At 45.3% G+C, this 71,321-nt stretch overlaps 3 protein-coding genes, 1 long non-coding RNA gene and 1 pseudogene across 6 annotated transcripts; all 5 read left to right on the forward strand.

The window, feature by feature from the left end:
* Positions 1-3,562: 3,562 nt before the first annotated feature.
* Positions 3,563-17,064, forward strand: triobpb (TRIO and F-actin binding protein b). 2 transcript variants are annotated; one of them, XM_047037578.1, is made up of 15 exons: positions 3,563-3,655; positions 3,907-4,042; positions 4,521-4,598; positions 7,898-7,954; positions 8,594-8,662; positions 9,685-9,774; positions 9,964-10,073; positions 10,566-11,007; positions 11,894-12,122; positions 12,569-12,677; positions 13,390-13,549; positions 14,003-14,122; positions 15,618-15,704; positions 15,820-16,009; positions 16,190-17,064. In XM_047037578.1, the coding sequence occupies exons 2-14, from the start codon at positions 4,037-4,039 to the stop codon at positions 15,979-15,981; spliced, it is 1,719 nt and encodes a 572-aa protein (XP_046893534.1). In that variant the 5' UTR covers positions 3,563-3,655; positions 3,907-4,036; the 3' UTR covers positions 15,982-16,009; positions 16,190-17,064. The 2 variants fall into 2 exon arrangements, with proteins under 2 accessions (XP_046893534.1, XP_046893535.1); XM_047037579.1 differs by lacking the exons at positions 3,563-3,655; positions 3,907-4,042; positions 4,521-4,598 and adding an exon at positions 5,125-5,547.
* Positions 17,065-18,574: 1,510 nt separating this feature from the next.
* LOC124479519 lies at positions 18,575-19,824 on the forward strand (annotated as a pseudogene).
* Positions 19,825-20,488: 664 nt separating this feature from the next.
* On the forward strand, positions 20,489-24,441 carry LOC124479076 (galectin-3-binding protein A-like). Its single transcript, XM_047037577.1, has 6 exons — positions 20,489-20,745; positions 21,097-21,214; positions 21,352-21,555; positions 21,910-22,041; positions 22,719-23,004; positions 23,143-24,441. Exons 2-6 carry the CDS (start codon positions 21,124-21,126, stop codon positions 24,179-24,181), a joined length of 1,752 nt encoding a protein of 583 aa, XP_046893533.1. The 5' UTR covers positions 20,489-20,745; positions 21,097-21,123; the 3' UTR covers positions 24,182-24,441.
* A 5,924-nt stretch (positions 24,442-30,365) lies between these two features.
* On the forward strand, positions 30,366-34,545 carry LOC124479853 (piggyBac transposable element-derived protein 4-like). The gene is made up of 2 exons (XM_047038784.1): positions 30,366-30,700; positions 31,922-34,545. Exons 1-2 carry the CDS (start codon positions 30,507-30,509, stop codon positions 33,732-33,734), a joined length of 2,007 nt encoding a protein of 668 aa, XP_046894740.1. The 5' UTR covers positions 30,366-30,506; the 3' UTR covers positions 33,735-34,545.
* A 21,263-nt stretch (positions 34,546-55,808) lies between these two features.
* On the forward strand, positions 55,809-58,633 carry LOC124479570. Of its 2 annotated transcripts, XR_006957447.1 has the most exons (5): positions 55,809-56,191; positions 56,650-56,779; positions 56,871-57,139; positions 57,254-57,570; positions 57,849-58,633. It is a non-coding gene; the product is annotated as an uncharacterized LOC124479570 (long non-coding RNA). The 2 variants fall into 2 exon arrangements; XR_006957446.1 differs by having other exon boundaries at positions 57,254-58,633.
* The last annotated feature ends 12,688 nt before the right edge of the window (positions 58,634-71,321 follow it).

Consider the following 71,321-nt stretch of genomic DNA (forward strand, 5'->3'; position numbering starts at 1 on the left):
CCATGTAATTCCCCTCCCTCCATCTATTCATCCCTCCCTCCATTCATCCCTCCATCTCCTCTCCTCCTCCAGCTGCTGTGACCAGAGCGACTGTCCAGACTTCAGCGGATCCGTCAGCGCCGACGACAATCACCCGCCATTCCGGCGCCGGCCAACCCACCTCAGCATGACCCGCCTGGACCCCCCGCCCCATAGACCCAACCCCCGTGCTTGGATGGAGGAGGCCCAGAGCAAGGACAAATTTGGGAATCGCAACTCAGGTGAGAGAGGAAGAGAGACAACTTGTAAAGTTAGACTTAGGGATGTGACGAGACACCTTGGAAACAAGGTACTTCCCCCATCATGGGGGAAAATGGAGTTGTCCCCCTTCGTCAGTGCCTGAAGGCTGGGTTAATGTGCTACCCTTTTTCAAGAACCTCCAGGTCTGTCTGGAGGTCATCTAGCTCAATTAGCCAATTATCTCTGGTAAGTACTACACTTTTTACACAAATGTCACATTCCCAACGATACAGTACTATAACGACAATGGTAAATCTCTATTACACTCAGAATAAATCCTCGATTGGCAAACAAACCGAAGGTGGTAATGTCCCACAACTGAGGACCCTAACCCAGGTTAGAGTGTACGCCAGCACTTGACTGTGCGGATCTGGTTACAGCCCAGGGTGTTATTTACATGACTAAACCGTCAGCGACCTGTGTTTGATGTCACCTTGCTGAAGTTGCAAAGGGGGGCAATTATCAGTAACAGAACCGATAGGCAGATTAGTAGCGTGATACCGTGATCTGGCTGCTATTTTTGTCTTGACCCTGATACAGAGTTGAACATGAGGGAGGTGGATTTCAAAGATCATATTGTACAATTTGCTGACTTTTAGTATGTATACTTTATGAAGTACACTATGTATAGTTCATGAAGTTTATGGCCTCACAGCAATTCCAGTTGTGTTTTCCGATGTCAAACTATGTTCCTCGGTCTGTTTCCCACTCGTCCAGGGTTGAAAGCAGAACAGGAGCGCGAGAGTGGCTACTTGTCCCTGGGCAGGGCGAGGGGCGCCCGTGCCTTCCGAGACAAGAGCCCGCCCCCTCCTTACCGGCACCTGGAGAGAGGCCACCCCCTCTACAGCTTCCGCGACCCGGAGCCCAAGGCCACCGTCCCCTTTCGGAACCCCAACCTGGGCGTGGCCTCCGAGAGGCTGAACCCGGAGCTGCTGTACCAGGATCTGCCCCCGGAGAGCCCACCTCCACCCCCGGATCCCTACGATGTCGCCGTGGAAGTGGAAGCGCAGGTGGGCCCTCGCTCCCCGAGCCCCACCCCCTTTAAGATTGCGGAGTCGCTGGCGTCGGCGGGCCGGAAGGGTTTCGGCGGTTCCTACGGTCGAAGCCACCTGGTGTCTCACTCCTCCTCGCGCCAGCAAGTGGGACGGTTCGATGCGCCCAGACAGGGCTCCACCCTCCCGCCCCACTCTTCCTCGCCCACCCTCCCACGGAGCACCTCCCCTTCCAAACGGAGCAAGACGACCACTTCCCTTAACAGGAGGGGCTTCGACGGTGGCGTGTGGTCTCAGGGGCGTGAACAAAGGTCGAGAAGCCCCGCACCAGGCTCCCAAGGGCGGGGGGGATTGGAGTCTGGGACCTTGCCCCGAAACTTTAAATCATTCCCTAGCTCTGTTAGTTCGAAAGGACAGTCGAACAACTTCACCGATTTCAAAAACTCCTTGCGCGGGAATGAGGTCAACAATGGCCATGGTCATGAAAACAATCAAAGCCTTTCCCCTTCAAGGAAGGGGGGCCAATCAGCACTCCGCAAGACCGAATCGGTTGGCTTCCTGAACGGCCGCGGACATCATGACTCCTCCCCTTCTGGTTCTGTAAACGGACGGGGCCTTGAGGGCCGCAACCCCTCCCCTTCAAGGAGGAGCCACGATCCCCTTGGTCCAACCGTCACGTCGCTGAACGGTCGCGGTCACCACGGTCGCTGCGGTTCCCCTATCAGAGAAGGTTACGACATCGAGAGCCAAGCTCTGCTGAGGAACACAGATGCCAGGAACGGCTTGAACGGAGCTGACCCCGAAACTCCAAGCTCCTCCCCCTCAAGGAAGGCCTACGACACACCCAACCAATCATTACTGTGTAAGAGTGAATCCAGTAGCTACGGAAACAGTCGAGGTAGGGACAGTCAGGCTATCTCTCCGTCAAGGAGAGGCCACGAGGCCGCCGGTCAATCGATACTTCGGAAATCTGATGGTAACTCTTCAGTCAGAGGTCAAAACAACCTGCCGAATGGACGGGAAAGCTCCTCCCCTTCAAGGAGGAGCTACGACCCTCCAGGCCAATCATCGCTTCGTAAATCAGAGACGAGCAGTTCTGTGCGAAGTCACAGTCGAGGCTCCTCCCCTTCAAGGAGGAGCTACGACCCTCCAGGCCAATCGTTGCTTCGTAAGTCGGAGACGAGCAGCTCTGTGCGAAGTCACAGTCGAGGCTCCTCCCCTTCAAGGAGGGGCTACGGCCCTCCAAGCCAATCGTCGCTTCGTAAATCAGAGACGAGCAGTTCTGTGCGAAGTCACAGTCGAGGCTCCTCCCCTTCAAGGAGGAGCTACGACCCTCCAGGCCAATCGTTGCTTCGTAAGTCGGAGACGAGCAGCTCTATGCGAAGTCACAGTCGAGGCTCCTCCCCTTCAAGGAGGGGCTACGACCCTCCAGGCCAATCGTTGCTTCGTAAATCAGAGACGAGCAATTCTGTGCAAAGTCACAGTCGAGGCTCCTCCCCTTCAAGGAGGGGCTACGACCCTCCAGGCCAATCGTCGCTTCATAAGTCAGAGACGAGCAGCTCTGTGCAAAGTCACAGTCGAGGCTCCTCCCCTTCACGGAGGAGCTACGACCCTCCAGGCCAATCGTCGCTTCGTAAGTCGGAGACGAGCAGCTCTGTGCGAAGCCACAGTCGAGATAGAGGGAGGAGCCACGAGGCCCCCAGCCAATCACTGAGGAGGAAGACCGACATCAGCGGCTCCCTCAACAGCCAGAACCATGACAACGTTAGCCCCTCCCTTTCCAAGCGAGGCGTTAGAATTGAGCCGTCAGATATGTCCGTCCAAAGGAAGGCCACCAACAGAGACCCCAGCCTGTCCTCTCAGAGACAGAGCACCTACGGCGACTCGAAGACAGACTCCGCCCAGTCACCTGGCTCCTGGTGTGGCTCCTCCCACTCTCTCCGTGGCTCCTCCCAGTCCCGGGCCACCTCCCCTTCCCGGCACGCCCACGACCACCGGGCACTGGCCACCTTTTCTCACAAAGCCGTCATCATGGACACCGCCGCCAGGGGTTTCAGCGGCAGCAGCAGCAGTAGGCGTGGCCTGGGGGCCCGTAGCCCCTCCCCCCCGGATGACAACCGATCGCTGGCGTCCCATGACCACAACCGAGGCCCCGTTCCCTCCCACATGCAGAGACACACGTCCTCCCAGAGTTCCATGGACTCTTCAGAGTCCGGCCAGCTGTCGGGGGGGTCGGGGGGTTCGGGGGGGCGGAACAGGGAGGAGTACGCCATGATGGCCGACCTTCCCAAGGCCAAACCTGTCCTTCAGAGGCAGGGCCCTGGACCAGGGACACAGACCCTGACCCGGCCCTCCAGCAGACAGGAGCTCTTTAAGCCAGCCAGGTCAGTGCTGCTACCAAATCTAATGTTATTTACAGTGCACTGTCATTGTAAAAATCACAGAATAAACGAGTACCATTTCATAAAACTGCTCCCAAAGATGATTGATAAGATTGAGAATTGACGGGAGAGTACGATGTAGCACAATAATACTCACTCTGGCTCCACAGTGTTTGTGCATGGCAGTATCAGTATCAGGTCACATATCAAATCATACTTCCATTAACTGTGGTGGTGTGTACCTACTGTTCCAGCCACTCCCTAAGCAAGCATCCGTCCAGGGAGTGGGAGGAGCCAGTGGACCTGGAGAGAGACCACACTGGGCGGCAGTATGGAGGAGGTAGTGGACGGCTGTCCAGAGCTCACTCTTCCACCTCACTACACATGCAGGTAGGAACTCTAGGATATCTAGCTCTAGGATATCTAACTCTAGAATCTCTAACTCTAGGAACTCTTAACTGTAGGATACCTAACTCTAGAATCTCTGACTCTAGGATCTTTAACTCTAGGATCTCTAACTCTAGGATCTCTAACTCTAGGATCTTTAACTCTAGGATCTCTAACTCTAGGAACTCTTAACTGTAGGATACCTAACTCTAGGATCTCTAAATCTGAGAATGTTGCATTAAAAGATGCAATATGTTTAGAGAAGACTAATATTCATGTTAATCTTGGATAGGCGACTCTCTAACTCAAACTCTCTATCTTGTTTAGATAGGGGTTAGGGGAAGCTGAGAGCATATGGCCATTGTGTGCTTAATATCATCTGCATGATATGTAAATGTTCCTTTGAGAGTTTTTACTTTCGATGTGACCTTTCACCTGCCTGGCAGTTATGCTACAGTAACTGTGAATCCCTTTATCACAGAGAGCCAGTAGACCCGCTGTTGAGGAAAGCAGTTCATGGCGGGGTCACCATCAAAGACCTACTTCAGAGCAAATGCAGGTCTGGCAAGGTTTTTTTACGTTCCATTTTGAATGGTCGGAGATATGTCGCACTGAATGCATAACGATATCAATGACGGTGAAGTTGTGGTTGAGAAAAAAAGTATATACTTTTTTTTAAGTAGTGCACCTTCTTTTGAGAGTCTTCTCACATTCTGTGGTCTCCCCGTTGGCTTGTCTTCACCTACACCCCTGCAGGCATTTCGTAAGAGGGAGCTTTGTCAACTGCGGGCTGCTGAGGCATGCGCTTCAAATTCCTGGTTTGGGACCAAGCTTTCACAGAAGGCTATTGGAAAAAAGGAAACATTTATTCAGCAAAATAACCTTGAAGGATCGTATTCCTCTAAAGAAAGTGACACAAAAGCCATGACACTGTTTATAATTACATCCCATGACAGTCATGATATTAAAACTTTGATTTGGGATTCGCCCTTTACACCAGAGACTGTATTTATTATGCAAACGTTGGTAATGCAGATCACCTGATTGGCTAGATGGTCCTTGTTTGCGCAAAGGATAGCCCGGGATCCGCCCCGGAAGTGGCAAACAGGGCGAGAGTGCAGATCTCGCTTCAGTTGAACTGACTGCCTGAAAGTTGTGAAATTGAGGATATGCAGTTGAATGCGAAAAAAGCTTCAGTTTAGTTTGTAATCGTACCCCATTTTGTGCACCAATTAGTTAGGGAAAGGGCGCATTGAATGATAAGATACGCTTCATCGATAACAGATACGTAGAAATGGCGGGTTTTGTTTTAATTTCGCGTAGCCTCCAGCGGGCAGACAAGTTTTTACCCGAACGGATTAGTTAGAAAGTTGAGTCGGTATCCTCGGCCAGCTTATCTACCAAATGTACTTGTTGGTCAAGTAGGCCTATAAACTTTTTTTAAGTAATAATTCATTCCTTCTATTAATTTCTCTCTCGTACGCTGACCGGACCCAACAATCATGACGGTAAGTTGTCTCGCTCATTAGGCCACCGTGTGTGACTAAATATCTCGTATATTGGAAACTTTTTATGCCCCCGTTTGAACCTTTCTCTAACGCAAGTGTCCATGCATACACCGTCGAATTTGAAATATAGCCTTAAGCTGCATGTGACAATGGGGATTAAAATAGAAGTAATTGTTTAGATGAGTGGGTGTGCCTTTTTCCTGTTCTTGTTGTCTCATGTATCTTTGTAACCTGCTCTTTTATTTCCGTGTCTATGTGGATTTGCCTGGGGCTGTAGTGGGTACAATTACCATAACAAATAAAACAGTCGAGTCTGCCTGAGGGAACAGGTTTAGCTTGTGTGTTTACAGTAGCCAGTGTCATTACTTGGCCCCTACGTGGCAATTAAACAACCTAGTCTTCCATATGGTCACTGTTGGCACGTGCACCCATACAGGCCTATAGGCTCCCCTGTCCAATCAGAAAACCCCCTAGGAAAGCTTGCAGGTGAATGCAGTTGTTATAAAGTTGGATAAGTCCAAACCCTGCGCCCTTATAGTTCAGATAATCGGATTAATGGCTACATTCCTGAAAGAAGCGAAAACGGCGCGGATTCTGCCTTGCTGGTGAGGCCAGGGCGAGGTCACAGGCTCACGACAACATCGGACAGTCGCTTACACCTCCGTCGTTCCCCATCGCACGCTCGAAAGCTTCCATTCCTCCTGGCTCTTCCTTTTGGTCCTAACCGGAGAGGCTGCACAGCATCACTGAGGCGTCGCTATGACAACCCAACCTGCCCGTCCATCCACTCAATAAAGGAGGGGGAAGGAAGGAAGGAAGGAAGAGGAGGACTCATAGCGGAACGTATTTTGTAGTCCATCGCCGTGCAGTCAGACTACAAAATATGTTTCCTATGGAGGTCTTGGTCTGAATACAAAACAATGTCAACTGGCTGAATGTGATCCAGCATCTTGATATTGGCCTTGCATATGTGCTCATTCGTTTTTTCCATCACATCCACAAAGTGACGTGTTTGCCTACGTCAAAGAGTTCATGGTTATGGAGAAGGTAAAGGGACGAGCTTCCAAACCACCGGGTCTCAAGACACCTGGGCCTCATGAGGCACCACGCCCTCAGCCTGTCATTGGCTGTTTTTAGATCCTGTAATGGGTGGTTTTGCAGAACTAAGACCGGCGCTGTGGTTGGGTGGTTACAAGGTGGGCATGTATTATAATCCCTTGTTATAACCTCCAAGACTCCCTCACCGCAACACATAAACCTGAGGGAGGGAGGGAGGGGTTGTGAGAACAAACAGTGGACGGAATGCAGATTGTGGAAGAAAAAAACAAAAAGTTACTTATCCGTGGAAGTAGATTTAGCGTCACCTGCGCCACACACACAAACACACACAAACACACTCTCTGACACACACACACACACACAAGTGTTCCAAGTTCCAAGAACTGCTGGCTTTCACAAGCATGTCAACAGCACACAGTCACACCGGTTTGTACCTCAACAGAGAAGAAGACAGTTCTGCTTACTCAAGTGGCCATGGTTTGAGTTCATTCACGTCACTTTGTCTCTTAAAAGTATCCGTATTTGCCCCTCGCCGTTTAGGCTAAACGGGCAATCGCAACCCCTGTCCGCTAGCTCTCTAGGCTGGGATAGCTGATGGGGGTGTGCCGGGTGGCAGATTATTCTAGCTCTCTGTCTTTGTCTCTCTCTCTCTCTGCCCTCTGTGTGTCCCCTATTATCGATTTCTCTTCGCCCGAAGGATATCTCTTTCTCTCCCCCTCTCTCTCTGTCTCTCTTTCCGTCCCGCTCTCAATTTCTGTGTCTTTCTGCCATCTGTCTCTCCCCTTTCAAATCTCGCAAATCTCATCCAATATGCATTTCCTTATTTCCCCCCCTCCTCCCTCCTTCCTTTTCTTTCATTGTGCGATGTGCTTCCTGTTGTTCATCACACGTCTTAAACCGATACACCCTCTTCCTCCGCTCACGATTTGGGGATGTGTTCAGCGTGAACAGCAGTTCGGCGTCTTACCATGTTGCGCTGTTAGTGTTGTAGCCTACATGCAACAAGGAGGAATGGAAATGGAGTCTTATGTGGATGTGAACACCTTCCACAAACACACACGCGCGCACACACACACACACACACACACACACACACACACACACAGACATCCATTGTTCTGCCTTTTGTCTTTGTAGCAGTGCCTTGAAAGTGTGGCATCTTGAAGACCAGTTAACATGACACTCTCACCCCCCCCCACCTCTCTGTCTCTCTCTCTCTCCCTCCGTTTCTCCCCTCCCTGTCTCTTGCCTTCTCCCCTTTTCTCTCTCTCTCTCTCTCCTCCCCACACAGCCCGACCTCCTCAACTTCAAGAAGGGGTGGATGTCGAAACTGGACGACCACGGAGAGGTAAAGCACTCCATCTCTGCCCCGTCTCGTCCACCTCCCTTTCGCGCTCCTTCCCGCGTGCATGTCTTCCTCCCTCCTTTCTTCGCTCGCTCGCTCCCCCCCCCCCCCCCCACCTGTCCCCGCCCCTAAGGAGAAAGGTTGTGTGTGTGTAAGCGGATAGCTGCAGACCATCCCAGGCGTTCTCTCACCTGAGAGCACAGCGAGGCCGTGCCGCGACAGGTGTGTGCTCTGGCGGGATGCGCTTGAGGAAGATCTGAACTCTGCTGTGCGTGGGTGTTTGGGTGTGTGTGCGCGTGCACATAATACAGAAAGCCCCAACCATATCATGTCGTCTGCTGTAGAGAAGGCTGCACGTCTTGTCGTGAAATCCCCTCCCTCCCTCCCCAAAGAGATTTTGATCATGATAAAGATAAACATGGAAGACTTGAATGGGAAGCGCATGTGCATCACATCTTGTTAAATTTTTTACCCTCTCCTACTTACTCTCCCTGTCAAAAATGTTCTTCCTCTCTCTCACATCTGCATCACCTCTTGGGTTGACATATTTCTCTCTCCCTGTCTCAAATGCTCTCTCTCTCTCTGTCTCTCTCTCTCTCTCTCTCTCTCTCTCTCTCATGCTCTCTCCCTCTCTCCCTCCAGTGGAAGAAGCACTGGTTTGTGCTGACAGACGCTGGTCTGAGGTACTACAGAGACTCTGGGGCTGAGGAGGTATGTTTCGAACGTTAAGTATTCTAGACATGGGAGTCAGGTGGCTGAGCGGTTAGGTGTTTCCCACACATAGACTAATTTGTGGCGGTGCGCCACAGAATCAACACCGGCCGCCACACATTGCGTTTCGTAAACATTTTTTTTTTTCGCTATTTAGGTAAAAACACGCAGCGTATTCGTTCAGCTGCATTTCCTTTCCCTGCTCTCCCTCCGTCTCTTTCACGCACGCGTCTTTCTCACATACACACACAGTCACTACGTCAGCACACGTTAGCAACGATGCATACGCCGTTCTAGTGAGACCGACAGCTACATCAGCGAGCCTTCAGCATTAGTGCCGTAGCTAAAGGTCTAGGAAAGTTGAGGCTACTTTTCGCTAGGTACCGACGGACATGTCTTAATCGAAGGTTCCCCTTCGTTGTTTTGGTGAGAAGTTTCAAGAGCTAGCTACTTACCCGGCGTCATGGAGCCGACCAGTTAAATAGTTATTTAGCACCCTGTATGCAGCGTCGCTACCTGCATATGCAGAAATTATTTGTTTGTTGTTGTTGATTGATTTTGTGAATTATTTCGACCCCCCCCCCCGGTCTGACATGAAACAACACCCCCCCCCCCCCCCCCCCCGCCACATATAGCTTTCTAATCTGTGGGAAACACTGAATTGGGCTAGTAATCCGAAGGTTGCTGGTTTGATTCCCGGCCGTGCAAAATGACGTGTCCTTGGGCAAGGCACTTCACCCTACTTCCCTCAGGGGGAATGTCCCTGTACTTACTGTAAGTCGCTCTGGATAAGAGCGTCTGCTAAATGACTAAATGTAAAGGAGACGTCTACTTCGTTTGTAGTTACGTTCAAGTTACTCTTAAGAAACAGTGATCCCTTTGGTCGTTTCTCTTTATCAGTTCTGTAAAGTATAAAATGTCGTGGAGAGAGGAGAATCTGCCAAACTGTGCTTTAAGAGAGTGTGTGTGTTCTCCTGCTCATGGTGTCAGTTCCCCTCACCAGGTGTGCTTTCCCCCTGCAGAAAGACGACCTGGACGGAGAGATCGACCTCAAGTCCTGCGTCAAGGTGTCTGAGTTTGACGTGGAGAAGAACTACGGCTTTCAGATCCAGGTGAGAGGCTGCCAGCCGCCCTCTTCTGACTGGGGATTGTGCCAGAACTCTCCCTTTCTCACCCTCCCCAAACTAATCCTTCCTCTCCCCCTTTCTCTCTCTCTCTCTCTCTCTCCCTCCCCCTTTCACCCCCCAACCTAACCCTTTCTCTCTCTCTTCTTCACCGTGGTTCATCCCTCCGCTGCTCAGACGCGCGAGGTGGTGGTCACGCTGTCGGCCATGACGGCTGGGATCAGGAGGAACTGGATCGAGGTGTTGAGGAAGAGCATCCGGCCCAGCACGTCCCCGGACCTCACACAGTGAGTTTGACACACACACACTCCTGGTTTCCCCCTCACCTCTTTCCCTCTCTCTGTCTCTGTCTCTGTCTCTCTCTCTCTCTCTCTCTCTCTCTCTCTCTCTCTCTCCCCCTCTCTCACCCCGGATCGTCGGAGGCCCTCAGAAGGGGTATGCTTGGGTGCTCAAGGGTGCCTTCTATGCCCCCCCAGTAGTTTGTAGGAATGTTCCGTTGCTTACATAGTGAGTCACACTCTTTTCTTGCAGTTTCGGGAGCCGCTGTCACTTCATTGACCTGTACTCTTGTTTTCCTCTTTCTCTCACCCTCTTTCTTTCTCTCTCTCTCTCTCTCTCTCTCTCTCTCTCTCTCTCTCTCTCTCTCTCTCTCTCTCTCTCTCTCTCTCTCTCTCTCTCTCCCTCCCCCCTCTCTCTCTCTCTCTCTCCCCCTCTCTCTCTCTCCTTCTTTTACTCCCTCTCTCTCTCCTTCTTTCACTCCCTCCCTCACCCCTCTCCAGGCTGCCAGACAGCAGCAGTGACAAGGAGAACTCCCACGCTCGCTCCCTGACCCCCTCCTCCCGCCGCCCCTCCACCCGCCACGGGGAGCTGAGGACCGAAGTCCCCCCCGCCGCCCGGAGGTTCGACTACGTGGAGCTCTCTCCAGTCCCCGCCCTCGCCAGTCCCCTACCGGCCACTCAGAGAGAGGCGGGGGAAGGCCAGGGCAGGGAGCACGCCCAATGGCAGGAGGAGAGGAACCGGGACGCCACCAGCAGCCAATGGGAGGCGGTGTTGTCGAGGAAGGGGCCCGGCCTCGGTTCAGACCCCAGGCTACGGATGGAGACGGAGATAGAGAGGAAGTGGGCGGAGTTTGAGCGCCTGCCCCTGAAGGAGATGAGGTCGTTGCCACCAATGGGCTCACGGCCCGTCGGGCTTCCAGCCAATGAGGCGCTGCAGAGGGAGGTAGTGCGTGGAGTGGATTTGTTCCCCCTAATTTGCTAAATAACTCGGCGGTTAGACGCAAATTAACCCTTCATCTGTTCGCTCGGATGAAGTCCAACCCTCATTTCTGCCTGTTAACCCTTACGTTTCCCTTCAGTCAGTCATGCATGCTATCACATCTCTCCAGCAGTGCTGTCTCATCTGTCCTACTGTAGGGCACAGTCAGGTGTGGGCAGTGTTAAAAGTAGACTTTGTGGGTGTATCCAGTAAAACAGGCACTCGTTAACCAGAGAGGCTATAAAATCCAGGTGTCCCCCTGCTTTCAGTGCCTGAAGGTATTTCGTGAGTTCCTCTGGCATTATCCCAACAGACACTGACAGGAGATGGAGACAGTAGATTATCTCTAGTGAGTTCCATCGAACTTGTTTTGAGGGTGATGTCACTTTGCCGGAATATTCCGTTCAACTGTACCTAAAACCTTGTGAGTACAGCCCTTGATGTAGCCGGTAGACATGGGGAAAACGCTGCCTGGTAGCAGCACAGCTGGAGGGTTCTGTGTCGTTTGCTGTGCGTGTGTTGTGTGCTGGGGAGCTGCATGGGGTGTTTTGAGCCGTCCTCGCTGCTCATTTGGTGAGCTTTACCGTTGTCTCTCTTTCTCCATCTCTCTCTTTCTCTGTCTCTCTCTCTGCCCATGTCTCCCTCCATCTCTGTCCATCTCTCTCCCTCCATCTCTCTGTCCATCTCTCCATCGCTGTCTATCTCTCTCCCTCCATCTCTCATCTTTCCATTTCTGTCCATCTCCGTCCCTCCATCTCTCCATCTCCCTCCCTCCATCTCTCCCTCCATCCCTCCTTCTTTGTCCATCTCTCCCTCCATCTCTCTGTCCTTCTCTCCTTCTCCCCCTCAGGTGGCGTCTCTGAGGCAGCAGCTGGAGCGTTTGCGGGGGGGAGGGGGGGGAGGAGGAGGAGGGGGAGGAGGCAGTCCGGAGGCGCCATGGGGGCGGAGCCTGGAGGCCATGGAGCGTGCCCACCGGCAGGCACTGGAGGAGCTGCAGAAACAACATGGCCGCCAGACCAGGGAACTGGAGGCGGAGAGAGACCGGCTGCTGGAGGAAGAGACCCAGGCCACAGCACAAGGTCAGAGGTCAATGGCCCGCCACCGGGGCCCCCGTCTGAACATGTCTGGGGTGGGCGATACATCGAATGTACTCTACGTTTTGTGGCTTGTTCTACTAAGGATGTAGTTTGTTTGTATCGCGAATGACGAGAATAGTCACAGGATGTTTTTCCACGGGCAAGCATCATAAGTGCTTTTAAAGGCCGCGTTCTGAGGTGACATTTCGCCCCCAGTTATTTTCAGTTTAAGTGGTTGGAGCCCACTTTAAATCCCAAAAATGTGGGGGGTGATTTTGCATTTCCTTGTTGGGTCCGAAATTCTAGCTGCATAGCAAGTGTCTCAGGCCATCTGTAGTGCATGTTACAATGTACAGGACCAGCAGGTGGCGCTCCTGATAACAATAATGTCAATATCGCTCCAGTGCTTGTCAGATAACACAACCTGACTGTGTCTGTGTGTGTCTCAGTGATGGAGGCACTAAAGAAGGCCCACAAGGAGGAGCTGGAGAGGGAGGTGGAGATGGCCAGGAGGATGGGGGGCGGAGCCGACCCACAAACCTTGCGTGGCCAACAGCAGTGAGTGGTCACCCCACACAGCATTTGCACACACACACACACAGGACCAAAACACAGGTGAAAATTTGAAGTTTGTGTTTTGTGTTTCTTTTCACCTGTGTGTTTCGGTCCTGTGTGTTTCGGTCCTGTGTGTTTCGGTCCTGTGTGTTTTGAGTCACTCTTAGCACACAGCCTCCCCTTCTTCGCTTTTACTGAATGTTTTCATTCTCTTCGTCGATCCTGTTAACCGTGTGCAGTCTGGCATGTAAATAAAGACTCTGCTACTGTTTTAGACTGTAAATACACAAGGTTCACTCTGAAGGAGGAATATGGAGGGTCGTGGACTGCTTCTGCAAACACTTTAAACACTGATCAACTTACTGATTAACTTAACTTAAAAGTCTAATATAAATGGAAAAATGCTTCAGTTACATTTTGTCCATAATAATTTTTTGGGGTTGCCAATAATTGTGGCATGTGGTCATGTTCAAAATATCGATTTCTTCATGACCATTTATTTTCTCAGAATAAATGTTCTTTGGTGTTTTTTTTCAGTGTGGCATTTCAGTGTGGCTAAATTACTAGCGTCGGTACCTATCTAGTTATTGCACACAAAAAACGAAACAAAATAGTATTGCGTATAATGAGTATGTTCCGTATGGTAGGACAGTCCTGTAAAGAGCTGGTAAAGGCATTCTACAATACTTCCATGTCTTCCCTCTCCTTCCCCCAGGGCAGAGCATCAGGCCCTCCAGAGGGAGCTGGCCGCTCTGTCAGAGCGCTACTCTCACAAGTGTCTGGCGCTGAACCGCGCCCAGCAGAGCAGCGCGGAGATCGAGCGACAAACCAGCCTGAAGGAGAGAGACATGGAGCAGCTGAGGAAGGAGAACCAGGTGAGACCCACCTGAGGTCATCACCCACTTCCCTGCTCACCAGCCAGCCAGCTGGGGGGTGGTGCAGGGAGGTGTGGGTGATGTGGTGGGTGATGGTGTGGGTGATGGGTCCTGGGATGTGTCTGTGATGGACTGGGGATTCTGTTAGATATCTTTAGTACCTTTATCGACCATGGTGTATGTACTTTTGGCATATTCAGCTTTTTTGGAAAGTGAGTTTGAGATTTTTGAAATATAAGGGGAGGCATGCAGCAAAAGGCCCAGGCTGGAATCGAACCCGTGCGCTGCCGCTGTAAAGCCCTCAGCCCCTGTTGTACACGCTCAGCCTAGCGACCCAGCCTTTAGGAACCTTTATACGTTTATAAATTGACAATGATTGGTTTGAATGCACAAAACATGGGACGGAAATCGTAGTTCAGCCAAACGTAAGCGCATGCCCCTCTCCCCCTCCAGGACCTCCAGACGCGCCTGGCCCAGGAGATGACCAGCATGCTCTCCTTCGCCGCGGGACCTGGATCGGAGCGCATCACCACCAGCAACCACCACCAGGACAGGACTTCCACTGAACAGGAGGTGGGTTATGATGGGAACAAGGGGATTGTATAGTTTAATTATAATGTAATTTTTTTTTGTATTTTGTAGTTGAGCTGTAATATAAAGTGCAATATTGAGATAATGTTTGTTCAGTCTTTTAATGTCTTTGTCCTTAAGCAGTTTTGCTGAACTTTCTTTGCCTAAGACTTCTTCTCAATACTGTATATTTCCGCCTCTTTGAAAATGCTGATTGTTGGGGATCATTTCTTAGATCATTGAATGGACGCTCAGTCATTGGTTGAATCAAAATACAAAGTGGCTTTATTCATCTCAATACAGGTTATACACAAATACTGGTGTACTGCGCTGAGAAGCCCAACATTATATAGCAAACAGTGAAGCCCCTCCCCCTTCTAGTCTTAAACAGTCACAAGATATCAAGTTCCATGTCAATAATTTATATGCCAAATAGGTCGGCCTGACATTTAATTCGGCGGTCACAGTGTTTTCATGCCCTGACTAGGCTGTTGAACCCAAGCACAAAAGTTCCTTAGTACTGCCTAATCAGTTTACACAGCTCTGCACTGCCGGGGGCAAAGTTTGGTGAGCGAATTCGTCTCTCCATCTCTCCAATTGTCAGGACATTGTCTTCTTTTTTATCATTAATCATTCCGTCACAGGCTCCCTTTAGTCCGGCCTGTTTTACATCAGGGCAGTCAAATGACAGTTGTAGCTCTGTTAACACAAAAAGGGCAGTTTCCAAGTGTTTCTATCTCCAACATGATCAAGGTCAGGTTGCTGAGCGGTTAGGGAGTCGGGCTATTAATCAGAAGGTTGCCGGTTTGATTCCCGTCGTGCAAAAATCACGTTGTGTCCTTGGGCAAGGCACTTCACCCTACTTACCTCGGGCTGAACGTCCCTGTACTTACTGTAAGTCGCTCTGGATAACAGAGACTGCTAAATGACTAAATGTAAATCAAGCACAATGCGAGGATACATTTCTGCTTTGTTTGGACTTGTGTTGGCTGTTGCTTCCTGTCAGTCCATTCTGTGTAGGCACCAAGTGATATGTGTTTGCATTTAGCAATCATTGTGAGCAATGATCCTATGCCAGCATGTTAGTTAGCATGTTAATCTCCGCCCATGCAGCTTCTAGTGGGTCGTATTCTACAAGAAAAGACCAGAAAGCCGTCATACAGGAGGATGGCTAGCTATCTAGGTAGCTAGCTGCATTAGCTAGCTAACTAGGTAGCTAGCTGCATTAGCTAGCTAGCGGCATTAGCTAGCTGCATTAGCTCAGCTCCAAGTGTTGTAGGAAGTGAAAGGGGATCTGTGACAGTGACATGGGCTGTTGAACAACACACCACTAAAAACAAACGCTCTCTCATAGATTCAAGAGTGTTCCAGACTACTTTTCTCCTGAAGGCACTGTCACGTTTGAGGGATTTTGTACATGCGTTTCTCGCGCGTGTTTGGTGCGGTTGTTCTTGTCATCGTTGCCCTGTGGTGAACATTGCTGCTGTTTTGGTCCCAGGTCCTCCTCAGGGTGAAGGAGAACGAGGTCCAGTACCTGCATAAGGAGATCAGCTGCCTCAGAAAGGAGCTCCAGTTCCTGACCTCGGTACGTCTGGGTTTTGATCCGGCTGTGGGTTTGGGTGTGACTTATTACGGGGATCAACCTTTTGTGTGACCCGGTCCTGACCCTGTGTTAACCCCCCCCCCCCCCCCCCCCCCAGGAGAAGGGCGTGGCCTGCGAGCGCTCCGAAGAGCTCCAGGGGGAGCTGAGCAGCCTGAAGAGCCGGAGCGAGCGTGAGCTCCAGGGTGTGAGGGAGCACCTGAGGCTGGCCATGGCTGCCCTACACGAGGGCCAGATCCTGGGGAACAGCCTGGAGCACTGAGACCCCCCACCACCAGCCCTGGAGAGAGGTAGGACTGGTAGACAGAGATGGTCTAGGTGGGGGTAGAGGAGGAGGAGGGGGAGAGGTAGGACTGGTGGAGAGAAAGATGGTTTAGGTGGGGGTAGAGGAATAGGGAGAGGAACATGGAAAGGATATGTTATTTTTTAATTATTATTATTAATAGTGTTTGCCATTCTGTGTTTTTCAGTTCCACGGGCACAGAGATGGCGGCTGGGAGCAGAGGAGGAGGAGGAGGAGGAAGGCCTGGAGGCAGACTGGCTGAGAGGGACTGCGATAATGCCTTAACTGTAAACCATGCAGCCAATAAGAAGCTTAGACTAGGAATCATCTGATCGACAATCGGTCATATTACACTGGGTCGCGCATTATAAGTATCTGCACTTTTGTCTTTTTTTTTTTTTCTACTTCCGTTTTGTGAGTGTGCGAGAGGGTGTGATTGAGTGAACATTTTGGTCTAAGAAACTGGAATATTTGAGGACAGACATTCTTCCCGGTGGTTGATAAACGAGAGAGAACACGACATGCGACAGTACAGCACAGCGTTTTACGTACCCACAAATTGACAGTCTCTCCGCTGGAAAAATGGTCCGACCCCGAGCCCTACATCCGCTGCAGCGCAACGTCCGGATTGGTCGATAGATGACACTGCATAGGTTATACATGGTCTTCCCTCATGTCTCAAGTGAGAGGAAGCAGGTCTTGGGGCATAGTAGGTTCCTCAGCTTGCTGGTGAAGACTGCAGGATCTAATCACGGAGTTAGCATTTAGATGGAATACAGCATTTCTTCAACAGAACTACTAGCATGTCATCGCCTGGCTTTGTACCTACTTGTATCATGTTTAGAATGTTTGTTTCTCTCTTTTCTCCACCATAAATGGGAGCTTAAATTGATTGATGTTATCACGGTTTTATTTTGAAATGAATGTTTTTTGTTGCTTTTAGTCATTCCTCTTGGACTTTTGGAGAATTAACTGTTTCCATTGGGATTCATACAGGGAAAAACAGCCAATTCCTGGAAAGCCAATTAATACTAAATACAGTACTGAATTTCATGTACCTGCCTCTGTGTCCTGGATTGCTTATAAAAGGATGACTGGTGGTTATTATTTAACCTCCAATTAGTCTTTTAATTTTATTTGTACTTTTTTAAACAAGGCTGAGAAGGATATTTTGAGATCTCTCTCAACCTCCATTCCAAAACAAACAATGTTTTAGGGTTAGGGTTAGTGTGTGCCACATCAAATTACTAGTGTTGCATTAATGAGCCAATGTTTTTTTTATTGTCTTTTGTGATGAGATGAACTAGCTACCTGTATTTTGAGAAAAATAAAATCATATTTAATGTAGAGGACGTGACCAATGGAAATGACCGAAAATCTACAAAATTACAGGCAGAATTTTTTTTTCAATGCTTCAAATGAAAGGGTTAGGGTTTAGTCCAAGTCTGACGCTACAAATGTATAAACAAACGAGGTGTTGAATAATATAAATGTCTGAAGGACAGCACTCCAACAGGGCTGGAGCCTTGCCTGTATATGGAGGACTGTTTCAAGTAAAATCCAGAATCTCAAGATACGTTTCATATCTGGAATTAAATTACATTTATTATAAAGATGGAACACAGTATTCCCTGCAGAGGAAACCTAAAAAAAACGTAGAACCTTTAAGTCACTCAGCCGTAAAATGATTAGGCTACAACCTTTAGGCTTTACGCAAGGGTGCTAATCTCCTACTGTAGAGGGGCATGACCACCCTGGGAGTCAGTCACTCATCTCTACCCTCTCCTACTGTAGAAGGGCATGACCACCCAACGTGCCGTGACAGACTCACCTCCTCACTGCTTTTCCCCCTCCTCTGGTCTGTGTGGATATGCAGTAGTTTTCTATGCGCTTTCCCATCGATTTGTACAGGGTACAATGTTACTCATAATTTCACTCATAATTATATTTGTTCTGCTCAAAATGTAAACTCACAACCACACCTGTGCCTTAACTTTGAATTGGTATAACTTAGTCTGGTTTATTGGTCCCCATTGACACCCTCTCTGTGTCCAGTTCTGGGTTATCTTTGCCCCAAAGGTTTGTCAGCTCAAACAACACATCTGGTACCTCAACCGGTTAGGCTCTGTTTTCTGTCCCAGGGAGGGACTGGTTAAAGGCCATCACATTTCTGTCAAATGACAGTTGTAGCTCTGTTAACACAAAAAGGGCAGTTTCCAAGTGTTTCTATCTCCAACATGATCAAGGTCAGGTGGCTGAGTGGTGAGGGAATCGGGCTAGTAATCAGAAGGTTGCCAGTTCGATTCCCGGCTGTGCAAAAATTACGTTGTGTCCTTGGGCAAGGCACTTCACCCTACTTGCCTTAGGGGAAATGTCCCTGTACTTCCTGTAAGTCGCTCTGGATAAGAGCATCTGCTAAATGACTAAAATGTAAAATCACATTGACGGGGCCAACGCCGTGGCCTGGGTCATCCTGCCTGACGCCGATGGCTCTGTCGCCAAAGGTCAGTGAAGCTTAAGTATGGAAATGAACGAATCACGAGAATACCTCTTTCCTCAGATGATCCGTTAACCTGATCTGCGTATTGACACTAACTCCACTGTCCTGTCACTGTCAGGGTTCAAGGCAGAGTGGTTAGCCGTGAAGGACGAGCATCTGTACGTGGGAGGTCTGGGGAAAGAGTGGACGACCACGTCAGGGGAGTTTGTCAACAACAACCCAGAGTGGGTGAATGTGGTGGGGCCTCATGGGGACATTCAGCACCAGAACTGGGTGCCCATGTACAACCTGCTGAAGGCTGCCGTGGGGATCCAACCCCCAGGTAAGAGCAGAGGCCAGGGCTGGGTAGTAGCTGGCCACATCATGCCAAGATACATAGTATGATCTGCATTTTGGAATGATTTACCAGCCTGTCCTTGGAACAACTGTGTTGCGTAGTGCACATGTTGGTTTTTCCCCTCCTCCATTTCCTGGTTTTATTTTCAGAATCAGAATCAGAATCAGAAAGGGATTTATTCGCCAAGAACGTTTGCACAGACGAGGAAATTGCTTTGGCAGGAAGGTGCATACCATAAATATATAGGAATCTTACATTTAAATATGTGGTCTAACTATACTAAGGATACAAAAACTAGCAATATCTGCCTTATCTGACCATGTGAAAATGAGCCTGGTTTAACATTTTTCTCTTACTTGGCATTTGCCTCCTTCCCGCCACTCTTACCTTTACCCTCCTTTTCAAAACCTTGTTTTCCCCTCTGTCTTTCTCTCCCTCTCCTCCCCAACCCCTCCTCCCCAGGCTACCTGATCCACGAGTCCGCTGCGTGGACTGACAGCCTGCAGCGCTGGGTTTCCCTCCCTCCCCCGTCGAGCCAGCGAGCTGCGCTACGACGCGACGGAGGACGAGCGGCGCGGCGCCAACCTGGTCCTCAGCTGCTCGCCGGACTTCGAGGACGTCACCGTGAGACGCGTGGGCCCGCTGAACCCCACCCACGACTTCTCCTCCTTTTAAGTTTGTCCCCGACCATGGACGACCAGATCATCCTGGCCCTGAAGGAGGAGGAGGAAAAGGAGGAGGATGCCGGCAAGATCGCCACCTCCATCAAGGCCTTCACACTGGACGGCCGCCTCCTCGTGCCTGAGACGTAGATAGGGGATGAGAAGTGCGAGGGGGTGGAGGTCACATCGGTTCAGATGCTGAATGTATTCCAGGCCATGCTGTGGTGAGCTGGTGATGTTTTCCAATCCAGTCACTCAATGTCAAAGTGACCTGCTGCTGGCATGTTAGAGTGACATCAACCCAACGCTCCACAGGCTGATTCGGACTGCCCCACACCACACGTTGCCCAGAGTGGGATTGAATTGAACACGGTTGTTATTTTGAAGACAGGGGGTTAACACTGCCCCAACGGTCTGCCGGAGAAAGAGGTGTTCACACCAAACACGCATCCTTCCGAGTCCTATCCTTCAGACCCCTGGCTGCCATCAAGTTTTGGGTGTTAAGACTGGTGACTCTTGATCAGTGAATGGGAGCATGGAGGAGGCCACCTAAGGAAGGGAGGTCTTACTTCATCCCCCTGGCCATCTGTCCATCTCCCTCAATAGTACTGCAGACTCTGGAATGAATGTACAAATGATGATGGATTAATTTGAGACTGTGATTGAAGAAAACTACAACATGAACATACTGTGTGTTCACATGAAGCTGGGATGTTTTTTTTGTTGGTATAATGGTATTAGTTTTCTCTCTTTTTATTGCATCAAATATATACTCCAGCAAGTTTCTGTACGTTCTGTGAAATAGTGAAGGCAAAACTTAAATGAAAAGAATCATGTTTGAAATAGTTCTCACAATAACAAAAAATCTCTGGTTGTTTTTTGAGTAAAAATATTTACCTCTCCTCTGTGAGATTTTCATTTGTTGGGATTGGATCCTAGTTATCGCACCATAAACATTGCCCTCCCACTTCAAACAACAAGTTGGAGCTTGATTGTGCAACTGGCCCTCATTGTGCGATTTTGTGAGAAAACAAAACTGAATTGATACTGAACGGCCATCAACCATTGTACTTGTAAACCTATTGTGGTTTTGCCTCAGTTTGTGAAGAGAGACTAGCCTGGATGCCAGCCTATTCCCGCCCACCAAAAAAAATTGGTCTGGAAGTTGGTTCATATTCTGACTAGAATTAGACAACGTCAGACTAAAGAGAGACGACTGCTACCGTACAAACAGCTATCAAGAGGTAAGATATTTTAATAATATCTAAATTAAATGATCTTCTATTATGTGGGGTGTTTTAAAAGGTCTTACAAGTAGAAAGTATTTTATATGACTGTGCACATCATTTAGCAAAATATTGTCTAACTGAATGTATGCATTATGGCAAAAAAGAATGTATTGTGTGACTCATCAATCTATCTCTGATGGGTTGTGTGTATGTGTCATTATTTTCTAGTGTTTAAGGAAGTTAAAAAATATTTAAATAATTTAGAATTAATAATCGAACACTTTACTAAATGTCCTTCACAGTTAAAGGGAAGTGAAAACAGTAATACCTTTCCCTAATAAATTCCCTTTTCCTCGATTGTGTCAGCGACCCACATAACATACAGTGACAGACATGCCGACTTGTGCAATCACATTCCTTTGGTTGCTGTTGCTGCTTCATGTCTCTGGACTAGACTCTGTCTCACCAAGAGGACGCCTATTCAGTAAGTCAGCCTATGGCGCACATCCTTATTATATGAATGTTACTCTATAAATGAATCATGGCTATTTTCCAATAGAATGCAAATAGATATAATTGATTAGTTTGCTCCCCCCCCCTCCCTCCCTCCCCTCTGTTCAGTGAGGGATGGCCCTCCCCTGGAGGGCGACGTGAGGCTGGTGAGGGGGCGAGCGCTCTCGGAGGGCCGAGTGGAGATTTACCACAGCGGCAAATGGGGAACGGTGTGTGACGATGGCTGGGACATGGCAGAGGCCCAGGTGGTGTGTCGGCAACTGCAATTTCCTGCTGCTAAAGCTGCAGTCTCTGGAGGAATGTACGGAGAGGGTTAGTATCTCCCCTACTTTACTTACACTGTTCGGACAACCGTGGGGCAGTAGAGAGACGTTTTGGCTTCTATGGCATAGTGGTAGGTAGGTATTTATTCATCCCGTTACAGCAGATAAGTTAGTTACTAAGTACTAGTAATAAAACGGGTTACCAATACAAAGATACACAGAGCTGAGCAAGGACATGGTTAATTCATGGGGTAGTACACATGTATAAAACTATTTAACGCAGGTAACCAAAAGAAATGCAGGTGATACCATACAGTAACTGATGCAGTATCGGATCCAATTTATTCTATGTGAAAGTCATTAATTGTCTTTCCTTACGTTATTGTATTGTTCTATGTGAAAGGTTCTGGATCCATTTGGCTGGATGATGTGGACTGCAAAGGAACAGAAAAATCCTTATCCAGTTGTACCTTCAAAGATTGGGCGTTAACAGACTGCTCCCACAAGGAAGATGCTGGGGTCATTTGTGAGACCGGTACGCTTCACCATGCATCTGAAACATCACGTTGCTGTGAGAGAGCTTATCAACATCCTAACTCCACCAAGTCCCGTAAAGTTATGAAAACAACCAACACAGCAAAGCAGTGTTTAACATCTTTAGTAAGCTCATTGAACTTCAGTGATACACATTCCTCTATTGATTTCTTGGCTATAATAGTCAGTTGATTGTGAACCAAGAGCGCCACATACCACAAAAATAAACCAAGAGCGCCCCCTTATGGACAGAATCAAACACCATAAAATTACAATCAGAATCAGAAAGGGATTTATTCGCCATGTAAGTTTGCACAGACAAGGAATTTGCTTTGGCAGGAAGGTGCATACAATAAACATTTAGGAATCTTAAATTTAAATATGTGGTCTAACTATACTAAGGATACATAACTAGCAATACTAAGTGGAATAAAATTAAAATTAAACATACAATAAAATTAAATAAAAGTTGCTATAAAATTAAATAAAAGTTGCCAATTTACAATATAAAATACAATATAAAATACAAATATTACAGGAATTGAATGTAGTGCAACATAAGAAACATCACATGCATAATGAGCCAGAAACATTTTGACAAACGTCTTGGATTATGATGCCTTATATCTCTGTCCTCCTGTGCGTACTTCATCTCCTGTTCTCCTGCTGGTGTACCAGGCAGCAATATGAGCAGCACCGTCCATCTGCTGGACCATCGCCATGGCCTGTCTGAGGAGCTGGGCCAGCTGTTTGATTCTGGGGAGGGGTGTGACGTGGACATCCTGGTCCAGAGTACTACTGGGAACACACTGGATAATGGCTCCTTCGAGATGGAGAAGAGGCACATCTGCATGCACAGGCTGGTCCTCTTCCTCTTCCCACAGTTCAATGTGACCCTTCAAGCCCAAAAATTCACCATTGAAGTAAGCCACACGTGTCAGACATATGTCACTAGCTTCATCAGGTACAGTAGTCCCCACCGAACATTTCTTTTTCCTATGGTGGATTTCCATCATATATTGCTGATGAGACGTGCATGTTGTTATTGGGCTTCGTATGTCTCATTTTGTAGTTGTCGTTCTTCATCTCTCCGTCTCATCAGGTACCTTTACACTCGTCAGACCAACGTGACTGTCTCCTCGGCCCACTGCCTCCATCAGCTGGCCTCCGAGTTTGGGGTGACGCAGCTGATGGAGGATACCGGCAGGCTCTTCACTGTGCTGCTCCCTGAGGACAGAACCTTCCACACTCAGGTGGCCCTCTACCAGTACTCTGTGGAGACTGGAGATCTCGTGCTCCAGGAGAACTGTCTTCAGTACCTGTCCTGGAACTTTGAGGATCTGACCAGCTCCCCTGCCTGGATGGATCTTTCCATAAACGCGCTGCAGACCCTTCTGTCTCGCTCGGACCTGGTGGTGCCAGATGAGGCTTTCCTCCTGCAGGCCCTGGAGAGCTGGATCTCAGGAAGGGAAAACTCAGTCGATCTGGAGAACCAGAAAGCCCTGCTGGGTCAAATCCGCTTTCCTATGATCCCTGCTGAGAAGCTCTACGATTTGCAGCTCACCTCTCAGCTGTACAAGAGGCACGAGAAGCTGTACAGCGACGGTGTGCTGAAGGGGTTTGAGCTTAACGTCTTGCTCGTTGGCAAGCTGAAGAAGCGTGCGGACTTCAAGGGGGAGGAATTTGACTACCAACCCAGGATCTACACAGCTGAACCATGGAGCGTCAGTATCAACAATACCAAAAATGACGCGCCATACAGGAGACCTGTATATCATCCATATTATCATGAAGAATTGTACTCTCCGAACACAGCTAAATTCAGCACTCCTGTCCACAGTAGCCTTGTCTTTCAGGACAACAAGATCACCTGGACTGCAGAGGTCTACCTGAATCGTCAACAATGTCCAAGTTGTGAGACCCTTCCCGCAGCGAAACTGTGCACCCAAAATACCATCAACCAAAGCACCATTCGCTACATTAACAGGCTGTTGATACTGTGTAAGGAAAAGTATGTGTCTCATGTCCAAGACTTCAAGGACAACCTGGCCTTGGTGCCCAGTAGCAGCCAGTCATTGGCCTACCCCTGCCCTGATGACCAGTATGCCTATCGCTTTGTGGTGAGACCTGAGTACTTCTAATCAGAAAGCACTCAGCCCTCTGGGTTCTCAGTTTGCCATCAATCAAACGATTGAAATCTGTCACTAATCACCCATTTATTGATTGTATTGGGACAGTGGTTCTTTTAGTAGTAGAAAATTAGTATTTTAGCATACAGTATGGGATTTACATTTTTACATGCTATTACACTTTGATTTGTTGCAGGAAATAAATCGAAATGTGTATTTTGTTTCATCAGCATTTACATGAAATTAATCTGAATAAAGGCATTTAAACTAGACTGAGATGTGGATCGTATTTTTGCTACTAAGGCTGGGTTGCACCAACAAGGATTAAATTAATCCTGGTTTAGAGTTAATCTAGGGTTAGTAAATCTATGTTTAAACTGGTTTATAATTAATCAGAGATGTGTTGCACATCTTAATTTTAACCCTGGATTAGCTAAACTAGTTTAAACAAGGGTTAAAACAGGATTAGTTTATGTTCAATGTCCGCCATGATGGATTGCGACGAAATGTAAACAAATTCACAACATATGTTTAACATATACGGAACTAAATAGCCCTAAATGAATTGAATGCATGCGCTCTTTTTCCTAAACTAGCTGCTTTTTGAATAAATGCTGTTACTGATAGCTACCGTTAGTTACCGTTTATACCTACCACTACGGCTATAAAATAGCTCATCAATTGACGTTAGCTTCAATTAACTTCAGGGTTGCAACCCTGTCACTTTAGCCAGCTAACGTTAGCTAACTATTACATTATGGCACGGCAAAGAGGTTCAAACTTTTCAACATTTGAAAAGATGTTGGTGACCGAGTTAATGGAGGAATTTGGGGTAACAATAGAAGATAAAAGGACTGACAACAGTACATTAGAGAAGAAGGAGAGGAGCTGGGTCCAGTTAGCTGACCGCTTTAATGGTTCTACCGGAATCAGACGAGGGACAGGGCACAACTGAAAGCCTGTTGGAAAAATTGGAAAAAAAAAGCAAAAGCAAAAGCAAAAAAAGATGCGGCGGAAGAGAGGCGTAGCCAATTTCAAACCGGCGGAGGACCACCAATTAATGCTACGGATGCGCTGTCAAAAAAGATAATTGATATGATCCCGCAGCAGATTTCACCCCTCCCCAACCCCTACGACGATGACGGCGCATTGGATGACAGGTCAACCAAAGAAGCTGCAAGTAAGTAACTACGAACTCCAACGCCGTTGGTTGCAGCAATAACGTGACAAAAATGACGAAAGGCTATTATTTTGCCTACAAAGCATTTGTTAGAGCCTATGTATTACTGTACATACCCCTTAGATGTTTATTTAAAAAAAAGAATCGCACATCATACTACACAAATAACAGTTCCATGTTCTCTTTAGTAGCCTATGGTGATTTATTAAATTAGTTATTTCCTATGTTATTGGACCTCAAGAGACCTCAAGTGCATTGTGCATTTACAGTTGTAGGTAGCCTCCTAATGTGTTTCTATGTTTTTTTGTTTTGTCTAGTTGACACTATCATCGTACTGGAGCAAGTGGAGCCTCATCGAAACATGGAAGCAGCAGCATCACCTGTGAAACCCCCTGCTAAGCACCCTAAGCTTAGCTCTCACCAGGAGCTTCTCACATTAGAGAAGGAGAGATGCATGCTCGATATAGAAAATGCAAAAATTAAAAAAGATGTCCTGTTGCTACAGAAAGAGGTCCTAACTCTTCAGAAGCAGAGGCTACTGGATCTAAGCCAGTCACGAGAATTAGAAAGTTTTTTGAATGAATTCTGAAACAGAAATTGTGTAATGTATTTGTATTTATTGGAGTAAAATGTTTCTTTCAATCAAATTGGCAGTCCTCTTGTCTCGCTGTTCTTATTAGTTCCTCCCTGTATGGATGAGAAAGCAAGAAGCATATTAGTTAATAAGTATGGGTTAAGGCAATCTATTGTATAAGTGCACATATCAATCAAAATATAACAATATACTGCCAATACTGACCTTAATAATGCTGCAAAGTGGTTTTCAATCAGTGTTCTCCTGACAGCATTTCCATTTGCATTTGCAGCATTCTGCACTTGAGCATCTTCCAGATCATCCTCAAGTGGGTGCTCATCCTCCTCGGGGAGCTCATCTCCTACTCTCTTCCCAAAGTTGTACAAAACAACTACTGCAACAATGATGGTCAGGGTAGTGTCCAGTTTTGTGCGGAGTCCCTCCTGTATACATGGAAATCTCCGCTTCCACACCCCAAACACCCTCTCTATTACCCCTCTTGTTTGAATATGCGAGTAGTTGTAGTTTTTTTCTGCCTGGGTCTCAGAGTTCAAAAGTGGAGTCATCAGGGATGGGCGACATGCATAGCCATTGTCCCCCACCAGGTGTCCACAGATCTCCCCTCTCTCCAGCAGTGCACAAAGTTGACTGTTGTCAGATTCGGCTGTCATGTGTGGATCCTGGCCATCTTGCAACAATGTGTGTGATCTGGGCCTGGTCATCACAAACAACTTGGACATTAATTGAGCAGTAGCCCTTTCGATTCCGAAACAGCTCCCCATTCTCACCACCTGGGTTGGTAATGGGAATGTGGGTGCAGTCGATAGCCCCAATTACTCCTGGAAAACCTGCTCTCCCTTAGAATCCAGCTGTTGTCTCTCTCCTTGGTACAAAGTTAATGTACTGAGCCTTTAAACTTGCAATTGCCTTGGACACTCTGCAAGTCCGAAAAGATCTCCATCAACCATCTGAAAACACCCTGTAGCATAAAATCGCAAAGCTACTAGGAGCTGGAGAAGCGGTGGCACAGCAAAATTCCTCTCACTTCCATGCTTGATTGCTGGTCCAACCTTCCCATTTAGGTATATGACAGACTCTTTTGTAAATCTATACCGCTGTGAAAACTCGCTGTTGTCATTGAATTCAATTGGGTTTAACAAATCTCTAATTTTCCTGTGAGGAACTCTTTCCTCTAACCCCATCCAGCGAAGATATGCAGCCATGTTGTCAATAAAACTGAGATAAACCTCCTCCAGGGGTGGTTTAAATATAACTGCTAATCCAGGTTTAGACTAGGTTTAAAATGACTGGTGCAACAGATTTAAATTTAATCTAGATTTAAATGGAAATTAAACAGAGATTGTCAAAGGGTTAGATTTACCCAGGATTAATTGTTAACTAAGGTTAAACTAGGTTTAAAGTTTGGTGCAACTGGATAAAAATACAAACCTGGTTTAAACTCAGTTTAAGAGTTAATCCTTGTTGGTGCAACCCAGCCTAAGTTTATTTTCCCTCATCATGTGACCTCTTTTTCAACGCTCACAGAAGCCACTAGAGGGAGTCCCTAAAGAATCTTAGCACCACATAAAAATTAAATAGACAATGTCAGAATCAGAATCAGAAAGGGATTTATTCGCCATGTAAGTTTGCACAGACAAGGAATTTGCTTTTGCAGGAAGGTGCATACAATAAACATATAGGAATCTTAAATTTAGATATATGGTCTAACTATACTAAGGATACAAAAACTAGCAATACTAAGTGGAATACAATTTAAAATAAAATTTACAATAAAGCAGAATATCAGTTGCCATAAAATAAAATATAAGTTGCCAATTTACAGTATAAAATACAATATAAAATACAAATATTACACGAATTGTGAGTAGTGCAAATGCAATTGTTTTAAGACATGAAGTCATTAAAGTCAGTGTGAACTCTTGGCCTTGTTGAGGAGGCCAACAGCGGAAGGGAAGAAACTGTTTGTGTGGCGTGAGGTTTTGGTCCTGATGGACTGCAGCCTTCTGCCGGAGGGGAGTGACTGAAACAGGGAGTGTCCAGGGTGGGAGGAGTCGGCCACAATCTTCTTCGCTCGCCTCAGGGTCCTCGAGGTGTGCAGGTCCTCGAGGGAAGGCATATTGCAGCCAATCACTTTCTCCGCAGAGCGGATGATAAGTTGCAGCCTGCTCTTGTCCTTGGCAGTGGCAGCAGCGTACCAGATGGTGATGGAGGAGGTGAGGATGGACTCAATGATGGCTGTGTAGAAGTGCACCATCATCGACTTTGGCAAGTTGAATTTCTTCAGCTGCCGCAGGAAGTACATCCTCTGTTGTGCTTTTTTGGTGAGGGAGCTGATGTTCAGTTCCCACTTGAGGTCCTGGGAGAGGATAGTGCCCAGGAAGCGGAAAGACTCCAGAGTGTTGACTGGGGAGTCACACAGGGTGATGGGGGTGAGTGGGGCTGTGTTCTTCCTGAAGTCCACAACCATCTCTACTGTCTTGAGAGCATTGAGCTCTAGGTTGTTCTGGCTGCACCAGGTCACCAGGTTGTCCGCTTCCCACCTTTAATGAGACTCGTCTCCACCAGAAATGAGCCCAATGAGGGTGGTGTCGTCCGCAAACTTCAGGAGTTTGACGGACGGATGACTGGAGGTGCAGCTGTTGGTTTATAGGGAGAAGAGCAGCGGAGAAAGGACGCAGTCCTGGGGAGATCCAGTGCTGATGGACCGGGAATCAGAGACTTGTGTTCCCAGCTTAACGCACTGCTTCCTGTCAGACAGGAAGTCTGTGATCCACCTGCAGGTGGAATCAGGCACGTTCAGCTGGGAGAGCTTGTCCTGAAGCAGGGTGGGGATGATGGTATTAAAGGCAGAGCTGAAGTCCACAAACAGGATCCTGGCGTAGGATGCTGGGGAGTCCAGGTGCTGTAGGGTGAAGTGGAGGGCCATGTTAACTGCATCATCCATAGACCTGTTGGCTCTGTAGGCAAACTGCAGGGGGTCCAGTAGAGGGTCTGTGATGGATTTTAGGTATGCCAGCACCAGGCGCTCGAAAGACTTCATTACCACAGAGGTCAGGGCGACGGGTCTGTAGTCATTATGTCAAGTTGGCCTGGGCTTTTTGGGCACAGGGATGATGGTGGAGGACTTGAGACAGGCTGGCACATGGCATGTCTCCAGGGAGGTGTTGAAGATGTAGGTAAACACCGGAGACAGCTGGTCAGCGCAGTGCTTGAGCGTGGCAGGAGAGACAGAGTCCGACCCAGCTGCTTTGCGGGGGTTCTGTCTCTTGAACAGTTTGTTCACTTCTCTCTCCTGAATGGAGAGGGTCGTCACTGTAGATGGGGGAAGGGGGGGGGGGGCTCACGGGTGGAAAGGGGTTGTTCAGGACTGTCCAATTGTCTTTCAAATCTACAGTAGAACTCATTCAGGTCGTTGGCCAGGCGGGAGTCGTTAGTGGAGTGGGGGGCTCTGGGCTTGAAGTTGGTGATCTGCCTGAGGCCTCTCCAGACAGAAGCAGAGTCGTTAGTAGAGAATTGGTGTTCCAGTCTCTGCGAGTACAGTCGTTTAGCCTCTCTCACCGCCTTGCTAAACCTCTTCTTCGACTCCTTGAATCTGTCCTTGTCCCCACTCCTAAACGCTGCATCTTTGTCCAGCCTCAGCCTTCTGAGTTTAGCTGTAAACCAGGGTTTGTCGTTGTTGTAGCTCACCCTGGTGCGTGTTGGTATACAGCAGTCCTCACAGAAGCTGATGTATGATGTCACAGCCTCCGTGAGCTCATCCAGACTATTGGTAGCAGTCATGAACATGTCCCAGTCAGTACAGTCCAAGCACGCCTGCAGTTCCTCCATAGCCTCACTGGTCCACTGTTTACATGTCCTCACAGCAGGCTTACAGCGCTTAAGCTTCTGCCTGTATGCAGGAATCAGGTGGACCATGGTGTGGTCTGAGTGACCCAGTGCTGCTCGGGGAACCGCATGGTATGCTTTAGTGATAGTAGAGTAGTAACTAAGTGAACAAATGACTAGGCCATGCTCTCTCCCCCTGAATTATCTGACGCCTTCTGATACAAATAAATGATTATTACAAGGATACCATTTAAAAAAATCTTTTAAAATGGTATCTGCTGGTTTACATGCAGATACTTGAAATGAAGGAAAGACTCGAAAAAAGATTTGTTCCTTTTAATGAACGAGATTCAAAGAACCGAGTCCGTAGAAGGATCCGAACTTCCCATCACTAATTCAGGCTGCACATTTGGGACGTTAGGTACGTTCAACTTCATGCAGCGCCGGCGTCGGCGACAGCCGCCTGCAGCCCGGCTGACTGAAGCAACCAATGGCATTCTCAGCTTCAAGTCAGCTGGCTGCAACAGAATGATATCGAATGCACCGACAACGTCAACACATCGACAACGTCATTTCCTGATCCCCGACGTGAGGAGGAGGAGCCAACTGAGGAAAGACATAAAAACAACTGCGGGATAGATAGAGTAGACAGACCGAGAGGAGAGACATATTATTGCTAGTTTTTGGAAGATTTTGAGTAGTTTAGTAGTGCATTTTGGTTTTTTTGTGGGGGGAAAATGCTTCACGTTCATCAATCTGCCTTGTTTTTTCGACTGAACGACGAGGACACTTGGTGCAGTTCATCGTCGGAATCAAATATAAGTAGCGATGATGAGATTGACGACCCGACTTTTCAGGACACTTTGTGTAGTTCATCGTCGGAATCAGATGATGAGATTGAGGACCCGACTTCATTTGTTGACAACGAGAGGTGAGAAACTTTTTGTGAATATTTCTGTCTTTGATTTAGCTTATTATATTATATACATATATAAATTACAGATAATGTGTGTGTGCAGGCCCGGAGTGGGGCCACTTTTCAAACAGGGCCGAATGCAGCCTGCCTTGACTGGGGGCGCAGGGCACTTTTCTGGGGGTATTATGATTACAGAAAGGGATTGTATTTTTTACGTATTTGTTTTACGTATTTTTACGATACCAATTTTGAGACTGCTTAACGATCGGAGTGTTAATCTGGCACGGAGCCAGACGTTGTAAACATTCGGGGTTTAGCCCAAACCTAGGACGCATGGGTTAAACACGGCTAGATTTTTCTTCCAAGATGGCGCCCCCATGAATTTCTGTGGAAAAGTGAGGCAAGCGAGAGCGCGAAATGACTCGTCCGGTCTTGCGCAGAAGCTTGTTCCTAGCTCCGAAACTCTTTTTTTTTAAATTGTTATTAGCAATTTCAACAAAGTCAAATGCTTTGGAGTTTACAAGATACATAAAGTAAAAAAAACATAATTTACATTCAGCGTAAACATGTATCAATACAAAATAACATAACAAAGAATTAACGCTAGGGGATATAAACCTTTACATTAATATATTTAAACTACTACAGATCGTTACTGTTTTAATGGCCTTTTGTTTAAGATAATTTTTGATTGAAAATATATTAGGCTTTATAGGCTAAGCATTCTGTAGCAAATATGAACAATAAACCCACTTTCTTTTATTAAAACTACTTCAGCATAATAATGCACCTAAAATACGAACCTGAGAAAGGGCAGCAATCGCTATCAAATCAACAGACATGTGCAATTTAGCTAGCAGTAGCAGGGGAAGAATACAAACAACGACAATCACCAGTTAACTTGATTTAAATTTGCAAGAACTAGAGACTTATACAATAATGGGCTTAAGAACTGACAACACAAGTTATACGACTTACAATTCTCAAGGATGCAGAACGTGTGTAGCCTACTTTAAAAGAAAATAGACTAAAGTGACAAACGTAAACGACACAAATCCTCGACCCGCCCAAAAGTGAAGCAACCTACCGTGGATTCTCCCGATTACCTACCCCGGCCCTGTGTGTGTGAGCAGTCATTTCTTTGCCAATGACTACTTAACTGTAATTGTTGTGCATATGCCAATGAACATCTTGAACTTTGAATAATCTTGAATCTCTGTGTTGTGTGTTGTACAGAGATGATGAGCAGCCATCGCCATCTACAACCCCGACAAAGAGCAGACAGAGGCCTACACGGAGGGGGTGTGGAAGGAGTCCAATCAGGTCAAGATCTCCAGTCCAGTCAGGACAGCCACACCTCAGATGTGATCCTTGGAAAACAGAGAGAGATCCTGATACTGCCCCACAACCCAGTAGGTTCACGCCCCGCAGAACACCAGGACCCCAAGTGAACATGCATTCAGTGCACTCACCAATGGACCTTTTCAAGCTGTACTTCACCACAGCTACCATGAGGACACTCTGCAAAAACACCAACAAACGCGCAGCAAAAAATATGGCATTGGGGTTTAAGTACCAATGGACTGATGTTGGAGTTGAGGAACTGTACCAATTTCTTGGTCTCCTATTGTACACATCATTGGTGTCGCTGTCAAGTATCCAGGACTACTGGAAACGAAACCACCTCATGTCTGTGCCGTTTCCACAAACCGTCATGACAAGAGACAGATTCCGGTCATTAATGTGGAACATCCACCTCAGTGATCCAGACGAGGATGAAATAAATGATCAGAAGAAGGGAACACCAGAGTATGACAAGTTGTTCAGAGTCAAACCTCTGATGGATGACATTCGGATCGCCTGCCAGGCTCATTACCACCCAAGGAAAGAAGTGGCAGTCGATGAGAGGATGGTGGCAACTCGAGCGAAAACTGGCATGACCCAATATTTGAAGGACAAACCCACAAAATGGGGGATCAAGCTGTTCGTGTTGGCAGAGTCAAGGAGTGGCTACACCCTCAACTTCAACGTGTACAAGGGCAAATCACACACAGCCAGCGTGCATGGGCTGGCGTATGATGCTGTCATGAACCTCATTCAGCCATCACATCTTGGGACAGGATACCATATTTACATGGACAACTTCTACACAAGCCCCAAACTGTTCCTTAGATTGGCTAGCATGAAGTTTGGAGCCTGTGGTACCTACAGGGACAAAATGACAGTGAAAGGGTGTCCTAGGGACAGAGCCAATGCCCTCAACCCTCAATCCAAGAGGGGCACCGTGAGATGGATCAGAGAGGATTCCCTGGTCTTTGTGAAGTGGATGGACACGCGGGAGGTGTCGATTTGCTCCACAATCCACCCAGCGTTTTCTGGTGACACTGTCAAGAGGAGAATAAAGGATGGAGATGGACTCTGGTCGGTAAAAGACATTCCCTGCCCTACCCCCATCATCGCCTACAACAAGAACATGGGAGGGGTTGACCTGTCAGACCAGCTTCTCCAGTATTATTCCACCCGCCGCAGGACTGCTCGCTGGTACCGTACCCTGTTCATGCACTTTGTGGACATGGCAACAACGAATGCCTACATCCTGCACTGTGAGATTAGCAACACAAAACAGGAAAAGTCTATGACACACAAGAACTTCCTGACAGAAATGGTGTCCCAGCTGTGTGGAGTGGATCAGACAGGAGTTCGCATCCGAAGGAGCACTGACCATGTTCCTGTTGCCATTATGGTGAATACAGATAAAGAAGACAAAGCCACACAAGGCCGCAAGTCCTGCCGACGTTGCAACGAAGTGGATCAGACAAGGAAGCTCACACCATGGAAATGCAAGGCTTGTGATGTAGCCCTCTGTCTCATTCTTGACAGAAACTGTTTTGAGGAGTGGCACAAAGACCAACCGTTGCAACCGTTGCAACCGTTGGAACCGTCGGAACTGTCGCAACCGTTGGAACCGTTGCGACCAAGTGGATCAGAAAAGGAACCTCACACCATGGAAATGCAAGACCCATTATGTAGCCCTCTGTCTCGTTCTTGACAGAAACAGTTTTGAGGAGTGGCAGAAAGAAAAAGAAAAAAACGCCCATTGTCGCACCTGCTTTTTGCTTTATGTAGATCGATTTTTACCTCAATTTTTTTCTTTTTGTGTTTTTTTTTCTATTTGGGAACCCCTCATACCCTGCGAATGCAAAGCCCGTAATGTAGCTCCCTGTATAATTGTGTACATAAACTGTTTTAAAGAGTGGGAAAGCTGAAAAGAACAAACGCCTATGTCTACACCTGCTTTTTTGTAAATTTCGTATTACACAATGATCATTTTTGGTGCGACGTTTATTTTTGAGGGCAGGGTTTTATTAACAGCAGGTGAAGCACGGACCATTTAATGCTCCAATAAAAGTTTAAGGTTATCGGATGTAAGCGATCTAAAGAAACTTTTATTCCCTTTTGTACAGCATGCATCCAATGAGGTTGTTGTTTTGTGTCAGTAATTTACTTTGGTGAATGTTATTTACAGGTGTGAAGGAATTATAACTATACTGCTAATCAATGCTGTTAAATCAATTACTACCTCAAGTATATAAAATGTGTAATGTTTAGTACTAAACCATATATAAGGTCAGATGGCTGAGCGGTTAGGGAGTCGGGCGATTGATCAGAAGGTTTCCGGTTTGATTCTTGGCTGTGTAAAATGACGTTGTGTCCTTAGGCAAGGCACTTCACCCTACTTGCCTCAGGGAGAATGTCCCTGTACTTACTGTAAGTTGGTCTGGATAAGAGCATCTGCTAAATTATCCATATCCAATTGTGATCAATTGATTTAATAAAGAACAGATGGGATTATGCAACAAGATGATTTCTGGGTCTGTGTAGTTCAAGTTCCAGTCTTTTATTTGTCAGGTACACAGAACAACACAAGGTTAGACTGGGCTCTGAAATTCTTAGGACAAGACAACGCAAGTACCTGGCGTAACAACATATAAGTACACGGAACATAATTTACATCTATGCTGAGCTTAAATAAGTGAAACTTCCTAAATATACAGCTGGCAATAAATAATCGACTATACTAACCCTAATACTAAAACTTCCTAAATCACAGATAACAATAAATAGTACACTATACTAACCCTAAATGCACAAAACCTGTTCCAACCCTATAACCTATTCTAACCTAAGTGGAGTACAGTACAATAATGCAAATTTGCAGATCAGTGACTAAGTCAATGACCATACAGGAGCCTGGTGGCGAGGTACAGTAGTGCAATGTTACTGATAGTGCAACCAGTAGCTGAAGTGACAGAGTATAAGTGACTAGTTTGCAGTAAATCAATGTCAAGTGAGGGTCATCAACTGCTGTTGCTTCGCCTTGTCTGTACCAAAGGCTTGAATTGAAGCTCATCATGATTTGTAATCGTACCAGATGTTACTTGGACCTCAGTTGGTGGTTCTGGCACACGCGTTCTTTTAGTGCCTTTCTGAAGCCAGGCTAACATAACTACTTACAAACGAAAGGTTTGAAAACAGCATTGAAAAATCTGTTTCTGGGTGATGCTGTCGAGATAACTTTCAAATCTAGCGCCCGTGGGTAAGTGAACTTCTGATAGGGTGGGCCGACTGCTTGCCTTTACGTGATTCGTCAAGATCTGAGGTAAGTCACGTAGTGCTAGTGCCCTCTAGGTACCAATCTCTGTGACACTGACACTTTCTGTCAGTGGTAGAGTAGGCCCACTCGCACCTCTACATTTTACTCTAAAGCGTACCGGTACGGAAGAAAATGTGCCGGTACTCTTAAAAGTGATATGTAGAGGTGCCGGTACTGCGTACCGGTGAGTACCGGCCCACTTCGATTACTGAATGTAATGTTAGCGAATGAGGGGTGAGAAGACCCACTCCCCCATGCTAATATTTAGTCTCCGCTGTTCGTCCAAAGCCAAATCTATTCTTGAGGTTCAAAAAAACGATTGGGCTTTGAATGTTTGTAGTCGATCGCGTTATCTTCTGTTCCGTAATTTGAAATTAACTTTTTAGCTCCGGCATCTGTTTGAACAGGACATGCGCAAATTCAGCGATTTTGATTATAAACATTTGTACAATGATTGGAATCATACAGAATTTACATTTATAGCACAGATCAGTAGAGAAATATTAATATATATATTTGTATCATTATTAGTTTTTTTGCTTCCCCTAACCGCATGTCCCTAATCGGCTACATTGTAGACCAATCAGATTGATTTGTGTGATGCGTTTTTTGCCCGCGAAATTGCAGAGCGAAATCATTAATAAATAAATACAATTTAAAAATTGCTCCGCTCAGCTTGCTACTACTTTCAAAAACAATGTTGGCAGCTCCTGTAAGTACATACATCAAGAGAGCGTTGTCAAGGAAGCGTAAATTTGTACATCGAGAAAGGGACGCTTTTGACGAGAAATCTGTAAATTTTGGTCAATGTACACAGGATGCGAGCCAGGGGCTAGTAGCTAGTACTGAACTGGAATGTCTCAGGGATGTAGACACGATTGTTGTAGATTTAGAAAGGGAATTGAAAGAAAGGGATCAATTAATGCAGGACTGTGAGGTTCTGCTTAAAGAGAAAGATAGGTTAGACAATGATAGAAAAGAAAGAAGTTTGAAGCTGTATGAGGCTTAAGTTAAGATCAGCAGATCAGCAGCTTGCAATGTAGGCTAGAAAAGTGTAGTCAGAGGTTCTCAGAGAACCATAGCTCCAGATCCCTGGTTAAGAAGAAGTTGAAGAGGAATGAAGATATGCTAGCACTGAAAGAGCAGGAGGCTGAGAGCCTTAGGCTTCAGAACAGTGTGTTGGAAGTGGCCAAGGAAGAGTTAGAAGAAAGGTTAGTCGGTCTGAGTCAGGGACTATCACAAATGAAAATTGAGAAAAGGAAGGAGACTGCGTTCTAATTATTTAAAAAGAAAGACCGATCAGGTAAGTGGTATAGCGTGTAGTTTAGAATAGCAGGTTCAGAGTTTGAATGAGCAAGTGCAGTTTTGAAAAGGGTAACATGCTGTTGCACAGGAGGAATTAGACAGGTTTATACAAGGGCATGTCCCCACTTTTGAGCATGGTAGGTATTCAGATGTTGTTAGGGAGGTGTACATGGATTTGATCACAACTATGGGGGTGAGTTCCACCAAAGCATCTGAATTTGTTAAAGTTGTGTTGCAGAAGCTTGGCAGGTCGAAGATAGGAAGGCTTCCTAGCCAGTCTTTTTGTAAATATATGGTGTTGGAAGTAAGACAGGTCTCGTTAAAGCATCTCCAGAGACCTCTTGTCAGAGAACAACTTGACCCTTTGCACAGATGCAACAATCAAGTTTGGACACAAAGACGACACTGCAGGCATCTATTTAAAGGATGGTACAAAACCTTCTGCATTTAGGTGTGACAGAACAGGCATCTGGTTCTGCCCAGTGCACCTTTGATACTGTGCGGGAGATGACTTATGATGTTGTTAGCAGTGGTGGTAAAGAAGTTAGTGATTTTTGTGAGAAATACATTTTCTTCAAAATAAGAACCTGATGAGAGACAGGGCTAACACAGAAGAGGTTCAATGAAATACTGGCTCAGTACAAAGCCAGTATCCTGCCTGACATAGTTGAGGACTTTAATCAGTGCAGTGAGGTAGAGAAAGCAAGACTGTGTGGTGAATGAGCTGTTCTGTGGTTTGCATCTCATTGATGGTCTGGGCCATCAAGGAAACACTGCCTTGTCTAGACATTATTAAGACATTGTTTTTGGCAGTGCAGAGATCGGAAGCACAAGGCACCTGTTTCCATAAGAGTTGTGGTGAAAGCGGAGCTGTACACCTTTTGAAAATAGTGAGCAAGCTCATTCAAGAGCGTGGTTGAAAAAAGAGTGGCAAGCCGGTTCAATTTCGAACTTTTTGAAACAGATTTCATTCCCAGTGCTCCTTTTAAGGGAAACAGGGCAAATGTCATCTTTTACAACTCAGCAGGTTTGTATTTTTTGAGTAGGGATATTTTGGATTGATCTTATGCCACTACAAGTGACATTAGGTTAGTAGAGGCTGTGTATGAGGACCTTCATGTTCCTCATCTCCTTGCAGGTTATCGGGCCTTGGGGCTTGTAGGGAAGTTAGTTGTTGATCCTGTGTGGGAGGCACTTTTTAGGAAGGAAAATGTGCTGGTCATGAATGGCAGGTATCAGGAACTTGTCAGAAAGCTTAGAGAGTGGCAGGTGGATGGAGCTTCACTTCTTACAGGGGAAGTGACTCTCTTTGAGGACATAGCTGTCCATGATAGTCCTGTTTTAAAGTGTTTGACTAGAAAAGACTGACACAGATTTTGATGGTTTGACAGTGCAGGCTGTTGAGATAGTTAGCCAGTTTGGTTAAGGTGTGTAGCAGCATGCTAGCGGACCACTTAGTGCATGGACGCTATGCAGACGTGTCTGAGGAAACTGGTTGACCAACTTGCCTCAGCACCTAAAACCAATGTCAAGTTGTGAGCGCGACTTTGGGTTTTGATTGGCTTCGAGAGAGAAAGCTAGGGGCAAAGACTGTAACACAATAGAGGGCCCGTCACTCTGGACGGGACATCCATCACATCCTTTGTGCCCTCATCCGAACTGTAATAGCAAGCATTGTAGAGGATGACGGGTAACAATACATGATTTTTTTGAATGCACAGTGACTCTGCGTTTTTGGGGTCCTTACTAGAGGTGTAACGATGCACTCGGCTCATGATTCGATACGTATCACAATACTGGGTTCATGATACAATATGTATCCAGATGTTAAACCCCCCCCCCATAATTCTAATTAAACAACTTCAAGAATGTGCAATATTTCAGGATTTTATTTTAACTTTTGGATGTTAAGTAACAATGTGTATTCATTTGTATCACTGAACAACAACTGATGTTGTACATTAAATTAGAAGACGGAACTTCTTAAAGCAGGTTTGTAGTTGCACCCACTGCAATACTTTGTCGTTGTGGTACCGTATTAAATGAGACAATGCGTTTGACTGAAATGGAAGATGCCCTGTACACATTAATCCGAATGATTAGATTTGAACTAATAACTCCTCACTGACGGTGGACAGTAACAAAGTATTGATTGGCTTAGTCTTTTGTATGAGTGTAAAAATGTGTTGCTGGGGTGTTTGAGTGTGTTGCTGGGGGGGACGGTGCTTAACTGCATATCATTTAGCTGGATATAATTGGTTTGTTTACTCTGATTAATACCCAATAAGATCATATCCCCTGTCACTCACTTGTGCCTCTCCAGCCTACCACATACTGAGGTGAAGTTCACTGTCACTGGTAAATTGTGTTCCCGCCGTTTTATGATAGACCAATAGTAAGCAGTTATTCGTCCCCTTAAAAAAATTGAAGGGGGTTTAAATATAAGTGCATCTGTCTCTAGACTTTACTTACCAACTATCGTTATGGAAAACAAACTCCAACTCCTTCCAAAGCCACACATATGGATAATCGGAAGCTCACTGATTTACTGGCTTGAACGCCACCTGACCGCCACACAGCCACGGGACACAGCCACCCTCGGCTAGATGTGCCAGATTCAGTGGATGGGGGAAAGGGGTATGAGACGGGAATAGCTCCTGCCTCTTCGCCAAAGAACACCGGGTCCAGGTCCCGACGTGATAATCATACATCTAGGCGGAAACAACCTGGCCTCACAAACGTCTTCTATTCTCATGAAACAAATGAGAAATGATCTTGGGTGGTTGATGCATACGTACCCCAGTACCAAGTTTGTATTCCCGGATATAATCCAGCACTGGGTCTATCAAAACCATATACCTGGTACCAGAGTTTACGGGATTGATAGGGCCCAACGACATGTGAATACCGGCATAGCAGCCTTTTTGGCAGATAGGGGAATGGGTGGAATAAAGAACAACAACATCCATCATAATATGGATTGTAATTTAGTGACGGCGTTCATTTACATTTCAGGGCAACAAAATGTTTCTCTGGAATGTCCTCTTGGTTCTGAGCAAGATCTTGAAAAGACATACTCCCGCCTAAAAGCAACAAAAGCTGTTTTAAGAGCCAAATAACCCCAAATAATAGCTAAATAACCCCAAAATAAACGCTCACTAATGCGTTTAGCGAAAGTCACGTTGAGCTGATCACTATCACTCATTCAAATCCAAATGTCCTTTATAACACTGTTCACACAGTAGCCTACTTATATTTGGGATTGGCTAAATTTGTTATTTAATCTGTGTGAAATATAATTGTCTCAGCATGTGTTGGAAGATAATGCAGATCAGTTCACAAAAATGTCCCTAGATAGCAGAGTTGAGGGGAATATATAAAAAGGCGCCTTTTTCCGAGTACGAACATATGTTTTTTTATAGAAACCTTGCAAAATGCAAGTATACTCAAAATGTAAATGTTATATGAAGCCCAATGTACCTCAAATTTAAAAACACAACCATGTCATCACACTTGTAGGACTGTAAAACTAAAACAAAGCCAGTATAACCTCAAGTCTGTCGTGGGCATTCCAAGCTAGGTAGCTACTGTCAGAATTCAGTAAATCACAGGCACTCCTCAGACATATCGATATCTCGATTATAAAAAAACACAAAAAAAAACAGCTGGGAAATGTTAGCCGTTTTAATAGTCCTGTAGAGGAGACCTTCATGAACAGAATGACATTGAGGCTGTAGCATTTAAGGTCTGAGTGTCTCCCTCCTGGGTCAGGGTGATCTGGACGCTTTGATTCACAGAGCCCTCTGGTATTTCGTTGTCTCCCATATCAATTGTTGTGTGCCTGATTATGGGACATCTTTGGGAAACAACATGGTCAGTCATTAGAGTGCCAGGGAGTGTGAGTTCATACTGACGTGTCTCCTCTGGTCTCCTGTGTCTATCATCCCTGCTTCTACGTGTTATGTCCCCGGCCTAATCCGGGCCGGGATTTCTGTTTTCTGGATTTCTGTGCCGGCTCCAGGTTTCATGCCATACTCCATTCCTCCTGTGTAATTGACACACCTGCAACCCATCCCCTCATCAGCACCACAGTATTTCAACCCCGGTTTTCCTGTCACTCATCGCCAGTTCAACGCTTCGTCCAGAAGGTAGTATCGGCTCCCAGTACATGGTACTATATCTAGTCCGTCCTAAAACCTTGTTTCCTCTCTGCCTGCTACAGACCACATCCTCCGGTTCATCAGCCTGCCTGCCACACCTGCCTGCCCCACCGGATCTCCTTCACTCTCCTTCACCTCAATTCAATAAACCAGTCAACTTGACCTTCAGTGGAGTCGTGCATTTGGGTCCACACCCCAGTAGCCAGTTGGTCCAACATAACACTACGGTTTTCTATCATCGTGGTCGCTACAGATTTGAACTTGGACCCTTCAGGGGATGTCTGCAAAACAGGCGTTGAAACCAGTGTGGGAAACATAGCAATTTTCTCGCTGTATCTGGTGACTTTCTAAACCTTCGTTGCACATTTTATTGTCAAAAGCAACTAGCGACAAATCTAGCGACTTTTTCCATTGCTGTTGACAATTATTTACAATATCGCTTAATGTTTATTTTTATATTTTTTCAGTGTTGGTCAAAAGCCTTGTCTAATACATCAGTGTGCCGGCTTGTTATATTGATAAAAAATATAGGTTATGACTTTTTATTTTATTTTTAAGTGTTATGTCTTCTTTAGAATCCTTTCTGAAAATGATTGTAGGGTTGTTTTGTAAAATGTCCCACTTTTAGGTCCATGTTTGAGAGATTTTTTTGAAACCTATCGTTTCACAGGAGCAGTTACAAAATGTGAGATTTGCATAGGAAAGAGGCGTCAATGGACTTTGAGGTTCATTGTATGTCTATTTTACACACCAAACTGTCATTTTTCAACTATGACAAGGTAAAATCGGTTTTGCAATCAATCGCCCCTTGAAATCGTTGACTCGAGAAGTGGCATGAACATTTCCACTCTGAGTGCCATCCGAACTGTGAAACACACCTTGCTGACCCAGAAGCAAACGGCATTGCAGATGTTTAATCTTGTAAGAGAGAGTGAGGAGAGAGGGAGACGGCCGACAGAGAGGAGCGCTTCCTCCCCCTTCTGGAGAAGTTTAGCGCTCATAAAAATGAATAAAGCTTGGCTACTTCAGATTTATTTACTGTTTACTAACACTTAACCCTTAGGGGACCGATGCCTGTTTGACTTTTCTAGGTCAATCTAAGTTTTCTAAGTCAATCGTGATCATTGAATTACCATACCCTTATCATATTAGTAGCTGTCATTTGCTAATGGACGGGCTGTTAGGAGCTCAAACCTCAGTCAAAGACTGAAATGTGCAAGGGTTTAGTTCTATTATTTTTATAAAATGCTTATTTATATTTTAGTTTCAAACTGCATACATTTGAAAGGTAAAGGGTTCATGGTTTCTATGGTGGTCTCTAGGACAACAAGTTGTGGCGTTTTAAAGGCATATTGACCTAAAAAAAATTGGTTAATAATTATTATGAAATAACTATAATTATTTCAATAATGGTTTATTGAAATGTATTTATTCAATATTATTATATTTATTCCCCTATAATTATTATTCCAATTATAGGTGAATTCTGCTGTTCAGAACCCCCTATAAACATTTAATGTTCATTTAAATGTAATTGTGGTCTGGAGCGTAGCACTGGATGGCTATCGTGTTTCAGTTCTCTGCCCCAGAGACGTTTTCTGGAGGTGCTGGTTGTTGTGCTGGCTGGTCAGCTGCTGCCCTCCCCACATCTGTATCTGGCTCCAGCAGTTCACCGTTGGTGAGGCAGATGTTGTGGAGCACAGTGCAGCACACAAACCACCACTCTGTTGAAGGCTGCTGACCCAGCGTGTCAGGGTGTGAGGTGGGGTAGGACCCAAATGCAAGAGAGTACCGAGGCATTATGAGGAACAGAGGTCTAATCATCAAAACGGGACACAGAAGAGTACTCACATGACAAAGGGTAATGCTAAGACAAAGACTGGACACAAAACGGGAAACTAAATAGACATAAACAAACAAGACACGGGCGGACACAATGAAACTAACGGGAACTCAACGAGACACAGGTGAAAACAATGAGACAGGGAAACACTAGGGCAGGGCGAAACCAAAACCCAGGGGGGCACACAGGGTTCATACACATTTTGACCAACGGATTTCCATGACTTTTCCATGCCTTTTCAATGACTTTAAACCAAATTTCCATGACCAAACTTTTTGTGAAATCTTGGTGTATACGTTAAAAAGTTGTATTACACGGCTGTTCGTAATACTGTAGAATGCTCCATTCACTTAAATGGGGATTCCCAACGTTCTGCGGTGAGCAATTTTTTTACTTACATTTGAACTTTGCTATGCTTATTTCACCGCTGTCAAGGGAAGTGGCCTTTTTGCCTCGGATTCACATCTTTCTCCGCAAGAAGTCCGGTAACTTTTCAACCCCAGCGTACTGAAGCCTAAAGAATGTTCAACATCTATGAAGTTCAATATGGAAGCAAATCGTGACCAAAATTCAAATGAAAATGCATTTCCAGAAATGCATTTTCATTTTAAGAATGTGGCTGCATTATTTGACTCATAAATCAAATTAGTATTCAATCATCCTATTTGCATTTTCATTTTCTTCTTTAAGACTGCTCATTCTTTCCCTTAATTAAAATGAAAACGAAAAAGACATTTGAAATTTAATTTTCAAAATATGCCCCAGCAAATAGATACCAAAATTCAATTTGAAATGTAAAATTTGAAAATGAAAATGCATTTCCAGAAATGCATTTTCATTTTAAGAACGTGGCTGCAAAATCGTGACCACAATTCAAATTCAAATGCATTTCCAGAATTGCATTTTCATTTTCAAGAACGTGGCTGCAAAATCGTGACCACAATTCAAATTCAAATGCATTTCCAGAATTGCATTTTCATTTTCAAGAACGTGGCTGCAAAATCGTGACCACAATTCAAATTCAAATGCATTTCCAGAATTGCATTTTCATTTTCAAGAACGTGGCTGCAAAATCGTGACCACAATTCAAATTCAAATGCATTTCCAGAAATGCATTTTCATTTTAAGAACGTGGCTGCAAAATCGTGACCACAATTCAAATTCAAATGTATTTCCAGAAATGCATTTTCATTTTAAGAATGTGGCTGCATTATTTGACTCATAAATCAAATTAGTACTGATTAGTACTGAGCGGACATTGCATTTTCATTTTCATGTTCTGCCCGCAAAGAACTGCCCATAATTCGAAAACGAAAATGCATTCTGAGCGGCGCAGTAGAGTGACGTCAGTAGCCGCTCTTCTTCAGCTCCCTGCTGACCGAGCTACCCATCTTGTTCGGTAGGGGGCGGTGTGCACATAAGTATTGCATTACATGACAAATGTGCCGGGAAATTGATTGAATTGCCGGGTCTTTAGAGGACGCATCATAGATCATGGCGCTCCCTCAAATTGTGCAGACACTGATAGAATTAGCTGAGCTGGTAGAAACTAATAATATATCTGAGTCTGATGCCCGTGACCGAGTAGAACAAGTCACAGAGAGCTTGGCTGCATACTCTGCCGTCACAGACGTACACATTAATGAGGTTGCCATAGTAAACCTCTCTTCAGTCCTGGAACGGCTGGATGCTGTGGAGCCTCAAATGGGACGGGGACGACCAACCATCCACATCCCGTTCGAGTCCATCGAAAACTATTTATTAAATGGTCTACTTTTTCCTGTGAAAGCAAGCTGTTTCACCTTTGGCCTGGTTCAGACAAAATCTGAATTTCCGCAATCTGAATTTGAATTTCCGCAATCTGAATTTCAAGAATCTGAATTCCTGCAATCTGAATTTTAGAATGTTTTATTTTTGGATCAAAATAATTCAGTTGTATTAAATTTGGCATACAAATAATTCAGATATTATATATTCAACAGCAATATATTTCAGTTTTATGAAATTCGACACACAAATATTTCAGATCTTTCATATTCAAATTCAGATACTTTTGTCAGCTTTCTAGCTCCATAAATCCGTTGCTTTGCATCCTCCGACGGATGGTCTGGTGGCCGACAACAGCTCCGCTATGTCCTTTATTTTTAAACCATTTAATAAATAGTTTTCGATGGACTCGAACGGGATGTGGATGGTTGGTCGTCCCCGTCCCATTTGAGGCTCCACAGCATCCAGCCGTTCCAGGACTGAAGAGAGGTTTACTATGGCAACCTCATTAATGTGTACGTCTGTGACGGCAGAGTATGCAGCCAAGCTCTCTGTGACTTGTTCTACTCGGTCACGGGCATCAGACTCAGATATATTATTAGTTTCTACCAGCTCAGCTAATTCTATCAGTGTCTGCACAATTTGAGGGAGCGCCATGATCTATGATGCGTCCTCTAAAGACCCGGCAATTCAATCAATTTCCCGGCACATTTGTCATGTAATGCAATGCGTATGTGCACACCGCCCCCTACCGAACAAGATGGGTAGCTCGGTCAGAAGGGAGCTGAAGAAGAGCGGCTACTGACGTCACTCTACTGCGCCGCTCAGAATGCATTTTCGTTTTCGAATTATGGGCAGTTCTTTGCGGGCAGAACATGAAAATGAAAATGCAATGTCCGCTCAGTACTAATCAGTACTAATTTGATTTATGAGTCAAATAATGCAGCCACATTCTTAAAATGAAAATGCATTTCTGGAAATACATTTGAATTTGAATTGTGGTCACGATTTTGCAGCCACGTTCTTAAAATGAAAATGCATTTCTGGAAATGCATTTGAATTTGAATTGTGGTCACGATTTTGCAGCCACGTTCTTGAAAATGAAAATGCAATTCTGGAAATGCATTTGAATTTGAATTGTGGTCACGATTTTGCAGCCACGTTCTTGAAAATGAAAATGCAATTCTGGAAATGCATTTGAATTTGAATTGTGGTCACGATTTTGCAGCCACGTTCTTGAAAATGAAAATGCAATTCTGGAAATGCATTTGAATTTGAATTGTGGTCACGATTTTGCAGCCACGTTCTTAAAATGAAAATGCATTTCTGGAAATGCATTTTCATTTTCAAATTTTACATTTCAAATTGAATTTTGGTATCTATTTGCTGGGGCATATTTTGAAAATTAAATTTCAAATGTCTTTTTCGTTTTCATTTTAATTAAGGGAAAGAATGAGCAGTCTTAAAGAAGAAAATGAAAATGCAAATAGGATGATTGAATACTAATTTGATTTATGAGTCAAATAATGCAGCCACATTCTTAAAATGAAAATGCATTTCTGGAAATGCATTTTCATTTGAATTTTGGTCACGATTTGCTTCCATAGTTCAACGTCGAACTATTTTTCTGCTGATCAACACTACGAACGGCAACAAATAAATTGTAAAAAGACACACTGTGTTAAGTTATTTTTTTGGCAAGTAGCCGTGTGCGGCATAATGTATAGAACGCCGGTCATAGTCGGGAAAATAAGCCCCTTCAGCCCACATTACCTCCGCAGTTAGGACTTCATTTTTTGTCACAGCATCGGTTATCGACCCCTGCTGCTAGGCGTAGCACTGGACCTCGCTGTGGTGAGAAAGCCGGTGATGGGAGCTGCTGTAGCTTTGCTAGCAGCACCCATCTCTGCGCTTTGCTAGCAGCAGCGCTCTGATGTTTGCTACCTTTGGAATGGCTAGTTAATGCCGCCTCCCATGTTTGAAATGTCGAATGATTTTCCACCACACAACCGACATTTTGCTCGTCCCGGGTCTTTGTCTGTTTAATGTATCTTTCCATTTGTAGCCAATCATCGTTAAAGCTACACTTTCCTGGCACTTTGAATTATCCATCGCGCTTCTCTGAGTTACTGTTGCTATGGCCATCTAACTTTTCAGTTAGAAAGCGTATGCCTGCTTATATTTTGAACGTATTTCTTTTAAACGCATGTGAATTATTTAAAACTCAGCGTAAATAAACAACATGAAAATATGATTATAACAACTTTCCATGACTTTTCCAAAACTTTTGGGATTAAATTTTTTTCAAGCACTTTTCCAGGCCTGGAAATAACCATCTTAAAATTCCATGACTTTTCCAGGTTTTCCATGACCGTACGAACCCTGGGCACAGCTGTGGCCGTGACACAATGAGACGGGCGAAGCGGGCACCTAGGCGTGGGAGTTCCTCTGCAGTAGGATCCCTGCAAACACGTCTAGTTGGGCCCCACATGGGCCTCACTTGGGCTAGATGGGCTTAGGCATCAAATGATGAATAAGTTGAAAGACATTGATAAAAAACATAAAACTGTAAAAATAGTATTTGACTTGGAGCTGAACTACATTGATGGCTTGAATGTATATGAATTAGCTAAAGGAGTATGAAGATGTGGAAAAGTAAGAAATAGTCTTAACTATGAACTGTAGGGAATTGTTGAACTCTAATAGAAATGATGTGGAATATTTAAACATTTATAGATAAAATTATAATTGAAAGACATGAAAAAAAAATCTAATGTGTGAAATAAGGTTAAGGTTTATGCAAGTTTTCGATCATTCTTTGTGTGGTACCGAATTTATGTTTGTGCTACTGATTTTTTTTTGCATTCTAACACAAATAAAAATGTAATTAATTGTATTACTGGTCTCTTTGTTATTGTAACTTAAATAAATCACCATAGGGTACGTACTATCAGGGACCCATAATCAGCCCACATGGGGCCCAGCTAGTGGGTCCTAGATGGGAGTAACCTGGGTTGCCCATGTGGGATTTAGCTAGGGCCCACCCGAAGCCCACCTTCAGCCCATATGGGCTTGCCCACATGGGGCCCCTATGGAACCCCATGACAAAACTGACTGGGCCCCATGTGGGCAGCCCATATGGGGCCCACTCACTAGCCCATATACAACCCACATGGGCCCCACATGGGTGTGTTGACAGGGATGCCGGACACCTGTGGACAAGAGCGCAGCGATCTGTGCACTCATCCTGTGCACCACCCGGTGAACCGAGGCCCCGGGGCATGTTGAAGGCCCTGTCCACCACCCAATAGGAGGTGGCGCTAAAGCCAGAAAAGAAAAACTAGGCAGGAGATCTCGGGGCCCCAACCGTGGTCACAGTCAGTGCCCAGCACAGCCATGAGGGCACTGAAGGACTCCCTGGACAGCCTGAAGTCCAACCTCAGGTCACTGTGGCCATCAAAATACAATGCCAGCAGGGGCATTGAAAGATTGATTTGGCAACGCCGCCTGGGACTGGGTGGCTGCTGTAGAGTGTGTGGAGAGGGGAAGGGAAGATTACATTAATATGTCATTTAATCAATAACATTTTGTCATTAAGTTTTTGTCGTCTTTTATTGCCTTTTCTGATTCATATTAGAATTCATGAATGTTTGTAACAATAATTAATATGACTGTGTGTTCCATTGCTAATTGATTTCTGTATCAGGGTAAACTTAACTACAACAGAGATGTGAGTAAAAGTACAGTCAGTCAAGATAGGCCTATTACTGTGAATTCAAGCAGATGATGCCTATGTTTTCAGTAGATCATTCTTAAAACTAATTGAAATCTAGGGACATATAAAGATTTGACATGTTTTATTTCTATATGGTGTGTATGTGGACTGCAAAGAAGTAGGCTACTTCTGACAAAGATAATTGAGAATTTTCATTGCAACTATTACATGAGGCTAGGCTGTGAAGGTAAGGCAAAATCGCAAAGACATTTACATACCATCTCGAGTGCAGCCAGAAGCCGGAGGTTCCTGCCACGATTATGGACGTGTTGCAATTTCCTAATGGGGTGGAGAAAGGGGTAAACGAGGGACAATAACATGGCAAGAAGCACGTTCAGTTTTTATTAATGCTTAGTGACAATATATAAATACAATCAGGTTTAGTTTCGTGGGTGTTACGAGCAGATTTGCGTCCGTCACTTCCCGCCAAGTGGTTAACTTAGGCCGAATCCCAATACTCCCCCTTACCCCTTCCCCTTAATTTACCCCTTCCCCTTGGCCCTCGAAAGTAAGGGTTAAGGGCTACATAGCCCTAGGAAATGGGACGCCACTTGGTTACAGGTACGTCATCTAGCACGTATCGATATCGCCAAAGCAAGTAGCGTTATGCACTGATATTAAACGAAATTCACTGCTAATGGAGTTTACTTAGAACTGTAGACATACTAGTCAAAGAAATGCGGGAGTGTTGTGCAATTCAGAACTGTAACATTAACGCACCAAACTAGCGATTTTTAGAAACGTTTCAATTAGGAAAATGGTTGCAAATATTTATGTTCATGACTGTATATAACACAAAACAAGACTGTCATAATATTTTTTATCAATGAATTAAGTCGATAATATAACATTTATCGGACTCTCTGGATGATTTGGTCGCCATTGTTGCCGGTCGCGCAGTTTTCACATAGCCCTAGGTTTCAAGTAAGCTCCCGATCTTACTTGGTTTTAAGGGGTGTATACCCCTTAGTCTTAGCCCTTCCCCTAGCTCCAAAAGAGTATTGGGACACCACTAGCTCTCACGGGAACGCGCAAAACTAAGGGTAAGGGGGAGTATTGGGATTCGGCCTTAAGTCTTCCATTTGAGACAGCACTACTCAGCGACGGAGTATAGCGGTGCGCTGTATGTATTGCGGTGCGCTTAGTAAAGTGCTCGGTAGTAGACACCCCGAGCGTTTGAGCTCTCATTTTCCGAAAGGTGGAGAAGAATACCCAGGGCTTGGTTTTGGTCCCCGTCACGGCTTCCAAAGACCCTGGCCCGCTCCACACCCCTCCCACCACCTACCGCCGAGCTCTCTCCATCATTGACGCCACACCCACGGAGGTAGGCAGCAGCGGCCCCTCTGGTCCCACCCACATCCTCCCCACCCCCCCCTGACAACACTGGCCTTGACCCCACAGGGGCCAGCGATGACGCCCTACTCGCCGACCATGTTTCCAATTGGGAATCCAACACCCTCCCCCAGCCCCTCCGACCTCTCCCGCCCTCAGCTTGTCCTTCTCAGACGAGCTGGAGGACTGAATTGGAGACCATACCTCCATGAACAACCGGACTTCACCCTCAACCTTTTCCCACCTCCTCCGGTTATCTGTTGTGGTCCCCCTTATTAACGGGGACCCTGCCCTGCCCCAACTGGAGAGGCTAAATGCACATCAGATTAGAGCACATCTGATTAGAACTAGCAACAATGAATTGCAGATTAAGGGGTCCCCTATTGTCCAGCTAGCTGTCGATCATTCGATCCAGCATCTGGATTATTGGATTGTCACTAGTGCACTGGCTGGAGTGCCACCTGACCGCCACCCGGCCTGCAAGATTCACCCAAACCCATGGGCTGGACTGCCAGGTCCACTGGATGGGCCGACGCGGGATGAGGTGGGAGCAGCTCGTGCCACTTCTTCACTGGGCGCAGGGCCGGCACCTGCCATGATGATCATCAATCTCGGGGGGAACAATCTTGGGTCGCAGTTGGGATGTAGCCTTAAGCGCAGCGTTAGGTGGGACCTCGACTGCATCCACTAGATGTTCCCTGACACCATGGTGCTGTTCTCCGACATAATCCAGCGGAGAGTGTACCGGAGCCAGGCGAGGGGCCAAAGTGCCTATGGCATTGAGCGGGCAAGGCGCTTTGTGAATGCCGGAGTGGCCGGCTTCATGGGCAAAATTGTAGCCGCCAACAGCAACAGCCGCCATGACCAGGACCATTTCTGGAGGGACGGGGTTAACCTGTACAGGAGGGGGAACAAGTTGTTCCTCGGGAATGTCCTGGTCGACCTGAGGAGCGTAGTGTATGCACAGCTTATACGAAATAACACACAGGCTCTTTTCAGAGCCACCCAAATACCCACAAAATGTGCAATTTTCATAATATGGTCCATCACCAATACGTATTCGTTGGTTGCATGAATGGGGATATAGGCTACTGTAAGCTATTTGGCTAATAGACATCAGGTAGACGGCCATGTTATAGCGAGTGACAGGTGGAAGGGGTCAAATGCGCCTATGCCCTTTAAAAAAAAGGGAAACCCTTCCTCATTTGTGTATCCAACCCATTATCTGCCGTCAAATCTGTCATTGCAAGCATCACAAACAGAAAAGAGCAACCAATGGTCTGGATTGTCGGCAGTTCACTCGTCTACTGGCTTCAACGCCACCTGCACGCCACACGGCAACAGCGGTTCGCAAGCAATCTGGGATTGTAGTGCCGTGTTCGCTGTATGGGCCAAAGAGGGATGCGGTGGGAGCAGCTTGTGCCGCTGCTGTGCAGAACGCCGGATCAAAAACCCAGCGGTGATAGTGATACATTTCTGTGGAAATGACCTTGGTCTTTTGTCAGGATGTTCACTTCTGGCAACGTTGAGGCGGGTTCTTCACAGGATCCTCTTGATTTTCCCTAGGACGACCATTGTATATCACAACATTATCCAGTGTCAAGAATACCGTAGTCGTATCCCGGCAAATTAATGCATACAGAATTGTAAGGGCGCGGCGTCTTGTGAACGCCTGCGGGGTTCATGGGCAGTATTGGCATCTCAAACGCTAACCTAGCGAGCTAGCGAAAACGCAGAAAATCGAGCCCGATCCAAACTTTTTTTTGACGGATGAAAGTTTTGGAGGCAGTGTGCAAGCGCGATTGACGTAACATGAGGTTGTATTTATTTTCTAGCGCGCGAACATTTTGGACACGAATTTCGGACTCAGTGTGCAATGGGTTGCCCTGCTGGTAGCCTCAGAGACATCATCAGAAGGCAACTCTGCTGGTATGCGACCTACAGGAGAACACTGTCAACACTGGTGTTCTGACACATGTTAAGAGTCAGACAAGTCAGTTTACTAACCTGTTATAATTTGGACTAATGACGTCTTTTCAGAACCGTCAAGTCCAACCAATAACAACGTTACTTTCCTCTTAAAAAAATATATTAAAAGAAAAACTTTCCCTTTTTCCCAGTCTCTTCTTCACTGGACATGTCAACAGCAAGGCAGTTTGTCTGTAAGACATGGACTGTGGATTGTTGTATCAAAACAGGCGTGGAAACCAGTGTTGCCAACTTTGAGACTTTCTCGATATATCTGCCGACTTTTGGTGACTTATTGTCAAAAGCATCTGGCGACAAATCTAGCGACTTTTTCCAGCGTTGGAGACTCGCTGGTGTGCTGCAGACCCACACGCACCGCATCCAGACTGCAAATGAGTCACACATGCGCCTAGCCACCATTCTTCCCGCCCTGGCTTCCAGGTCAAAATACAATTTATTTAACGTTTCTTCACTGTCACACTGAAATAAATCACAGCATTTGACCTCACGCAGCGTCAGTCACTTACTCACTCACCAGGCCATGGCCTGGTGTTTGTGGTGGACTCTATTACAGTTGGTTAATGCAGAACAGAACTGTCTTCTGGGATGTATTCACACACCCTCATGTGACTGGGAAGTCTGTTCTCCTGTGAGAATGCAAGTAATGCAGACTACAGGATCTCCTTCTGTCCAGGAGTGTGTCTCCCTCCTGGGTCAGGGTGATCTGGACGCTTCGGTCCACTAAACCCTCTGGTAAATCGTTGTCTCCCGTGTCAATGGTTGTGTGCCTGATTATGGGACATCTTTGGGTAACAACATGGTCAGTCATTAGGGTGCAAGGGAGTGTGAGTTGTCCATGCTGTCGTGTCTCCTCTGGTCTCCTTCTCCAGTTCCCCATCATCGTGGTTGCTACAGATTTGAATTTGGACCCCTCAGCAACATCGCAGCTGTCCTCAGTTTGACCCTGAATAGTTAGATGAGAGTTGGGTTTAGATAAATGTGACAAACAAAAACAACAGACGAGTGTGGAGGAATGAGTTGTCCATATCATGAATTTTGGCCACTGGCTTGATAGTTAACTACTTATATTGATAAAAATGTATGTAAAGGTAATGATTTGTTTAGTTTTTTTACTGATCAAGTGTTGTTATTTTTTCTTTAGAGTCCTTTCTGAAAATTATAGTACGGGTTGTTTAGTAAAATGTCCCACATAAGGTTTATGTTTGAGATATTCAGGATCTCACTTCTTGGCAGCGACTCACTAGCGGCTTTTGGACGCTAAAATCGTGCATCCAATAGCTATCTGGGTAGTTGACGAATACGCAGTAAAAATGCTTTTTATGGCAAAAATCATGTATTTATAGAGTGCGAAATCTGCTATTTTGGAAAATATAATGGGTGGCTGACGTAATTTTTCGTTGTTAAACCTTTGTTTCCGCCCTGGCTTTCAAAGCAAAATAAATACTGTACGTACATTTATATATATATACATATATGTAAACGTTTCTTCACTGTCACACTGAAATAAATCACAGCATTTGACCTCACGTCACATGGTGGACTATCGATTATAGTCGGTTAATGGAGAAAACACACACACCCTTGTGTGACTGGGAAGTCTGTTGTCCTATGAGTATGCTAGTAAAGCAGACTTGTGTTTGGACCACAGGGTCTCACTGCCTCTGTCCAGGAGTGCATCTCCCTCCTAGGTCAGGGTGATCCGGACGCTTCGGTCAACAGAACCCTCTGGTATATCGTCGTCTCCCGTGTCAATGGTTGTGTGCCTGATTATGGGACATCTTTGGGTTACGACATAGTCAGTCATTAGGATGCCAGGGAGTGTGAGTTGTCCATACTGATGTATCTCCTCTGGGCTCCTGTGTCATCCCTGCTTCTCGTTTTTTATCATCGTGGTCGTTATAGATTTGAACTTGGACCCCTGAGCAACATCGCAGCTGTCCTCAGTTTGACCCTGACTGGTTGGATGTGAGTTGGGTTTTGGATAAATGTGGGAAACAAAAATTGCAGAAGTGGAGGAATGAGTTGTCCACATCATGAATTTTGGCCAAAATACTTTTGTTTCTTCTTTGCAAACACACTGACTTTGATAGTTAATTAGCTATATTGATAAAAATGTATGTAAAGGTGATTATTTGTTATGTTTTTTTTTGCTGATCAAGAGTTAGTTTTTTCATTAGTCCTTTCTGAATATTGTTGTACGGGTTTTGTAGAACATCCCACTTTAGGTCCATGTTTGGGATATATTCAGGATCTCACATTTTAGCAGCAACTCACTAGCGACTTTTGGACGCTGAGGTCGTGCAGCCAATAGGTATCTGTGTAGTTCACAAATACGCAGTAAAAATGCTTGTTTAGTAAATCAACATTTTGTATGTGAAAAATTACGAATTTGTGGAGTGTGAAATCTGCTATTTAAAAGGGGTGACAACCGTATTTGATTTTTGTTGTTGTTGAACGTTTTCACTGAATTGCACCATAAATCTGTCTGTCCTGTGACAAAAAAAAATGGTGTTGGAGACTTGCTGGTGTTTTGCTGCAGAACCACACACTAGTGATGTGTCGTTCTTGAACGATTCGTTCATTTTGAACGAATCCTTATAAGGACTCGGGAGTAACGAGTCCTCTCAACGAGTGATTCGTTCATTTCCCGACTCGGTCTTTCTACGAGTCTTTGGATCATTTTTCACGTGACCTGCATAGGCTCTGTAGCTAGAGGAAACGAACGATTCGTTCCTTTCCCGACTCGGTCTTTCTACGAGTCTTTGGATCATTTTTCACGTGACCTGTATAGGCTGTAGCAAGAGGAAACAAACGATTCGTTGCTTTCCCGACTCGGTCTTTCTACGAGTCTTTGGATCATTTTTCACGTGACCTGCATAGGCTCTGTAGCTAGAGGAAACGAATGATTAGTTCCTTCCCCGACTCGGTCTTTCTACGAGTCTTTGGATCCTTTTTTCACGTGACCCGCATTGTATTTTTTAGTAGAGGAAACAGTTTCCTTATTCCCTTTTGCGTGGCCGCTGTTTTAGTAAGACGTGAATGAATGATATTCGCTCAAGTCATCATACTGACTGGTTTTGTTATTTTCACTTTACATTTACACTTACAGTTTAGTGCAGTGTAATTGTTTGACGTGATAATTAAATGCTAGTGTGATAATACATGACCAAATCATACAAACTCATGATACATTATTTTAATGCAGGAATTTATTTTGAAATAGTATTTGCTGGTGCACATGTCATGCACTAACCTACAGTGGACGTATAGGGGCTATACGTCCTTTGCAGTGGACGTATAGCCCCCTAGCCCCCAACCCCCCCCCCCCCCCCCCCCCCCCCCCCCCTGAAATGAACAAATGACTCGAAAAAAGATTTGTTCATTTTACTGAACGAGATTCAAAGAACCGAATCAGTAAAAAGAACCGAACTTCCCATCACTACCACACACTCCGCATCTAGGCTGCAAATGAATCACGCATGCGTTAAGCCACCATTGTTCCCGCCCTGGCTTACAGAGCGAAATTAATACTGCACTTAAATATATACATTTAAATGATTATTCACTGACATAAATCATCGCATTTTACCTCACACAGCCTTAGTCACTTACTTGCCTCGGCAACTGTGTGTGTGCCTCTGTTACATATTGTGAAACCCTAGCTAGCTAGGAGTTTTGTGCAAGTTCATACCTCTCATGAATTAGATGCAGATAAGGCTGACATCTGGACTTGCTTTTAAGCACAGGAGGACACAATTTGCACAGAAAGGTGAGATTTTTTTACTCTCTGAATTTTTTATCAGACTGCAGTGTTTCCCACAGATTAGAAATCTAATTGTGGCGGGGAGGGGGGGTCGTAATAATTCCTTTGATAATAATTTGTAACACAATAATTTGTTACATTACATATTAATTCAAAATGATTCACACCTTCACAAAATTAACAAAAACTAACATATCGTTTCTGCATTATGCATGTAGCAACGCTAGTGCTAAACAACTATTTATCTGGTCGGCTCCATGACGCCGGGTAAGTAGCTAGCTCTTGAGACTTCTCACCAAAATAACGAAGGGGAAACTTCGAGTACTGTAAATCGCTCTGGATAAGAGCGTCTGCTAAATGACTAAATGTAAATGTGAGTAAGGTACCTAGCGAAAAGTAGCCTCAACTTTCCTCGACTTTTAGCTACGGCACTAATGCTGAAGGCTCGCCAGTGTTGCCAACTCTTCAGTGAGGAAAGTCGCTATTGGCTGTTCTAAAAGTCGCTAGAAGTCGCTAGATGACGTCATTGCCTAATTTGCATACCCGGAAGTAAAAATCCCATTCATTTTCTCCATAGCCATAGCGGATTATTATCATGGACCTATTCTAAGAGATTATTAGCCCTAATTTCATCACCATCTAAGGGAGACTTATATGACTTGATACAAGGTACTGTACATGACACAAGTTTGCATGGTATCAACCTCGTTTTAAGAAAAACATAGTTTATTGGCGATCTCTGGAAGAAGAACTACACTACCCATGATCCTTGAGCGTCACACCGACGTCTCTGATTGGTGGAGCACGGCGTCGTGACGTCGTCACTGAAACGTTTCCCGCTCGCGCGAAAAGTGAGCAAGAGAACAATGAGGTAAGAACCTTAGAAGAAACGCCATGGACATGGACTGTGCAAGACAGGTAAGAACAGCTCAAATATGTTTAGAAATACAAATTAATAATTCCAACCCTCCTCCTTTATCCGGGCTTGGGACCGGCAAAAGTGACCAAAAAGGAACACTTTGGCAGAGTTACTTAGGTTTTTTTTTAATTTTATTTTTTATATATATTTTTTTTAATTAAGTTTGTTTTTTAACTTTATGGTCCGCGTAGGAGCCTACAACAGGTAACATTTAAACATAACATGTGTTGTGTACAATATACATTAACAATTTAAATTGCCCACTCTGGCAGTTAGGCCTATTCAAGTTTTTATTTTATTTTTAAGTTTTTTGTTTTTAATATGTTTTTTTTCTTCTTTAGCTTTGTTTTAACCTTATGGTCCACTTAGGAGCCTAAAACAAGTCACAGTTATATATGAACATTTTTAACTAACACTTTTTTTGTGATGATGTTAACTAGTCTTGCTCTAATTGCAGGTGTGGAGGGAGGTCTGAAGCCAAAAACACAGACAGGCTGTGCTAGCTCACAGAACCAGTGACTCTTCATTGTCACTCAGGCTCTCCACTGCAGGTTCAGCTGAAGGAGCTGCCTTGAATGAATAAGCAGGTGAGGTTCCAAACAGTTTCAGAATGTGATCAGGCAGCTGGTGCTCAAAGCAAGCCTCACCTGACAGCTTTAATCCATATCTGATGTATAGGATGGAGTTCAGGGTTTGCAAGGACATCCTGTTCCTGAGTTTGGTCTTCACCACACTCATCTGGCTGAACACTCTCTCAACTTCAGCATTTGAGTGTGGCAAAGACCACACAGCCACAGCAGCCATGGCGAGTTCCTGGAATGGATTGAGACCAGCTGCGTCCCTGAACCTCCAAATCTCACTCCAGAAGCTCAGCGTGTTCTTTTTCTCAGTCCAGACACTGAGGTGGATGGTACGCCATTGCTGGACAATCTTGTCTATTGCTTCAGGTGAGAAGCCAAGGAGCTTTGCAAATGTGACCATTTCTGCTGGGCTCTTATTGTGCTTCAGAGTTTCCTGTACATTGAAAACTGACATGTGTTTCAATGTCTCCATGTTCTCAGGCAGTCTCATCCTCAGCTCATTGGTGAGGGAGATAGTGAAGGCGACACACCGTTTTCTGACATTCTGCTCATCGTCAGGCGCAAGGTGGAGCTCAGCTGCATTTGAATCAAAAAGGAAACCGAGGTATGGAACAGGACTTAGGTATCCATCGAGAGGCCCTTTCAAGACATCCACCTTTGCCAGTGGATTCAGGACCCTGCTGCTCACAGACTTAATGAGGCTCACCAAGCTGTCAAGTAGCTTGAGAGGATCGACCTGCTCTCCCTCAAACGCTTTCATGGCCAACTGTACCTCTCCCAGCACTGACTTCAGAAAGGTCAAGTATAGCACATTTTGAGGATCACTGTACATGGAGTATAACACCTCAGCCATGTAGCAGTGCTCACTTGACTTGGTGACCTCAAAATGCAGCTTGAGCTCCTCCCATTGGTCCAAAATGCGTGAGACTGCGGGCTCAATAGAGAGCCAACGTGTGGCACACACCTTTGTGATCTGTAATGGTTTCTCCCCACAGTTAATGGTCTCATAAATGGCCTTGTATGCCTCCCTGCGTTTGGGAGACACTGAAAACCATTTATATGTCTCCCTTACAAGGTACTCCACACTGCGTGGGATCGTCTCATTCGATGCATGGGTGACAGCAAGCTGCAGGGAGTGACACATAACGGATGAGGACCAGATCTTTAAGGCCATACTCATGTTTGAGCACTGCATGGACCCCATTATTTATCCCTGTCATTACAGAGGCATTGTCAGTCCCTATCCCAAGGAGCTTCTCTTTAACAAGAGAGCACTTATCTAAAAAAGCCACCACAGCACGGGCAATAGAATGTGCATCTCCTCCCTCCAGCTCAACAAGCCCCAGAAATGTAGATACCACTGTCCCTTTAGTTTCACTAAAGTATCTGATGACAACACCCAGGTACTTAGACACACTGATGTCTGTGGCCTCATCGAGGAGGAGGCTAAAATGCTGCTCACCCACATCTGCCATCAACTTTTTCAAGAAGTAAGGTGCTAGGACACCATTGATCATTTCAGTGCACTTAGTCCTGTGCATTCTGAAATGCGTAGCAGCAGCGGAGTCAGAAAAGGCTGACCTACATGCTTCCCCAATGTGGTCACATGCTAGGAGGGAACAGTGTTCAGCAATGGCTAATGCTATGGTAGCCTCAGCCTTTTTGGAGCTATCAATTTTGCCTACCATAAATGGCAGCGTTGTTTGTGCTGCTAAGTTATAAGGCTTTGCCTTTTGAATGTGTTTTAGGGTTGTACTGTGTTTCTTCACATCACTGATTTTAGCATAGAAATCCACTTTGCAGTAATGGCAGTATGCTCGTCCAATATCTCCAATAAATGGCTTTAACCATCCCTTAAAAGCTGTGTTTGCCTCCCACTCCTTTCTGTATTTCTGCTGGTAAAGTTTAGACATGGTAAAGAAAGTTTGTGTCACAGAGGCACACACATACAGTGGATGAGGTGAGTGAGTGACTGAGCCTGAGGCAGTGTGAGTCAAACTATATATAACACAGTGATTTATTTAGTGCAGTGATTTTATTATTTTATTTAGACAAAGAAAATATACATTATCCCGCCCTGACTGTACGTCAGGGGGCGGGATCAGTCAGCGGCAGCTTGCTGGCCGGGACGCGGATTCATTTGCAGCTTGGATGCTGAGCCGTGAACGTCTCCTGTTAGCTCCTGCTAACCTGCTAACAGGAGACAGCTGGGAGGGACTTCTGCGCGAGGAATGAGGCCGCCTGTAAGTGCTTGGAAACGGGGAAGGGAGGGGCCGCGCAGGCACCCGCTGCTCGTTGTGAAGAGTCATAGCGATACGTGTTTTCACCTCAAAAAGTCGCCAAAAGTCACCAATAACTCCAGAAAAGAAGCTAGATTTGTCGCTTGTCGCTTTTTTGAAAAAAAGTCGCCAAAGGGGTCTGAAAAGTCGCTAAATCTAGCGACAAAATCGCTAAGTTGGCAACGCTAAGGCTCGCTGATATAGCTGTCGGTCTTACTAGAACGGCATATGTATGCATTGTTGCTAACGTGTGCTGACGTTGTGACTGTGTGCATATGTGAGAAAGACGCATGAGTGACAGAGAGACGGAGGGAGAGCAGGGGAAAGGAAATGCAGCTGAACGAATACGCTGCGTGTTTTAACCTAAATAGCGATAAAAAAAAATGTTTTACGAAACGCAATGTGTGGCGGCCGGTGTTGATTCTGTGGCGCACCGCCACAAATTAGTCTATGTGTGGGAAACACTGGACTGTAAAAATCCAGCAAAAAAAAATAAGGTTCATCAGATTTTTTCGCTGAGTCTGCGTCTCTTCTTTCACTTGCCATTTTTATTAGACCGAGAGCTGTTGTCTTGGAATATGTTGCTTGATTGGTCTACATGGTGTGCGATGAATCATGGGTAACAATGCAAAGTCGAGTTAGTTGGTTTAGTTTACGCTACATAGCGAAAATGTTACGGGCACTGAGCAACGACAGTGCAAGCATTCGATTTAGACACCGTCTCTCATCAGGAGAATGAAAACATTCCGTAACGTTTTAGCTAGACCTCAGATATGAACGTGTTCACCGTTCAAATTCATTATTTGTCATTAAGTTGCATTCAGTTCATCGTTCTCGTAATAATGAACGTGTTCAATGAACGCTTTATTTTGAACGTTCATGCACAACACTGCTAGCTAGCTATTAGAATTATACAAATCAGGCGATGACATCATCTAGTAAAGAATTTTTAATACATTACAGTACAATTCCCAAACTGTCATCAACAGCTGCATCACAGGCACGACACTATCCATAATTCCAGTTATTAATATCTGTGACATCTTAATCACCGAATGCATCACAGGCACTGTGCACTAGTGAATATAGCAATGGGAACAATGCTCGTACAACTTATGTATTGTGCTTATTAAATGTATGTCTTATGAACTTAAAAGTGTGCTCAGGCTTAAACATTGTGTGTCACACAGGGTGTGTGGGAAGAGGCTGCATTTTGTGTTGTTATCTCTCCATTTCAGAAGCGACCTTGAAACCGGGCTGAGACAGCACCCGAGCAGGTGGGACACGTAGACAAGAACAACTCCCTACTGCACAGGAGAACAAGCTCAATCCAGTCTTCTTGTGTTTTTTGTTTTACTGCACTGTATAATATATTCTGGGGCAGGGGCAGAGAGTCAGTTGGACTTCGTGAACCAGCCCAAACTCTGTTGCGGGTGAGGAAAAGTAGACAACCCCCGAGCTCTGTACTTGTTGACTTCCAACTGCTGCATTAAAGCTGATATTATCGGACCTCTGCGACTCCAGACCACTCTTTCTAGAACACATATTTGTGTCATTGAATACCATCATCACATATTGGAATAGACGCAATAAATTTGAGTCCTTCACTAGCGACTTTTAGGACAGCGAATAACTACTTTCCTCACTGAGGAGTTTGCGACACTGCTCACCAAGTCCAGCTCAGAGGGAGAGGCAGAACAGATGGACCCTGTGGCTGTGAGCAAAGGATCCAGCCTAACTAGGGTGGACAGACCAAACATTTGCGTTTTGTATCCTACCTTAAACTATTCCGAAGTCAGATTTCAGTTACCTTTATTAGTTGTCACAAATACAGTTTTTAGACGTGATTTTCGTTTGTTTTTTTTACGTTCCACTACTTCAAAATTGTACAGTATGTTGGCATAAGCTCTCATATTCAAGTGATGGAATGCACACGAAAGTCAAGAGCCTTAGTGCCAATTAAGCTTTGCTCAACATCAAAGAACATGATCACTGGACATCATCCTAAGGACTAAAAAAATTTTTACGGGGAAAAATATATATATTGAGGTCATTCTGAAATAAAATGATTACTTCATACCGGTACTGCTCCCTAGCTACGTGTTTGGAGGTAGCATCATCCACCGGCCGGTGTTAAGGATAGTGTAAACTGGGTGTTGAGAGGAAGAATGATACACGGTTAAGCATCGGACCAAGTTATTTGTAGTTTAATTAGTAATGATGCAATCACAAGATACACAATGAAAACAATACACCAAGATGTCCGTAGTCTAGTACAATGAATCAGTCGATGATGCAACAGCAGTCGTCCCACCAAGACAGAGTACAAGATTAGAACGAACGAAGGCCTTCGTTGAGAAAGTGGTTGTGACAGAATATCAGAGAAAGTTCTGCCCCTCCCAAGTTCTGTCTCCCCGCCCTTGGGAGACAGATCTTGTACTCCCCAGAGAGGGAGGTCTGGTGAGTGGCCATTGGTCAGGAGACCTTGGGGTGGCTATTGTTAACCAATTAAATGTCCAGGGCGTTCATGCTGGCGCAAGGTGGGCAGTCCACGGACCTGGTGATGTTAGGAGAGGGAGGGGGCAGAGAAGACCCACAGGTCTGGTGTTGTTCAGGGAGGGGGGTGGACAAGACCCACAGGTCTGATGCAATCCAAGGGGGGGGGGGGGGGGGGTTTGAGTTCTCCAGAGTTGAGAGCAGGTCATCTCGAGGTCCTGATGATATACGGGGTGGGGTCTTCAAGGGGAAGGGGAGAGGGTAAGACCACTCCTAGGTCAGATGATGTAAAGGGGCAGATGGGCTCCAAGGAGAAGGGGGGCATCCAGTGAGAAGGGGGGGGGGGCAGGGTCTCCAGGGGAAGGGGGCATATTATCCATAGTAAGAACTGTCCGGTCTGACTCGTCCTGAAGCAGAGAAGAGTTATGTTCCCAGCATCACCTTATCTCCCAAGTTGACACTTTTACTCCCATGAGCTGACTAGCTCATTGTGCTCACACCAGTCCCTGAGCGTCACAAACTCGCCTCCCAAGTCAGTTTGCCTGACATCTGCATTCTTGTCCACACACCAAAGTTACATTTCAATGTTTCTTATCTGTTACTTTATTAAATCAATTGATCACATTCAATATTTGTATCTTAGTTATTAGCATTACAAAACATGTGTGTTTACATATTCATATTAGATATTGATTGGTATAGCAGCATTGATCAGCAGTATAATGCTATCATTCCCTCACACCGGGGGAGAATGGAGCACACGGCAAAGCTTACTTCATACCGGTACCGCTCCCTAACTTTGTCCATCAGTTTCTGCATTCCCCTGAGGATATCATAAGGAGAATCCCTCTGCGCTACGTTGTTAGTTCCGATATTTATAATTATTTGCAGCGGGCCACTGACGGTGGTGAGGTGGTGCAGCTGTTGGTGTGCCGACCTCTGGAGTGAGGTTCCCGGGTGTACCCACGCTAAAGCCTCTGGGATTGCCACCTCCACCCCGCGCATTATGCTGTCCCCCCAGATGGCAACAGTGCGACCTTGAACAAAAGAGAATAGATCGTTTAACAGTACTATCGTTTTCAGGTTGTGCTGCTAAAACTTTAATGTTATGAAAGATTAAAACCATATTTCAATGCATGAAATGTATTTAGGAGTAAGCTACATTAAAATGAATAGTTAGTTAGCATATGTGCTGCAGACTCCTGGATTTCGTTTAAGGCAGAACAAAAGGATAGAATATCTTTACATTGTACATGGGTATTTTGTCTTGGTAAAAAGAATAAGACAAAATTCCCATGTACAATGTAGAGATAGAAGTAAAAAAAAAAACATACCTGAGCCAATTGAGGTGATACGATCCTGCCAGCATATCCTGAAGAGTCGAGGGACGTGTGGCTTGTACATTGAAGTAGTTGAAGTCATTGTAAGACAAAGTCAGAATGGTCCAGTAAACGAGGTGTGAATGGTTTTACCGTATGCAAATATTGTCGCGATTGGATCAAATTAATGATTGACATCTTGGACAACCAATTACTACTACTATTACCCCATTACAGGGCCCCCTGTCTCATATCACCAAACAGTACTACTTTTAATCCTACCTGTATCTATTTTTATGTAGACAGTTTGGCTTAACAGGGAGTCACCCCATTGTTTGAAGATTTAACTCCTTTGGGAAGCAGTTAAGGTGGGGTTACCCATTTTTTGGAGGGCTTTTTTTATGGGTCACACATTCTGACGGCTGTCAGAAATGGTGACCTCTGTGGAATTGGCTCTGTGATGGCTCCAAATTATAAAATATGGTTCCAGATTAGTGTAAAGGGATGATATAACTACCCCAAATCATCCTTTGAAGATGTAACTCCTTTGGGAAGCAGTTACGGTGGGGTTACACATTTTTTGGAGGGCTTTTTTTATGGGTCACACATTCTGACGGCTGTCAGAAATGGTGACCTCTGTGGAATTGGCTCTGTGATGGCTCCAAATTAGAAAATATGGTTCCAGATTAGTGTGAAGGGATGATATAACAACCCCAAATCATCCTTTGAAGATGTAACTCCTTTGGGAAGCAGTTACGGTGGGGTCACAGATAATTCCGATCTTTTTTTTAGTTTATTTTTTGGGTCACACATTCTGACGGCTGTCAGAAATGGTGACCTCTGTGGAACTGGCTCTGTGATGGCTCCAAATCAGAAAATATGGTTCCAGATTAGTGTGAAGGGATGATATAACTACCCCAAATCATCCTTTGAAGATTTAACTCCTTTGGGAAGCAGTTACGGTGGGGTCATAGATCATTTCGATCTTTTTTTTTGTTTATTTTTTGGGTCACACATTCTGACGGCTGTCAGAAATGGTGACCTGTGTGGAACTGGCTCTGTGATGGCTCCATATCAGAAAATATGGTTCCAGATTAGTGTGAAGGGATGATATAACTACCACAAACCATTGTTTGAAGATTTAACTCCTTTGGGAAGCAGTTAAGGTGGGGTTACCCATTTTTTGGAGGGCTTTTTTTATGGGTCACACATTCTGACGGCTGTCAGAAATGGTGACCTCTGTGGAATTGGCTCTGTGATGGCTCCAAATGAGAAAATATGGTTCGAGATTAGTGTGAAGGGATGATATAACTACCCCAAATTATCCTTTGAAGATATAACTCCTTTGGGAAGCAGTTACGGTGGGGTTACACATTTTTTGGAGGGCTTTTTTTATGGGTCACACATTTTGACGGCTTTCAGAAATGGTGACCTCTGTGGAATGGCTCTGTGATGGCTCCAAATGATAAAATATGGTTCCAGATTAGTGTGAAGGGATGATATAACTACCCCAAATCATCCTTTGAAGATGTAACTCCGTTGGGAAGCAGTTACTGTGGGGTTACACATTTTTTGGAGGGCTTTTTTTATGGGTCACACATTCTGACGGCTGTCAGAAATGGTGACCTCTGTGGAACTGGCTCTGTGATGGCTCCATATCAGAAAATATGGTTCCAGATTAGTGTGAGGGGATGAACTAACTACCACAAACCATCGTTTGAAGATTTAACTCCTTTGGGAAGCAGTTACGGTGGGGTCACAGATAATTTTGATCTTTTTTTTATTTCATTTTTTGGGTCACACATTCTGACGGCTATCAGAAATGGTGACCTCTGTGGAACTGGCTCTGTGATGGCTCCATATCAGAAAATATGGTTCCAGATTAGTGTGAAGGGATGAACTAACTACCACAAACCATTGTTTGAAGATTTAACTCCTTTGGGAAGCAGTTACGGTGGGGTTACACATTTTTTGGAGGGCTTTTTATCCGGGTCACACATTCTGACGGCTGTCAGAAATGGTGACCTGTGTGGAACTGGCTCTGTGATGGCTCCAAATCAGAAAATATGGTTCCAGATTAGTGTGAAGGGATGATATAACTACCCCAAATCATCCTTTGAAGATTTAACTCCTTTGGGAAGCAGTTACGGTGGGGTCATAGATCATTTCGATCTTTTTTTTTGTTTATTTTTTGGGTCACACATTCTGACGGCTGTCAGAAATGGTGACCTGTGTGGAACTGGCTCTGTGATGGCTCCATATCAGAAAATATGGTTCCAGATTAGTGTGAAGGGATGATATAACTACCACAAACCATTGTTTGAAGATTAAACTCCTTTGGGAAGCAGTTAAGGTGGGGTTACCCATTTTTTGGAGGGCTTTTTTTATGGGTCACACATTCTGACGGCTGTCAGAAATGGTGACCTCTGTGGAATTGGCTCTGTGATGGCTCCAAATGAGAAAATATGGTTCGAGATTAGTGTGAAGGGATGATATAACTACCCCAAATTATCCTTTGAAGATATAACTCCTTTGGGAAGCAGTTACGGTGGGGTTACACATTTTTTGGAGGGCTTTTTTTATGGGTCACACATTTTGACGGCTTTCAGAAATGGTGACCTCTGTGGAATGGCTCTGTGATGGCTCCAAATGATAAAATATGGTTCCAGATTAGTGTGAAGGGATGATATAACTACCCCAAATCATCCTTTGAAGATGTAACTCCGTTGGGAAGCAGTTACTGTGGGGTTACACATTTTTTGGAGGGCTTTTTTTATGGGTCACACATTCTGACGGCTGTCAGAAATGGTGACCTCTGTGGAATTGGCTCTGTGATGGCTCCAAATTAGAAAATATGGTTCCAGATTAGTGTGAAGGGATGATATAACTACCCCAAATCATCCTTTGAAGATTTAACTCCTTTGGGAAGCAGTTACATTGGGTTCACAGATAATTTCGATCTTTTTTTTATTTCATTTTTTGGGTCACACATTCTGACGGCTGTCAGAAATGGTGACCTCTGTGGAACTGGCTCTGTGATGGCTCCATATCAGAAAATATGGTTCCAGATTAGTGTGAGGGGATGAACTAACTACCACAAACCATCGTTTGAAGATTTAACTCCTTTGGGAAGCAGTTACGGTGGGGTCACAGATAATTTTGATCTTTTTTTTATTTCATTTTTTGGGTCACACATTCTGACGGCTATCAGAAATGGTGACCTCTGTGGAACTGGCTCTGTGATGGCTCCATATCAGAAAATATGGTTCCAGATTAGTGTGAAGGGATGAACTAACTACCACAAACCATTGTTTGAAGATTTAACTCCTTTGGGAAGCAGTTACGGTGGGGTTACACATTTTTTGGAGGGCTTTTTATCCGGGTCACACATTCTGACGGCTGTCAGAAATGGTGACCTGTGTGGAACTGGCTCTGTGATGGCTCCAAATCAGAAAATATGGTTCCAGATTAGTGTGAAGGGATGATATAACTACCCCAAATCATCCTTTGAAGATGTAACTCCTTTGGGAAGCAGTTACGGTGGGGTCACAGATAATTCCGATCTTTTTTTTAGTTTATTTTTTGGGTCACACATTCTGACGGCTGTCAGAAATGGTGACCTCTGTGGAACTGGCTCTGTGATGGCTCCAAATCAGAAAATATGGTTCCAGATTAGTGTGAAGGGATGATATAACTACCCCAAATCATCCTTTGAAGATTTAACTCCTTTGGGAAGCAGTTCCGTTGGGGTCACAGATAATTTCGATCTTTTTTTTATTTTATTTTTTGGGTCACACATTCTGACGGCTGTCAGAAATGGTGACCTCTGTGGAACTGGCTCTGTGATGGCTCCATATCAGAAAATATGGTTCCAGATTATTGTGAAAGGATGAACTAACTACCACAAACCATCGTTTGAAGATTTAACTCCTTTGGGGAAGCAGTTACGGTGGGGTTACACATTTTTGGAGGGCTTTTTATCCGGGTCACACATTCTGACGGCTGTCAGAAATGGTAACCTCTGTTGAATTGGCTCTGTGATGGCTCTAAATCAGAAAATATGGTTCCAGATTAGTGTGAAGGGATGATATAACTACCCCAAACCATCGTTTGAAGATTTAACTCCTTTGGGAAGCAGTTACGGTGGGGTCATAGATAATTTCGTTTTTTTTTTTTTTTCGGTCACACATTCTGACGGCTGCGGTTTCCTTCTCCTCCAGGGGATACATCCTCCACCGCCTGAAACCGGTTCTGTCTCCTCCTCTAGACCCACAGAGTTATGTGGCCTGATGTATCTCCTTATCACCTGGTGGAGCTCTCACCGGCCCTGACTTCCACAACCCTCTTCTCACTTTCACAGACACATTCTGGTGCATAATCATACATTTGGAATATAAGTTCATAATGATCATTAAACTCAGAGAGCTAGTGTCCCCTCCCTGGTGTGAGATAAACCACTAGAGGCCGCCACCAATACATCTATGCATGTACACTATATAGGCAAAGTATTGGAACGCCTACACATTGGCCCTACAGGGGTTTATATGACATCCCTTTCTAAATCCATAAGCATTAATCTGGCGTCACCCCCCCACTTGCTGCCATAACATTCAGCCGGGAGAGCATTCGTTTGGGCGCTACAAGGGAGGGACCAGCTCCATGTTATGGATGTAGAGAGGGATGCCATAAAAGATCCTGTAATGTGGAGGTGTACCAATATTTTTGTCTATATGGTTTACGAGTTGGCGCAAGTCATTCTCTACCAAGACTCTCCACCAAGTGGCAGTATGTCCCTTCAAACCCAACTCAATACCTCTAGAACAATGTTTTCTTGTGGGTAACTGTGAGTCTATATAATTAACTATTCTCACTTATGCATATATATCTCAGTTTGGGATTTAAAAACATGGACAAATATTACAAAAATTGAATTGACTGCTTGTAACTAGCATGATATGACTGAATAGTACATTTAGTCATTTAGCAGACGCTCTTATCCGAGAGAGACTTACAGTAAGTACAGGGACATTCCCCCCGAGGCAAGTAGGGTGAAGTGCCTTGCCCAAGGACACAACGTACTTTGGCACGGCCGGGAATCGATCTGGCAACCTTCAGAATACTAGCCCGATTCCCTAACTGCTCAGCCGCCTGACTCCTGATAGTAGTCATGTTAAGGAGCTTTTTATTTTTAGGCCTCATGTTTCCACGAAGCCAAGAGGCTGGCTATCTACTGAGTATGAGAGAGAAGGATATTCCTGTACCTCCACTATGAATCACACCATTACAACTTAAATAGAATCCACGAGGAGAACGATAAACAGACTTTCAAAGACTGAGAAAAAAAGTTTAAATGACATGGAATTGACTGACAGAGTATTGTCACAATACTGAAAATTACGAAACTAAATAACAGTATGTGAGATAGGTTAACTATACTGGTATCCAGTATGACATTTACACATTTACTGGACTGGAGTCCACCTTCTCTTACTCCTCCATTCTCCTGGCTCATACAGGTCCTGCATTGATTACATACTCTTAACAACTTTTATTTGTTAATTTCTCCCTTTTTAGATGGTTCTAGAAATGTTGTGTGATCGTGTTGATATGCCAATTTAGATCATATATAACATATTCATATATCCAGGGCGTTCAAGTACAGAGTACAGGGCATCAACAGAAGTGCAGTGATGTCTTTTGGCAAAGCATTGTGGGTGATTGTCAAGAAGGGTTTATGTTTTTCAACCTGGCCAAGTGTGGCAGAGTTCAGATGCTGCTTATAGTAGTGGTCAGTCTCCTGACCTGCTTCCCGTCAAGTGATCTGGGATTGAGTTACCGTGGTGTTGTCCACATGCCAGCGTTGTCCCTTTCCTCTCTGACGTCACAGCTATACCAGGGACTTTACAGTGTTTACAGTGTTTATCACAGCCCAGAATTTAGTCACACATCGGCACACATTGTCCTATCTGTCTGGCAGACTGGCATAGCTCTCTAGTCAACACCTGTCAAGCGGAGGCCTTGTTTGGAGGGAGCGGAAAGTCCTAGAGATACAAGACTAGAACAGAGGCTGGGTCTTTGTAGCAAAAGTGGGATGCTCTCCTCTGAGAACACAGGGCCTTGTGTGAGAGGTTGCAGCTTGTTTTGTTTACAGTCAATGTTGGTCTGAGGGATGGCTCCACCTCCCGTTCCTGGGGTCAGAGGTCATGATAAGACCCAGTGCCAAAACCAGAAACCCAGAAGAACCGAGATTTAATGAGGATTCAAAGGTAGAATGTGTGTGAAGTTTGAAAGTGGTTTTCTTCGACCGGTGCGGTTGCGCTCTGCTCCGGGGGTGCAGGTTGGCCCCGAGGACAGCTTCACACCTCGGCTTCAGGGATCCCACACACAGCCTAGCTTGGAGTCGTCATGAAAACAGAATTTTCACCGATGGACATCCCACTGTTGCTACAAAGACCCAGCCTCTGTTCTAGGCTCGTATCTCTAGGACTTTCCCTCCAGGACGCTCCCTCCAAAAAAGGCCTCCGCTTGACAGGTGTTGACTACAGAGCTATGCCAGTCTGCCAGACAGATATGACTTGTGTCTTCCAGCTGGCCAGGGGATGGAAGCGTGTGCCTGCGTCATAAAATACATTCCGGGCTGTGACAAACACAGTCCCTGGTACAGCTGTGACATCACAGAGGAGAGGGACAATGCTGGCGTGTGGACGTCACCACGGTAACTCAATCCCAGACCACTTGACGTAAAACTGGACAGGAGACCGTTTAGGACTGACCGCTGCTATAACCAGCATTTGAACTGTGCCACACTTGGCCAGGTTGAAAAACATACACACTTGCTGACAATCACCCACACTGCTTCGCCAAAAGACATCACTGCACTTCTGTTGATGCCCTGTACTCTACTTGGACGCTCTTGAGAAGCATGTGTTGAATCCAGACCTGACTAGGAGTGGTGAGCCAAGTCCTCAATCTGTGGGAAATCCACCTGGCTGCCCTGGTCTCCCTCAAAGCAGCGTACAAACTGAACTGTCTCATTTGTTTGACCAATTTCTGGCAGCTTTCGCCAAATTAACATCTCAGGTAACACAGGACACATTAGGTCACAAGCCTGCAGGACTGTCTGACAGATGTTTACTTTGTCGCGAGGGTGAAATGAAGTTCAGGTTCACCCAGACGTTGTGGGTTGGATGACTGCACAGGCTGTTTACTGACAAACAGTACAGGTTTATCCCTCTGACACAATCCTTATCTCCTGACACTGATAACATGTGCTTCTACGGGGCTGTGCAACGAGGGATGCCACCCCAGCAGGTCACATGGTACACTCCGCACTGAGAGGAAACTCAGGATGTTCCAGAAACCAGCACATGAAACCCATGTTTGTGCCGTAACACGAAGCATCGAGCGACAACAAAAGTAGCTAGTGAAGACGCTAGCAGGAACGAGAGTCAGATGGGTCAAAACTGCCCCCAGAAAATCTTTTGAAAAACACAAGCAGGTGAACCAATAAGATAAGGCCATTTGCCCGAGTCAAACTAAGACGTGATCCTTACTGTTTACTCTTCCAAATCAATGGGGTCAGGCCAGCCGAACAGGGTTTGTGTATTTAGGCTCATCGTAAACAGATCAGCTGCTTCTTCTGAGACGTTTGTGATGCCAGCAGCCTTGGACTTTGGCTGAGCGGAATCAGTGACACTTCGGCACTAGGGTCAAGTGGCCTGAACAACTGGAGAGGTGAGACAGAAAGTGTTGAATCATACTCCTCCTCCTTGACTACCCCTTAGCTACCTGGGTGCATAGTAACCTGTTGTCTTCTTCAGGGTACTCAACAAGAAACAGGACCTCGAGCAGGCGAACAACACAGCAACACACACTGACCTTCGCTGGTGTTTGATGAGCTTTGACGATACCACAGTACCACATACCTGATAACCAATCATTCATATTATCCCTTCAATGAACAATTTTATATGGGAATTCAGTCATCTGTGAACTTAAAAAAACAAATGGTATTTACATCGTGCTCATGTGTTACGCTGCTATAAACAGTATCAAATGTAGGGCAAACCTTGGGTTTACATGGTGTGGTTTGGTGCTAAGATACCTTCAGCTGTTGCAGCAACACCAAACAGGGTCACATTCATACACTGGCAGAGCAACAAACAGGGAACACACTCCTACACACACATCCATCCCGTTATCCTAGTCACACTGATTCTCATACCACTTTTTCCTATCTTCTCTTGTTAATTTGTCACTGATGCATTTTGCCCTTTTGCACTTTTGTACTTGCCTGTTTTTGCCCTTGCTCTATATATTTATTGTTGCGAATCATCAGACCAAAGCAGGTTCCTTGAAAAACCTTCTTGGGCAACAATTTCTGATTTTCATTTTGTCATTCAGGGAACCTGCTCGGACAGACCGATCATCCCTTATTAGTTTGCAAACTCAGCA

Source organism: Hypomesus transpacificus, chromosome 17 (genome assembly GCF_021917145.1).
Source record: "Hypomesus transpacificus isolate Combined female chromosome 17, fHypTra1, whole genome shotgun sequence".
NCBI lineage: Eukaryota > Metazoa > Chordata > Actinopteri > Osmeriformes > Osmeridae > Hypomesus > Hypomesus transpacificus.

Coding starts and splice junctions, on each gene's coding strand:
- triobpb (XM_047037578.1), top strand. Junction 4,599..7,897: donor CTACTTCAGAGCAAATGCAG/GTCTGGCAAGGT, acceptor CTCCCCACACAG/CCCGACCTCCTCAACTTCAA. Junction 14,123..15,617: donor GGACTTCCACTGAACAGGAG/GTGGGTTATGAT, acceptor TTTTGGTCCCAG/GTCCTCCTCAGGGTGAAGGA.
- LOC124479076 (XM_047037577.1), top strand. CDS start 21,124: ATGCCGACTTGTGCAATCACATTCCTTTGGTTGCTGTTGCTGCTTCAT. Junction 21,556..21,909: donor TGGAGGAATGTACGGAGAGG/GTTAGTATCTCC, acceptor TCTATGTGAAAG/GTTCTGGATCCATTTGGCTG. Junction 23,005..23,142: donor TATGTCACTAGCTTCATCAG/GTACAGTAGTCC, acceptor CCGTCTCATCAG/GTACCTTTACACTCGTCAGA.
- LOC124479853 (XM_047038784.1), top strand. CDS start 30,507: ATGCTTCACGTTCATCAATCTGCCTTGTTTTTTCGACTGAACGACGAG. Junction 30,701..31,921: donor TCATTTGTTGACAACGAGAG/GTGAGAAACTTT, acceptor TGTGTTGTACAG/AGATGATGAGCAGCCATCGC.